The following is a 72,089-nucleotide window of genomic DNA, read 5'->3' on the forward strand; positions in this document are numbered from 1 at the left end:
GCAAGACACTTCATCGATGAATAAAGTTAGTCTGAACTAAACTTTTTAAAGTGTTCGAGTCAGTGTATTCGCTGAAACAGATTGAGGGAAAAGAATCCGTATCAACATTTGGTGTGAGATGTGGGATCTCAACGGACGACCGCTGGGAACTTGCGAACTAAGAGCCGGACTAGCCTCGGACGAGACGGGAGGAAAATGGCCACCGGAGAGAGTATTCTTTAAATACCACCTCGGTTTCCTCCAGTCCAAAAGTCTGAAGAAAGTTTTGCCGCTCGCTAGTTCTCAGGTAGCGTCTGAACGAGATCCAGGTCAATCTGGCAAATACCTTTTAAACTTAGGAAATAAGTGTCCAAGTCAGGTACGATGTCGACCTTGGATATTACTTGGCCCGTCTCGGCGCTGATTGGACTTAAACAGACTAACCGGGATACGATTACCGCGGGGCGACGCGAGAGGGATTGTGTAAATTTGACTTGTACTTATGCCAGGTACGGTGTCGACCTTGCATATCACGTGGCCCGCCTAGGCTCTGGATAAGATAAACTACCTTTTTACCGTGGGTTGACATGAGAGGAATTGTGTAAAGTTAACTTGTACTTATGCCAGGTACGGTGTCGACCTTGTATATCACTTGGCCCGCCTAGGCTCTGGATAAGATAAACTACCTTTTTACCACGGGGCGACATGAGAATGGGCAATCACTTAGACAGTACTGCGGATGCGGGCAGCCCACTACAGAAGTTATGCGAAGAATTCCCCGAGAAGGCTGAGCAATTTAGACAGTTATTTGGAGCCTTAAACAAATTATTAGGAAATGATCAATGGCCCCTAGGGGGCACTAAGAGTGTAGGGGTGGCAAAAAGGGCACAGGAATTAATTTGGAAAAAGGGACGAGGAAAAAGGGATAAAAGCTTAATTGCCACATGGAGACAATATTGTTAAAAACTAAAAGATGAATCACTTCTGTCAAGTTGGCAGGAAAATGCCACTAAGTTAGGATTCTCATTAATGGAAGGAGGACATGTTAAACCCCTAGATGTATTAAAGAAAGAGTGTGCGCACGAGAAACGTACCAAGAGCTCACTCGGACCTCTGAAAAGGGTATTGATAGACTACATATTCAGATGGTTGGCCTTGCATTGACTGAGGCGGACGATGAGATAGAAGAGTGGCCACTCACGTGACGTCCCGCTGCTCCGGTGCCCCACGGTTCCATTGAACCTCCATTGTATAATCGAATATACCCAGCCATTCCGACGGCTACAGGCAATGTTCCACCAGCCGTAAATCCCCAAGCCTTCGATCACGTTCTGCCCTCAGCTCTACCATCACCCTCACCGCAACCGGTGCCCGTTGATACACCATCAAACGTAACACCAGTGGGTCCCCAGATGGTCCCTACAGTCTTCCCTCTGCCAGCTACATACCCTGTATTAGTATCAGTCTCGACGACCTCGTCCGGACTTGTCCCTGTCCCCCAACAACCCTTTATGCTGGCAGGTCTCCAACCTAGCATTTCGACTCCCTTCGCGCCCTTTGTTAATTTAGGTCCGACCTTGCAGACAGATCCTACCTGGACCCCTCTGACTTTTGTGGACCCAGTCGCTACTCGGACCAGGTCGCAAATGAAACACAAGGATAAGAAGTCCCTCACTCCGGCTGCTAGGGAGACGCCGAAACATGGAGCTACACGAAAACCATCGCTAGTCGCACGCCTTCCAGGGCTCAGCCCGTCACCACGATTCTGAGAGCTCAAGTGACTCCGACTTGGGCTCCCCTTCCCTATCAGACTCGGAATCTGAGTCTGACACTGATTGTGCCGACCAGCAAAAAAGGCCCCTACGACAGTTCCCGGTAAGAGATATGCCGAACCCTGATCCTGCCACGGCTGTCGCTAACCCGACAATTCAAGTATACATGCCTTGGAAGCCCAACGAGATTATGGCCATATTGACCGGAATGCCGGACCAAAAAAGGGAACCTGTCAAGTTCGTGGACTTTCCCCGCACCACGATAGCCATCTATAACGCCGATTCTAGGGATCTATGGTCCCTTGTCCGTCAAACCTTGAGCCCGATTGAGCATGCCCGGTTCCTGACTCATTTAAATGTTGCTGGCCGTGCAGCCTTACAAGCGCAGCATAACAATGATGGAGCCCGTCAAGGGGCCATTTTTGCTGCGCTGGATACTACCCTTCAGAAGCCTATTAGCATGGCAAATGTTTTAGAGACAAAGCCGAAGCGAGATGAGAATGCAGAGAATTCCTGGAAAGATTCGTTGAAATTTATAGAGGCCAGTCGGGAGATAATGCCTTCCGGGCAGGATGAAATTCACCTCAATTCTGCGCTATTCTGCTCCAGTGCTTGCCTCATTCGATTGCTCACACCATCCGGACCATGAATTGGGCAGATAATAGTTAGGCCCAGATGGAGAGAGCCATGAAATATTACTGGCAGGAAAGAAAGGGAGAAGGAGGAAATGCACCCCTAACCCGGGTTAAGACTGAATATGTAACTAAGAAGGAGGAACCCCCTCGGGCTGCAGGACCAAAACCCTACCCAACTGGGTATCAGATGGAGCCTCAGTATTGTGTGCCAGGTTGGGTGGATAATCAGGGATGCGGCTATATTGAACATCCAAATGGTCCAGGCCCTGCAAATTCTGGACCGCCCTATTGCCCCGACCAGGCATGGCAAAGGGAGGCAGACTGAATCAGGGAGCATGCTTTAACTGTGGACAAGAGGGACACTGGAGCAGAAAGTGCCCCTCCCACCGACCAGGAAGAGGACAATGGGGAGGGAGAGGAGGATGGCAAGGGGGAAGAGAACGGGGATCCTACACTAACTTCTCCCAGACAAACCCCTTCACCCAACCGCAACCCCAACATCAGTATTGACTACGTAGCTTGATTGTAAAGGGACCCTCATCGGACGAGGAGCCGATGATATCATTAAAGATTCAAAATGAGTGCCAATCCTTTTTAATAGATACAGGAGCCTCCATGTCCTCTGTACAGTCAAAGCTTAAACTCCCTACCTCTAGCGAGACTCAGGGACTGTCGGGGTTCCTGGGACAAGTCTCTACATTCCCTGTGTCAGAACCAGTTAAAGTAGTTTACAAGGAAGAATCTGTGGATCATCGATTTGTCATTACAACCAATCTGGACTGTAACTTGATGGCTAGGGACCTTCTCTGTAAATTCCAGCTCCATCTAGAATGCAGAGACGAAGGTATTATTGTAAGACCCGGGACTTTCATACGCCAATGTTACACCACTCGGACCCCTCAATGGTGGTCCCTAGACTTGCCTCAAGCGCCTTATCATGTGACCTTGGCATACGACCCTAGTGGTACTAACCAGGAACTCCGAGACTTTTATCGGGATCACGAGGGGGAGAAATGGGAGATCCAGCCGCGAGCCACAGTGACCGGTCCGGAGGGCAAAGCAGATTTCGTTGAGATGTGTATGACCCTGTGGAGACAGCCTCCGACCGTGGCACCGCACGTCACTTGTGAAGTATTACCTCCCCACCATGCTAAAGATTTAGGAATCATGGTACATCAAGCCATAGACAAGGCTGACCCTACTAGTCCAGACTTGCAGATTGTGGGACATGGCCGGACGGTTCAGTTTCACAGGGACCCCAAGAAGGTCCTGACAACACTACACCACCATACCAGCGCCAACGTGCCTGACTATGTGGACCCCCACGTGTGGGCGGAAAATTCCACCCAAGTGGATTATCCTCCAATCGACCCAATCGAGATCCTAGTACAAGGTGATGTGGATTTGCCCTCCATTCGTCAGTACCCACTGAAACCACAGGCAATACCGAGTATTCATAAATTGATCAAGGGCCTCGTGGAACAGGGGATTTTGGTTCAATGTCACTCCCCGTGTAATACACCGATATTGGCAGTCCCTAAGCCAGGCAAACCAAACCAGTTCCGCTTGGTCCAGGACCTTCGAGCCATTAATGCCATTGTCTAGCCCCTACACGCCCTGGTTCCCAACCCAGCACAAATACTGTCGTTGATCCCGGCAAACGCCAAGGTCTTCGCAATGGTGGACCTTCAACACGCCTTCTTCGCCTTGCCATTGGCCCAGACGAGTAAGTATCTCTTTGCCTTTACCTACCAAGGACAGCAGTACACATGGACCAGGCTACCTCAAGGATTCATTCATTCTCCAACACTATTTTTAAGATGTCTGCAGGAGCAACTCCAGTCTCTGACTCTGACTAAAGGATCCACTTTGATCCAATATGTGGACGATTTCTTGGTAGCTAGCGAAGACGAACCAAGCAATCGGGAGGATTCCAACCAGTTGCTGAATCACTTGTCCTCCCTGGGATACATAGTCTCCCCATCGAAGGTCAAGATTGGCCAGTCCCAAGTTAAATTTCTTGGGATTATTCTGTCAGGGAGGCTAGCCGAGTTGAACCCATCTGCCAATTTCCGGTCCCTAGTACCGCCAAACAGATGCGACAATGGTTGGGAATGATCAATTACTGTAGATCCTGGATACCTAACGTTGCCCTGATGACCAAGCACCTCACCCCCTACACCACTAAGGAAGGCATATTTGAAATAGAAGCCGCGGACATCCAAGCCTTTAAGGAATTAAAGACGGCTCTGCTACAGGCCCCAGCCTTGGGCCGACCTTTAGATGACTGGCCATTCCAGCTGTATTGTACAATCTTGAACGACTGTGCTACCGCTGTCCTAACTCAGAAACATGGGGATAAGCATCGGCCTGTTGCCTACTGTTCTTCCAAAATAGACCCTGTTGCTTTGGGACACCCTGTGTGTACCCAAATTTGGATTGCTATATACAATAGTCTCCAATCCGCTGCCAACCTGACCCTCCAGCAAGATATTGTTGTGTATACCTCTCACTCTGTGGCCGCACTTCTGGGCCAACTACAGACCCAGCATCTTACTATGGCCAAAGTCGAAATGAGATTTACCTACTAAATAATCCTAAATTGACATTTAGGCACTGCACGGCTATTAATCCAGCCTGTTTCCTTACCGAACCACCTCAAGACGAAGAGCAACCAAGCCACGACTGCCTGTCATTGATCCAAGAGAGCACCTCTGTTAGGGAAGATTTAGTTGACGCACCAATGGCGGACCCTGACTGTGTTATGTATGTGGATGGTAGCTCCTCCATTGACCCAGAGGGTGGGCGAATTTCGGGATACGCCATAGTAAACCAGGAAAATCAGGTCCTGGAATCTGCCGCCTTTGAGACTGCCTATTCCGCCCAACAGGCTGAACTGTTCGCCCTCTCTCGAGCCTGTATTCTAGCAAAGGACCTCAAGGTCAATATCTATACCGACTTTAGGTATGCCTTTGGGGTAGCCCATGACTTTGGGCAACTGTGGAAAAATAGGGGATTCCTGACCTCAAACAGAAACGAGATATCCCATAGGCAACTAGTATCAGACTTGTTGCAGGCCCTCAAGCTCCCCAAGCATATTGCCGTCATTAAATGCACTGCCCACACTACTGGAAAGTCCCCGGTTGACATAGGGAACCGCTGTGCTGACGAAGAGGCCAAGCAGGCCTCTCGCGGACAACAGATGGTGGTGCCTAGAATGATGAGTCAGACTAAAAACCTTGCAAAGGATAAGTCAGCCTCGGAAAAACCAATGCCAACCATCCAAGATGTCATTAAAGCACAGGAGGATGCTCCTGAAAAAGATAAACTGTTGTGGAACGATTATGGATGTACTTATGACAATGCTTCTAAACTCTGGACCACTCCCGCGGAACAGACTTGCATGTCTGACGAGTTGGCCCTATGGTTTATTGAATGTATGCACTTTGCTACTCATTGTGGAGCAAGGACAACAAGTGACACACTTTTGGCCACTTGGTGGCACCCTAGACTCCAGTCGCTGCCTTGTTTGCCAATAGCATAATCCGGGGAAAGGAGTCCCCTGTGATTGGGGTAAGACGCCCCTACCAGAAGGTCCCTTTGAGACCTTGCAGTTGGACTACATTCAGTTGCAAAGAGTTCAGTGTTACAAATATGTGTTAGTAATAGTAGGTGTGTTTAGCAAATGGATCAAGGCTTACCCTACCCTGGACAATAAGGCTCAAATTGTTGTTAAGGTGTTAATGAGGGAAATCGTTCCTAGATATGGTATCCCAGCTCGACTGAGTTCCGATAATGGCCCTCACTTTATTGGCCAAGTTAACAAGGAATTCTGTTCCCAGATGCGCATTAACCAGCAGCTGCATTGTGCCTACCGACCCTAAGCTGCGGGACTAGTTGAGCATGCTAATCAAACTCTTAAAACCAAGCTTGCGAAACTGGTAGCATCAACTGGACTCAATTGGCTCAAACTCCTTCCCATAGCCCTATTCCAGATCCGAACTACCCCCGCCGGTAAGGCTAGACTGACCCCCGCTGAGGTCATTTATGGTAGGCCCCTGAGGACCCCATGGAATCAGAATGTCCCCTCAACTGTCCAATTCCACCATATGACTGAGGAGATGACTACCTATGTTCTTGCCTTGACTCAGGCTCTGCGAATAGCCCACAACCAGGTCCGAGATGCTCATCTCGACCTCCCAGTCTTACCTGAATCGTCTCTCGTGGCACCAGGAAAGTATGTCCTGATTAAGAAATGGATTTGGAAGGGATTGGAACCTCGATGGGAGGGGCCTTTTCAGGTGTTGCTTATCACCTCCATCGCCGCTAAGGTCGAAGGAAGAAGCGCCTGGGTTCACCTGCATCACTGTAAGCTTATCACTCCCTAATAATCAAAGTCTATCAAACTTTCTAACCATTCTTTCTGTTCCAGACTTCCTCTTCTCCATAGCTGAATAAGGACTTTCTTCGAGGCATTCCAATTGGCAGAGTAAATCCCAAGGAGGACAGTTTGGATCCCCGCCCGGCATGATAGACGAGCATTTGTACCGACAATAGACTAAAGAGGATCAGGAGCGGGAATGCGAATGGCTAAACGCAATACTCCTGGATTAGCTACCAGAGTTATCATGAAATTATAAAAGGGGGGAATGAGAATCTGTATCAATGTAGCTACCAACTTTATATGTATTATCCGTACTAATTTCAAATGTATTAACTCTTTCAAAAATGGCCGCTCATGGTTATTGCTGACTCTTCAGATCTCACTATAGGGGAGAACAATGAGTGACTGTTTTTGTAAAACAACCTTGAGGAACCATCTGATCATGGGAATGTAGCAACAGATGTAGGAGCTAAACTGTGGGAATACCCAGAGAAGCAGAACTGTGTCTTCCTTGCCTGCAAAACAAAGATAAGCTGGAGATGATTTAATCTTCACTTATGATTAGGGAATTGCTTGCTTTACTGTGTATATGACTGGTTTAGCTTGTATCTATGCCACGATAGTTGATGTGATAGGACAATGAAAAGGGGTGGTACCGATCAAGAACTGTATAACTGTAAAGGTTGTAATGATTTTTTGCTTGCTCTGGTGGATTCGACAGACTCATGGAGTCGGTGCCCCTTTTTCAGAGCAAGACACTTCATCGATGAATAAAGTTAGTCTGAACTATACTTTAAAGTGTTCGAGTCAGTGTATTCGCTGAAACAGATTGAGGGAAAAGAATCCGTATCAACATAAGCTGCTGATCATTCTGCATTCTCACTGCTGCCGACACACAGACAGAAAGAGGTTATCACAAAAGCGAGATCGAAACACAGGAGACAGTGCAACACAGACTTACACGGATGATACCAGAACTCAGTGGGTACAACCATCAGCAAAGTTTAAACAGGCTGGGGCACTTTTCTCCAAATAAGAGAAAACTGAGAAGTGTCCCGATTGAGATCTTTAAAGTTATTATGGGTTTCGATAGGGTAAATGTAGAGAAGGTGATTCCACTTGTGGGGGAGTCGAAAACTGGGGGCGATAAATATAAGGTAGTCACTAATAAATCCAAAATGGAATTCAGGAGAAATCACTTTACTCAGAGAGTGGTGAGAATGTGGAACTCGTTATCACAGTGAGTAGTTGAGGTGAATAGCATCAATGCACTTAAGGGGAAGCTCGATAATTACATGCGGGAGAAAGGGACAGAAGGATATATTGATAGGGTGAGCTGAAGTAAGGTGGGAGGAGATTCGTGTGGAGCATAAACACCGACATAGACCTGTTGGGCCCAATGGCCTGTCTATGCTGCAAAATCTACGTAATTCTCTGTTGAATATATCTGTAAAACAGACAACAGATATTACACCCAAAGTATTTAAAGCAGGTGAGAGAAACAGGATATAGTTGAAAATGGGAGTTGTGTCAGATACTGGAAAGCACCATCAGCCCCACTCACAGACACAGTGCCTCTCACATCCACCGTGCCACACACACCCACACACTCACAACATGGAACTGGAACTGGATTGCATTGGACTTTCAGGAGAATATTAAAGTTGGGCCCCACAGAAATAATTACAAGCTGAGAGGTTGCGGGTATTCCCGGGACTCTAGACATTGTGGGAGGCCAATTAGTTCGATGACAATCGCAGATTTGCCCCGGAATAGACAAACAATCTGTGACCCTACTGTGAAGCGCCTGGGGATGTTTTACTGCATTAAAAGCACAATAACCAACCTCTGTCGTTGAGCTACAGTATGTGGATGATGCCAGCGTCTGCGCACACACAGAGGCTAAACTCCAGGACATAGTCGACGTATTTACTGAGGCGTACGAAAGCATGCGCCTTACGTTAAACAGCCGTACACCAGCCGGCTGCCCCCCAGTCATGAAGATCCACGGCATGGCCCTGGATAAAGTGGACCATTTCCCATATCTCGGGAGCCTCCTATTAACAAAAGCAGACATTGACGACAAGATCCAACAGTGCCTCTAGTGCGCCAGTGCAGCCTTCAGCCGCCTGAGGAAAAGAGTGTTTGAAGACCAGGCCCTCAAAGCTGTCACCAATCTCATGGTCTACAGGGCTATAGTAATACTCGCCCTCCTGTAAGACTCAGACATGGACCATGTACAGTAGACACCTCAAGTCACTGGAGAAATACCATCAGCGATGTCTCCGCAAGACAGACGCACAAACATTGGCATCCTCGGCCAGGCCAACATCCCCGGCATTGAAGCACTGACCACACTCGATCAACTCCGCTGGGCAGGTCACATTGTTCGCATGTCAGACATAAGAACATAAGAACATAAGAATTAGGAACAGGAGTAGGCCATCTAGCCCCTCGAGCCTGCTCCGCCATTCAATAAGATCATGGCTGATCTGGCCGTGGACTCAGCTCCACTTACCCGCCCGCTCCCCGTAACCCTTAATTCCCTTATTGGTTAAAAATCTATCTATTTGTGACTTGAATAGATTCAATGAGCTAGCCTCAACTGCTTCCTTGGGCAGAGAATTCCACAGATTCACAACCCTCTGGGAGAAGAAATTCCTTCTCAACTCGGTTTTAAATTGGCTCCCCCGTATTTTGAGGCTGTGCCCCCTAGTTCTAGACTCCCCGACCAGTGGAAACAACCTCTCCTCCTCTATCTTGTCTATCCCTTTCATGATTTTAAATGTTTCTATAAGATCACCCCTCATCCTTCTGAACTCCAAGGAGTAAAGACCCAGTCTACTCAATCTATCATCATAAGGTAACCCCCTCATCTCCGGAATCAGCCTAGTGAATCGTATCTGTACCCCCTCCAAGGCCAGTATATCCTTCCTTAAATAAGGTGACCAAAACTGCACGCAGTACTCCAGGTGCGACCTCACCAATACCCTATACAGTTGCAGCAGGACCTACCTGCTTTTGTACTCCATCCCTCTCGCAATGAAGGCCAACATTCCATTCGCCTTCCTGATTACCTGCTGCACCTGCAAACTAACTTTTTGGGATTCATGCACAAGGACCCCCAGGTCTCTCTGCACCTCAGCATGTTGTAATTTCTCCTCATTCAAATAATATTCCCTTTTACTGTTTTTTTTCCCAAGGTGGATGACCTCACACTTTCCGACATTGTATTCCATCTGCCAAGCCTTAGCCCATTCACTTAACCTATCTAAATCTCTTTGCAGCCTCTCCGTGTCCTCTACACAACCTGCTTTCCCACTAATCTTAGTGTCATCTGCAAATTTTGTTACACTACACTCTGTCCCCTCTTCCAGGTCATCTATGTATATTGTAAACAGTTGTGGTCCCAGCACCGATCCCTGTGGCAAACCACGAACCACCGATTTCCAACCCGAAAAGGACCCATTTATCCTGACTCTCTGCTTTCTGTTCACCAGCCAATTCTCTATCCATGCCAATACATTTCCTCTGACTTCGTGTACCTCTATCTTCTGCAGTAACCTTTTGTGTGGCACCTTATCGAATGCCTTTTGGAAATCTAAATACACCACATCCATCGGTACACCTCTATCCATCATGCTCGTTATATCCTCAAAGAATTCCAGTAAATTAGCTAAACATGATTTCCCCTTCATGAATCCATGCTGCGTCTGCTTGATTGCACTATTCCTATCTAGATGTCCCGCTATTTCTTCCTTAATGATAGTTTCAAGCATTTTCCCCACTACAGATGTTAAACTAACCGGCCTATAGTTACCTGCCTTTTGTCTGCTCCCTTTTTTAAACAGAGGTGTTACATTAGCTGCTTTCCAATCTGCTGGTACCTCCCCAGAGTCCAGAGAATTTTGGTAGATTATAACGAATGCATCTGCTATAACTTCCGCCATCTCTTTTAATACCCTGGGATGCATTTCATCAGGACCAGGGGACTTGTCTACCTTGAGTCCCATTAGCCTGTCCAGCACTACCCGCCTAGTGGTAGGGTTTGTTTCAAGGTCCTCCCTTCCCACATTCCTATGACCAGCAATTTTTGGCATGGTTTTTGTGTCTTCCACTGTGAAGACCGAAGCAAAATAATTGTTTAAAATCTCAGCCATTTCCACATTTCCCATTATTAAATCTCCCTTCTCATCTTCTAAGGGACTAACATTTACTTTAGTCACTCTTTTCCGTTTTATATATCTGTAAAACTTTTACTATCTACTATCAGACACAAGACTCCCAAAGCAAGTGCTCTACTTGGACCTTCTTCACGGCAAACGAGCCAAAGGTGGGCAGAAGAAACATTGCAAGGACACCCTCGAAGCCTCCCTGATAAAGTGCAACATCCCCACTGACCCCTGGGAGTCCCTGGCCAAAGACCGCCCTAAGTGGAGGAAGTGCATTCGGGAGGGTGCTGAGCGCCTCGAGTCTCATCGCCGAGAGCATGCAGAAATCAAGCACAGAGAGCGGAAAGAGCGTGTGGCAAACCACCCACCCTTCCCTCAATGACTATTTGTCCCAACTGTGACAGTCTGCGGTTCTCGTATTGGACTGTTCAGCCAGCTAAGGACTTTTAAAAGTGGAAGCAAATCTTCCTCGATTCCGAGGGACTGCCTATGATGATGATGATAAACACAAGTTGTTGTTGTTGTTGTTATCCCATCCCCGCCAATCACAGCACACTCCCCGCTCCCGCTCACAGGGGCAAAGATTGACGGCCGTTAAACATTCAATATTTAAACCCAACCGGCAAGTTCCGAGCGTGAGTCTCTTTCAACCGAAATCATGGCCGCAAACCCCGCCTCCCGGCGGCGCTGATTGGTCAGTGGCGGCCCGGTGAGGAGACCGTGCGGGATGGGGATTGGCCGGAGCTCTTGGCACTCAGAGGGAGGGAGGGAGGCGGGTTTCTCCCGGGGGAAGCGGATTGGCCGGAGCGCCTGTCACTCAGAGTGAGGGAGGTGGGTTTCCGGGGCGGGCCCGGGCCTCAGTGGAAGTCGGACGCGGAGCTCGGGCAGTGTGTTTGGGCCGAGGGCCAGTGACGCCGTGCTGGGCCCTTGTCTCGGCGAGTTGGAGCCGGTGGGAGCGGCTCACGGCGGCCGCCGCCGCCTGCTTTTATACTCGAGAGGTGGGGTTTATTTCACACTTTGGATTCTTGTTATTATTCACTCGGGGGCAGCCAGGGCGTCATGGCAACGGGTTTGGTGAGCGAGCTGGACCGTCGCTTCTTCCCCGGGAACCTGCTGAGCGGTGGCTGGGGTAAGGGGAGGGGAGGAATGGGGTAAGGGGGGTAATGGGGAAGGAATGGGTTAAGGAGCATGGGGGTTGTGAGGACGAGGAGGGAAGAGGGGACACCCTGCCCAGTTTACTCCTTGCCCATTGTACAAACTATAAATTCACTTTTAATCTTATTTTTTGCAGAGCCATGGCTCTCGTCAGCACTGAGAATCATAGCTACACAGCACAGAAGGAGGCCATTCGACCCATCATATCTGTGTTGGCTCTTTGAAAGAGCTGTCCCATTAGTATCGCTCCCCTGCTCTTTCCCCAGAGGCCAAGAATATCTCCTATCCAATTCCTTTTTGAAAGTTACTATTGAATCTGTTTCCACCGCCCTTTCAGGCAGTGCATTCCCTGTGTAAAAATGTTTCCCCTCATTTCCTCCCTGGAATTTTTTTGAGAATTATCTTAAGACCTCACTGATTATCAATTCGAGGAGAAAACAAATACAATCCGATATTCTCTGAGGGAGAAGAAAACTGCTTTTGATGATTTTGAGTTTAAGCAACAAAGAACATTTTCAAAATGAAGATGAATTCTCAGTGGGCCGATGTGTGCTGTGCCTGTATGGGTAGCGTGTTATGCACCCCATGCCTGGCTAACAGAACTCTATCCCTGTGCATTTTCATCAGAGTAGCTTGCATTTATGAAGCCCGGTGATCAATGTGCTGGTGGTCTCGGATAATTTTGCTTCCTTCTTTAATGAAGCCTTTTTGTCTGAACAGGAACTGTCAAATTGTGAATTGGCAAGGTAGATGCTGAGAGATTGTTTCCCCTGGCTGGAGTATCTAGAACTGGGAGGGCACAGTCTCTATATAAGGGGGTAGCTCTCTGCCTCAGAGGGCTGTCTGTTGAGTCTCTGAATTTATTCAAGACCGAGATATAGATTTTTGGAGTCTCGGGGAATCAAAGGATATGGAGATCGGGCGGGAAAGTGGAGTTGAGGTTGATGATCAGCCATGATCTTATTGAATGGCGAAGCAGACTCTAGGGGCAATAGGGCCTACTCCTGCTCCTATTTTTTATGTTCTTAATTGCAGAACCTCATTGACTCAGAATTTTCTATATTGCGCAATATTTTGGGTGAAAAGGAACTGAACTTGGTCGAAGAACTTCATGAGTGAATGGATGATTTTTTTAATTCAGAATGGAGACAAATATGCGAGAAATCCGAGACCATTCACGATAACCATTACTTGTACATAAATTACCTGGACTTGGGTATTGAAAGTACGATTTTGAAGTTTGCAGATGAAACAAAACTTGACAACGTAGTAAATAGCGAGGAGGATATTTGCAGACTTCAGGACGACATAGACAGACTAGTGAAATGGCCAGACACATGGCAGATACAAGTTAATGTGGATGAGTGATCCATCCGTGGCTAACTAAAGAAGTTCAGGATAGTATTAGATTGAAAGAAGAAACTTATAATGTTGCAAAGAATAGTAGTAAGCCTGAGGGTTGGGAGATTTTCAGAAACCAGCAAAGGATGACCAAAAAATTGATAAGGGGAAAAAATAGAGAGAGAAAGCTAACAAGAAATATAAAAAATGATTTGTAAGAGCTTCTACAATTATGTAAAAAGGAAGAGAGTAGCAAAAGATAGTGGATGCATTGGTTTTGATCTTTCAAAATTCCCTAGATTCTAGAATGGTCCCAGTGTATTGGAAGGTAGCTATTGAAGAAAGGAGGGAGAGAGAAAACTGGGACCTACAGGCCAGTTAGCCTGACAACAGTCGTCCGGAAAATGCTGGAATTCATTGTTAAGGAATCAGGGCACTTAGAAAATCATAACCTGATTAGGCAGAGTCAACATGGTTTTATGAAGTGGAAATCGTGTTTGACAAATTTTGAGTTTTTTGAGCATGTAACGAGTAGGGTGGATAAAGGGAACCAATGGATGTAGTATATTTGAATTTCCAAAAGGCATTCGATAAGTTGCCAGATAAAATTATTATATAAGGTAAGAGCTCATGGGATTGGAGGTAATGTACTAGCATGAATAGAGGATTGGTTAACTGACAGAAAACAGAGAGTAGGGATAAATGGGTCTTTTTCAGAATGGCAGGCAGTGACTAGTGGAGTGCCACAGGGGTCAGTGCTGGGACCCCAGCTCTTTACAATACATTAATGATTTAGATGAAGGAATTGAGTGTAATATCTCCAGGTTTGCAGATGACACTAAACTGAGTGGCGGTGTGAGCTGTGAGGAGGACGCTAAGAGGCCGCAGGGTGACTTGGACAGGTTAGGTGAGTGGGCAAATGCATGGCAGATGCAGTATAATGTGGATAAATATGAGGTTATCCACTTTGGGAGCAAAAAATACAAAGGCAGAATATTATCTGAATGGCGGCAGATTAGGAAAAGGGAGGGTGCAATGAGACCTGGGTGTCATGGTACATCAGTCATTGAAAGTTGGCATGCAGGTACAGCAGGCGGTGAAGGAGGAAAATTATATGCTGGCCTTCATAGCTAGGGGGTTTGAGTATAGGAGCAGGGAGGTCTTACTGCAGTTGTACAGGGCCTTTGTGAGGCCGCACCTGGAATATTGTGTTCAGTTTTGGTCTCCTAATCTGAGGAAGGACGTTCTTGCTATTGAGGGAGTGCAGCGAAGGTTCACCACACTGATTCCCAGGATGGCTGGTCTGCCATATGAGGAGAGACTGGATCAACTGGGACTTTATACACTGGAGTTTAGAAGGATGAGAGGGGATCGCATAAAAACATACAGATTCTGACGGGACTGGACAGGTTAGATGTGGGAAGAATGTTCCTGATGTTGGGGAAGTCCAGAACCAGGGGACGCAGTCTTAGGATATTTAGGACTGAGATGAGGAGAAACTTCTTCACACAAAGTTGTTAACCTGTGGAATACCCTGCCGCAGAGAGTTGTTGATGCCAGTTCATTGGATATAGAAACATAGAAAATAGGTGCAGGAGCAGGCCATTCAGCCCTTCTAGCCTGCACCGCCATTCAATGAGTTCATAGCTGAACATGAAACTTCAGTACCCCCTTCCTGCTTTCACGCCATACCCCTTGATCCCCCGAGTAGTAAGGACTTCATCTAACTCCCTTTTGAATATATTTAGTGAATTGGCCTCAACTACTTTCTGTGGTAGAGAATTCCACAGGTTCACCACTCTCTGGGTGAAGAAGTTTCTCCTCATCTCGGTCCTAAATGGCTTACCCCTTATCCTTAGACTGTGACCCCTGGTTCTGGACTTCCCCCAACATTGGGAACATTCTTCCTGCATCCAACCTGTCCAAACCCGTCAGAATTTTAAACGTTTCTATGAGGTCCCCTCTCACTCTTCTGAACTCCAGTGAATACAAGCCCAGTTGATCCAGTCTTTCTTGATAGGTCAGTCCCACCATCCCGGGAATCAGTCTGGTGAATCTTCGCTGCACTCCCTCAATAGCAAGAATGTCCTTCCTCAAGTTAGGAGACCAAAACTGTACACAATACTCCAGGTGTGGCCTCACCAAGGCCCTGTACAACTGTAGCAACACCTCCCTGCCCCTGTACTCAAATCCCCTCGCTATGAAGGCCAACATGCCATTTGCTTTCTTAACCGCCTGCTTTACCTGCATGCCAACCTTCAATGACTGATGTACCAAGACACCCAGGTCTCTTTGCACCTTCCCTTTTCCTAATCTGTCACCATTCAGATAATAATCTGTCTCTCTGTTTTTACCACCAAAGTGGATAACCTCACATTTATCCACATTATACTTCATCTGCCACGCATTTGCCCACTCACATAACCTATCCAAGTCACTCTGCAGCCTCATAGCATCCTCCTCGCAGCTCACACTGCCACCCAACTTAGTGTCTTCTGCAAATTTGGAGATACTACATTTAATCCCCTCGTCTAAATCATTAATGTACAATGTAAACAGCTGGGGCCCCAGCACAGAATCTTGCGGTACCCCACAATCACTGCCTGCCATTCTGAAAAGTACCCATTTACTCCTACTCTTTGCTTCCTGTCTGACAACCAGTTCTCAATCCACGTCAGCACACTACCCCCAATCCCATGTGCTTTAACTTTGCACATTAATCTCCTGTGTGGGACCTTGTTGAAAGCCTTCTGAAAGTCCAAATATACCACATCAACTGGTTCTCCTTTGTCCACTTTACTGGAAACATCCTCAAAAAATTCCAGAAGATTTGTCAAGCATGATCTCCCTTTCACAAATCCATGCTGACTTGGACCCATCATGTCACCATTTTCCAAATGCGGTGCTATCTCATCCTTAATAATTGATTCCATCATTTTACCCACTACTGAGGTCAGGCTGACTGGTCTATAATTCCCTGCTTTCTCTCTCCCTTTTTTAAAAAGTGGGGTTACATTGGCTACCCTCCACTCGAAAGGAACTGATCCAGAGTCAATGGAATGTTGGAAAATGACTGTCAATGCATCCGCTATTTCCAAGGCCATATTCAAGAGAGTTAGATACGGCCCTCACGGCTAAAGGGATCAAGGGTTATGGAGAGAAAGCAGGAAAGGGGTACTGAGGGAATGATCAGCCATGATCTTACTGAATGGTGGTGCAGGCTCGAGGGGCCGAACGGCCTACTCCTGCACCTATTTTCTATGTTTTTCAGATTGGCAGGCTGTAACTAGTGGGATGCCGTAAGGATCAGTGCTGAGGCCTCAGCTATTTACAATCAATATTAATGACCTAGATGAAGGGACTGAGTGTCATGTATCCAAGTTTGTTGATGATACAAAGCTAGTTGGGACAGTAAACTGAGGAGAACATAAAGTGTCTGCAAAGGGATATAGATTGATTAAGTGAATGGGCAGTAAGGTGGCAGATGGAGTATAATGTAGGGAAATGTGAGGTTATTCACTTTGGTAGGAAGAATGGAAAAACACAGGGGTTGAAATAGCCCATTTTTTTTAAAGAGCTGTTACTGCCTCAGAGGCATCAACGGTGCGGAAAGCAGTTGTCGCTCGGTCGGCACAGAGGAGTCGGCATTTTCTAAATTGCCCTACTTTATATTTGGAGCGGTGTATGGGACCGCCCCGACCGCCTTCCTGCCCCATCGGGCACGCGCCAACCCCTTACCGACTGGCATCGGCCTCTTTTCCGCTAGCGGGAAATTGCCGCCGGTTGGTGCCACTGACCGCTTTCCCTGGCGTGAAGCTTCTTGAGGTTGGCTGCCGCATATGCCCTTAAAGGGGAGGGCGCACTGCCGCGTCCGTCATTTTATTTTAATTGACAGCTGACTCCGAAGTCGGCCCCACAATGGCAGCCGCGAATTTGTCGGCCCGGCACATCCTCTTGGGTACCGGTCCCAAGGCCCGGATGAACCCTCCCTGGTGGCCCTATAACTGAACGGGAGGGACCTTGTGACGCATAGGCACGGTGTGTCCGCATTGTGCTGACATCATCCGCACGACGCTGGTGACTCGGAGCGACGACCCAGCCGACCCAACGTCATTTCTGCCCTGCAGCCACCCAGAACTCCGCACCGAAACGAAAAAAAGTTAAAGCGCTGAATATCGCCCGACTCCATGGGGCGGAGAAAAAAATGTAAAAACAGTAATTGTGCTCTGTTTGGGGCAGAGGGCAATTTTGGCCCCAGAATATTTTTTAAATGGTGTTCAGAGTGATTTGGGCAGGGTCTGTTCACTCCTGGGGCAAACTGATCCAAATGGGCTCATGTTCATTACATTACATATATGATTCTGAATACGAAAACATAGGCCAGTATATTCAACAATGAAAGCATATGTTCTGTATCAAGTATGTATATATTCTGGTTCTGGTAACAGTGTAATACTAGATTCTTATACATATGTGGGAATGTCTCTATTTTATATATTATATAACAGTTAAATAATAACACAGATAAATAATAAAGGTCTTGTCTCTGCAAAAATAGGTATGTACACGTTAGGCCAATTAACAATATTTTCCTCGGTCGTGTTTTTCCTCTCATTGTCTATTTTATTCAGGCTATTTGGAAGGCCTTATTTTTTTCCCTACATTTATTTGGTGGGCCTGGGGCTGCAGCCACATCCGCCCCATGGTTAATCTGCCTCTGGATTTGGGTGTCCTTGTGCAAGAAACACAGAAAGCTAGCATGCAGGTACAGCAAACATTAGGAAGGCAAATGGCATGTTGTCCTTTATTGCAAGGGGGTTGGAGTATAAGAGTAAGGAAGTCTTGCTATAATTGTACAGGGCCTTGGTGAGACCACACCTGGAGTACTGGGCCCAGTTTTGGTCTCCTTACCTTGGAAGCGGCACAATGGAGGTTCACTATTTTGATTCCTGGGATGAGAGGGCTGTCTTATGATGAGAGATTGTGCAGAATGGGCCTGTACTCTGGAGTTTAGAAGAATGAGAGATGATCTCATTGAAACATACAAGAATCTGAAGGGGATTAACAGGGTGGATGGTGAGAGGTTGTTTCACCTGGCTGGAGTGTCTAGGCACAGTCTTGTGATAAGGGGGTAGGACATTTAAGACAGAGTTGAGGAGGAAATTCTTCACTCAGAGGGTTGTGAATCTTTGGAATTCTCTGCCCCAGAGGGCTGAGGATGCTAAATCTCTGAATATATTCAAGGCTGAGATAGATCGATTTTTGGAGTCCAGGGGAATCAAGGCATATGGCGATCGGGCGGGAAAGTGCAGTTGAGGTTGAAGATCAGCCATGATCTTATTGAATGGTGGAGCAGGCTCGAGGGGCCATAAGGCATACTCCTGCTCTTATTATGATCGCTCCACACTCCCTCTCACGATCGCTGCCCTCTTCTGACTGCTGTCCCCTCCTGACTGCTGCCCCCACCCCCTTCTAAATTCCACCCCTGACCCCAGGACAATCTTGGGAAAGCACAGATGTTTATGTGGCTCGGCAGTCACATTTTGGAATAGACCGAGTCCCAATATTTGATAGGTTATCGACCTGAAACATTAACTCAGTTTCTACAGATGTCACCTGACCTGCTGAGTGTTTTCAGCATTTTTTGATATTTCAGATTTCTAGCAACAGCAATATTTAGTTTTTGTATTTATAACAGGAGTAATTCTGTCCATTAAATATAATTTCAATTGGCCTGCCCGTGTGTCAGGAAATCCAATGGGCGGTGAAATAGATGGACTGTGCCCAGATCCAAATTCCCTCCACAGCCCCCAGCCCTGCCCATTAATTGCCAGAGGGAGGGTGAGATGTCCAGCCCAGGGATTTGAGGCTGAACTCCACTGGTTTATATAGTACATCTCCGGATAATCTTAGCGGAGTCAACGGAGCCGCTGGTAACTTTATCGTGGCAACCATTTTTATATAAATCGCACCGTAAGACTTTGCCAAATTTGAGTGCCTCACAGCACTGTTTGATTTCAGCTAAATATATCAGTAATTTCAATCTGTAAACCTCTGGTCTGTGATAATAACTGCTATTTAAAGAGAGTTTAGCACTGTAGGAGGAGACTAGATTGAATTCGGTCAGTAAATTACTGCCACTGAGGTTTCTGTTAATGCCCCAGATGTGCGCTGCTTGTGAGGAGCAAATGGGAAAAAAGTGACAAGATCTGGATTGTAAGGGGAACATCTGTTTACAGCAGGGGTGTGGAATCAGACCCTGGAACAGGTTCATCTGGTCTGCGGACTTACCCTCAGAGGCGGACTCACTCTCGGCAAATATCCCTGAGTGTCCCCTGGAACCCACATCGATGGATTTGAACATTGGACCTTTCTAAAGCTGGTCTTTTCCAGGGCTCTGAGTCGTTCACCCTCCCCGCTCTTCAGCCGCTTTCACTCGTTCTTCAGCCGCCTTCACTCACCCTGCAGCGCCCCTCTGCTCTGCAGTTAAACACTGATTAAAATGAGACAGATCTGATGAGGTTGGGGTTAGAACTCATTATTGACAAGATCATTGTCACTGGACACGAGCTTCTCTATTTCAGCTTCTGAATCTTATGCAGACGGCTTGCAGAACAGACTCGGGAATTGTTCATTGAAGAAACATTCATCTGCCTCCCTCCGAGAGTGAGTGAAACTGGCGGCCGCTGGGGCAGTATGGCCAATGGCCATGGTGGGAAAGCAGCTGGTGTGACCCGGACAGTGGCAATCTTTTTTTTCAAAAATATACTTTATTCATATATAATCTTCACAATACATTGGAAAATAGGTAAGTACCTTGTGGTCAGCAATTTCATACAATTCGTTTGGATGCTGACAGCAGTTCCATAAATGCACTAGTGTGCATTTTATTTCAAGGTACAGTTTAGTACAATCTGTAAATCACATTACATGTAGTACTGTGCAAATAAGGGTATTACATGGAGCAGATAAGAACAGGTTTACATTACATTACATTCCAGGATACATTTCAATATCCAATCACAAATCATGTTACATGTAGCACTATGCAGATGAAAGCAGTACATGGAATGGATGAGAATACATTTATATTTCTTTAGTGCAGAGGCTTTCATTATACATGGCACAATACAGGTGTTTTTCAGTACATGGTGCTTTATGTATACAAGCAGATTAATAAGTACAGCCCGAGGGGGGTCTGATTCCATCCCCTGGGTTTACCATTGCAGAAGGGCCTTAAACTATGGCTCTTCCCCAACGTGCCTTTGCGGCGACTGCACCAACCTTTAGTGCGTCCCTCAACACGTACTCCTGGACCTTGGATTGCGCCAGTCTACAGCACTCGGCCATGGACAGCTCCTTGTTCTGGAAGACCATCAAGTTTCGGGAAGACCAAAGTGCTTCTTTCACCGAGTTGATGGCTCTCCAGCAGCAGATGATGTCTGTATCAGTGCGCGACCCTGGGAACAGTCCGTGGAGCACAGAGTCCTGTGTTACAGAGCTGCTTGGGATGAACCTTGACAGCAACCACTGCATCTCCCTCCAGACCTGCCTTGCAATCCCGAAGGAAATGGATGACAGTCTCATCTGCACCACAGCCAACTCCGGGGCAGAATGTCATGTCTCTGAATCCCTGGCTGAGCATGAAGGATCTGATGAGTGAGGCCCTTCTCACCGCCAACCAAGCTACATCTTGGTGCTTGTGTGAAAGCTCTGGCGATGAGACATTCTGCCAAACGAGTTCGACAGTCTGCTTGGGGAACTGGACAACGGCAATCCACCTGAGACACGGTAGTGTAGTGCCACCTTCCACCTGTGGAGCAAGGTCCCCGAGTTCCTACAGCTCACTCTGGTACAGGGCTGGGACATTATTTGGGCTGGAGGGCCACTTAACAAGTTTGGGTGAGCTGTTGGGGGCCACCCACCAATGTTCCACCAATCACGCGGTCCCGCGCAGGCCGCTCCCCAGCATTCAGATATAAATCCAGACAGTAGTCAGGTACTATTTTACATACACAACATGTATTGGATACTGCTTAGAAATGGATCAAAGATAAACGTTGAAAATGTGGTGGTATCTTCTGGTCTCTGTAACTCAGAGCTGTGAAATAGAACTGTCCCCTCTTTACAGCCTGTCAGCATCAATTTCCCACCTCAGTCATTCTCATGTCCCTTATCCTTATGACTACACCAGGAGAGGAAAGATGCAGCGCCGGTCACTTTCTCCGGTAAAAGATTTGTGGAGATGAGCAGCCAAGACTTCACTCTAAAATGGATGGGGCATATTCGCGTACGCAGTGCATTCTGGGTATAGACGTCCGCCATTGCGGCTCAATTACGGAACGGAGCCTTTTAAGATTGGGCCAGCGAGAATCGCTTTTGCGAATTGGTGCAAACGATGCTATACAAACAAAATCTACCAATACAATAGGTCTGAAACAGAAAAGGTCATTGGTGTTTCAGGTGTATGACACCTCATCACGAGTTCTGATGAAAAGATACACATTTAAACCATCAATATCTTGTCTTTTTCCTTTACAAATACTGACTGGCCTGCTTTGCATTGCCTGCATTTTCTGTGTTTATATCTGGAAGGAACAATTTGCAATTTAGCGTCATCAGCGCTGGAGGGGCGGGGGATAAAGGGGTCAGCATAAATAATTGCATGTTCCATTGCTCAACTTCTCCAGATCCATCAACTGATTACAAAAGCAATATTGGTCGGTACATGGATAAACTGCCTGCCCTTATTTAAGTAGAATCTCCTGATCTTTAACATCCAGTTGAACAGGCAGACAGGGTCTCCAACAATTCAACCTAAAGATGGTGCCTCTAAATAACAGTGACTGCACTTCACTGCGTTGTGACATGTTTTGGGATGTCTTGAGATCCTGAAGGACCGATATGAATGCAAACTCCTTCCTTCTGATTGTTTCAGTATTGGAGTGTCAGCTCAGATTATATACTCAGAAAGGTGAGGGGCTTTAACCACAACATTCCAGGCCCCTGTTTATTTTACGTCTTTTTTTCTAGTCCAATTGCCTTTCAGTTCTGAAGAAAGTTCTTGCCTGAATTGTCAAATCAACCGAGCATTTCTGCATTTTTTGGTATTTCCGTAGGACCGGTTTGCACCAGAAGGTGGTGATATTGCACTGTAAAACTTTACAGATCAGAGAGTTGTTAACCTGTGGAATTCCTTGCCGCAGAGAGTTGTTGATGCCAGTTCATTGGATATATTCAAGAGGGAGTTAGATATGGCCCTTACGGCTAAGGGGATCAAGGGGTATGGAGAGAAAGCAGGAAAGGGGTACTGAGCGAATGATCAGCCATGATCTTACTGAAAAATGGTGCAGGCTCGAAGGGCCGAATGGCCTACTCCTGCACTTATTTTCTATGTTTGTACAGCTTCTCGTCGAAAGTGGCACTCAATGAACTGCAAAGAAAAGATACTCACTCTGGGGTGAATTTTCATTTTTACCACCGGGAACAACTCAGGCGTTAGCTGATCGCCCGTTTTACAGCCCGCAGAGCAGTAAAAGTGAACATTCAGCCCTTTAAACTTCTGAAAGAGATATTTGCTGAATAGCTGGGGCATGGGCTTATTTTAAGAGCACAACTTATACCTGCTTTCCAATACAAAGGAGCGGGGCAGTGATGAGAAAGCGCTGCGATGGAGTTGCTGCTGGCTTTTACTTTTTATTTTAGTCTCTTCACATTTGATATTTGTATCGGTTGTATTTACAGTCTCAACGGGATTTTACAATGCATCATTTGGAAATTACAATTTCTAACTCCCGACCCCTGACCTCAGCTCCTGACTCTATCTGCACACGGTTAAGTCATTGGGAGGTCATGGATGACGTGGATCCCGCCTCTTTTACAGACCCGGATTGGAACCGGAGCAGATTCTCAGCCACTTGTTCTCATCCCCAGTACAGAGGAAAGGATAAAGTTTCTCCGTGAATTTAATCCCAGTGAAGGTGTGGAGATGGGACTTGGTGTCCACGCTGTAAAATGAAACTGTCCCGGATTCGTAACTGAGATAAACTCCCACCTTTCTGGGGATCTGACTGGCAGGGAGAGGGGATGGAGGGGAGGAGTTCACATTAAACTCATCACCACCCAGCCCGATGGTCCAGAATCCATCCTCCGGGCTCAGACTAACCCAGCCCTTCCTCCCCACAGACTCTGCGGCTACTCCCAGTCTCCAGCCCCGATTCCCCACCACCTCCACCTCCCAGTAATGTCTCCCCGATGTGAATCCCTCCGATCCCAGCACACAGGGCCAGACTGTAAACCTCTTCTTGGTTTCAGGGAGAGTCTTCTCGGTCTGAGTCCATCTCACATTCTTCAGATCCTCGGACACCTCGAGCCAGTCATTCGCTGTTTCCACATCCAGGGTCACAGAGACTGGGAGAAAAAGCAGAGAATTAGAGAGATTCAGCCTGGATTAGTGGGGTTCAGCCGGGATTAGGGAGATTCACCCGGGATTAGAGAGATTCGCCGGGGATCGGGGGGAGAGACTCGCCGGGGATCGGGGGGAGAGACTCGCCAGGGATCGGGGGAGAGACTCGCCGGGGATCGAGGAGAGATGCTCTCACCAAGATCCCCCTTTCTAACTGATTTCCTGTTTCTCAACAGCAGAAAAGAGCCTCCACGAGGGGAGGAAACGAGGATCTGACAACAGAAGACATCGGGACTTCCAGGAAGGGAGGTCACAGCTTCTGAAAATATCAAACATTACACCCACCCATCTCAACACTGGGGTACTTTGTGTAATATAAAAAACAATGAAAAAAAGCTGGAACTGGAGCCTCAATGTACATCTAAATACTGTTCCCAGTTTAATGCTCCACAGATGGGCTTAAACCACCTCCCATACTCCTTACCAGAATACTAACTGAAGGGCTTCATTCTGTAGACCTGAGTGTATACATGATTGTGTGCATATGCATAGTTGTGTATGTATTTGTGTGTGTATGTTTGTGTACATTGGTTCCGAAAAGTAGAAAAGTCAGCTGGTAAATGGCGGTGTTCCCTCCACTGCTCTTTTGAATGTATATTAATGATCCGGACTTTGGTATACAGGGCATCATTTCAAAGTTTGCAGATAATACAAAACTCAGAAATGCCATAAACAATGAGTAGATTAGTAACAGACTTAACATAAGAACATAAGAAATAGGAGGAGGAGGAGGCCATTTGGCCCCTCGAGTCTGCTCCACCATTCACTAAGATCATGACTGATCTGATCATGGACTCAGCTCCACTTCAGGAGGACACAGCCAGACTTGTGAAATGGATAGACAAATGGTAGATGAAATTTAACGTAGAGAAGTGTGAAGGGATAAAATATGGTAGGAAGAATGAGGAGAGGCAATATGAACTAAATGGTACAAGTTAAAAGGGGTGCAGGAATAAAGGGACCCGGGGGTGTATTTACACAAATATTTGAAGGTGTCACCCCAAATAGTGAACGTTGTTAAATAGCATATTTTACCCTTGGATTTATTAATAGTAGAATACAAAAGCAAGGGGGTTATGCTAAACCTTTATAAAACACTGGTTAGGCCTCAGCTGGAGTATTGTGTTCAATTCTGGGCATCGCACTTTAGGAAGGACGTCAAGGCCTTGGAAAGGGAGCAGAAGTGATTTATTAGAATGGTACCAGGGATGAGGGACATCTGTTATGAGCAGAGACTGGATAAACTGGGGTTGTTCTCCATACAACAAAGAAGGTTAAGAGGAGATTTGATAGAGGTGTTCAAAATCATTAATGGTTTTGAAAGAGTAAATAAGGAGAAACTGATTTCAGTCGCAGAAGGGTCGGTAACCAAAAGACACAGATTTAAGGTGATTGGCAAAAGAACCAGAGGCGACATACGAAAACATTTTTTACACAGCCACTTCTTGTGATCTGGAATGCACTGCTGGAAAGGGCACTTGAAGCAGATTCAATGATAATACTCCAAAAAGAATTGGATAAGTAGTTCAAGGGAGAAAAATTACAGGGCTACAATAACAACAACTTGTATTTATATAGCACCTTGGGACATTTCATTATGTTTCACAGGAGTGTTATGCAATAAAAGTTTGACATCGAGCGCATAAGTAGAAATTAGCCCAGGTGACCAAAAGCTTGGTCAAAGAGGTATGTTTTAAGGAGTGTCCTAAAGGAGGAATAAGAGGTAAAGAGGCAGAGAGGTTTAGGGAGGGAGTTCCAGAGCTTGGGGCCCAGGTAGCTGAAGGCACGGCCATCAATGTTTGAGCGATTATAAATCAGGGATGCTCAGGGAGGCAGAATTTGCGGAGTGCAAACATCTCGCGGGGGTTGTGGGGCTGGATATTACAGAGATAGTGAGGGGAGAGGCCATAGAGGAATTTGAAAATAAAGTTGAAATGTTCAAATCGAGGCGTTGCTTAACCAGAAGCCAATGTAGGTCAGTGAGCACAAGGGTGATGGGGGTGACAGATGGCTACGGGGAAAGAGCAGGGAAGTGGAATTAATTGAATAGCTCAATCAAAGAGCAGGCACAGACATGATGGGCCGAATGGCCTCCTTCTGTGCTGTATCAGTCTATGATCACAAAAACATAAGCATTTTATTAAGATTATCTTGTGACCTGTGACTAATCTGATTTCAATTTGCTGAAAATGACATTAAAATCTGTGCTGAACCATTTACTAGTTTCATTGGTGTACACTAGTCAGTTTCTTAGTAAAGTAAATATTTTTTTAATATTTAAAAACTTTTAAAATGTGCCTACTAGAGCATGTGTCGCTAAAAAAATGGGTTCAATTTGAAGACCCTTCTCAAACTGACACAATGGGCAGAAACTGGCCATGCTGATTATCCCGATCTGGGGGCGTGGCCAGGTTTATAGACGGGTCAATAAATGGTACAACACACAACAGCTCAGAGGGACTTGAACTGCTAGCTTCGACCAGCATAAGGAGATGAGAACTACACACTTAAACTTTTCCTGATAAGTCCACCCGTTAGTATCTGTCTGTACCAGTGTAAGGATCCTGAGAAATCCCCATTTCAGATTCCCACTAGCTAACATGGACGAAATTAAAGAAGTATTATTAGTTGTAGGTTTACGTTTGTATTATGTAGCTGTTTGTCAATAGACGCCGATTCTTGAACCATCATGCTTATACACTCGTATACCGTTGGTAGACCTGGTTCGATATTAAATTGAAGAAAGAGGCGTTGGGCCTGCTGGACCAAATATTATAAATGCAGACTTTAACAAGCCCTGTTAGCAGAGCGACAGTCAATCTGTGAGACAAAAGCAAAATACTGCGGCTGCTTGAATCTGGAATAAAAACAGAAAATGCTGCAAATCTCAGCGGGTCAGGCAGCGTCTGTAGAGAGAAAGCAGAGTTAAAGTTTCGGGTCAATGACCCTTCGTCGATCCACCCGAAACATTAACTCTGCTTTCTCTCCACAGACACTGCCTCAACCCCAGTGAGTTCCAGCATTTTCTGTTTTTATGTCAGTCTGTAAGTAAAGCTGAATGAATTAATCGAATTTCAGAGACTGAGTTAAGAGTCAGGGACTGTCAGATTGTTATGAATTACATGCTAGTTGTTTTTTGTTTGATGAATACTTGTTTTCATATCGTATAACCATTAGTAATAGATCCATAAACGTGTGTAAGGATTAAATGTAGAAGTTTGTAATCATCAACTGTATCCAATGATAACCTGAATGATTTAAACATAAGAAAAAGGGTTATATGTTGTACAAGTCTGTGAGTAAGCTGTAACCAGACAACTTAAGATGAGGAAGAGATTGCCATGGTTGACTAGACTGCAGTTAGCCTTGGAACCAAGGTTAGGTACAGTTAGCATTGTGCTGGAATGTTGTAACATCCGCAGTAAATTATAAACACAAAGGCAGGGGCTGTATCTCAACCTATGGAGACATATTCCTTTTGTATTGCGTTAACTAGATATGAGTCTTGATGGTCAGATTATCTAAGATTGTCATCAAACTAATAAACCTGGGTAAGCCAGGGTTCTACGAACGTGACCATCTTTATGATTGGATTTTGGGTTTGGGCATCTGCCAGTGATTGGTTCAGGAAAGCTCCGTAGGTTTTGAATGACAGTAAGGGTCTAAGAAGGGAGTCTTAACGGCTACAAATTGTAGAAGATTTCAGGAGTAGAAGATTTCAGAGACATGGTAAAAGATTTCAGGAAGAATCGAGGAGACAACCGGGAGACGGGTAGAGCTGAGACAAGAGACACAGGGTGCAGCTTATTCATGGTTACAGATTCTACCCAAAGTATAGGGGGTAATATAAGTCTCAATTATACTCTGTAAACTGCTGCTGAATAAAGTTAAATCACTGTCCCCAATATGGCTCAACCTTGAATCCTTAGGAATCAGGAGCTTAGCCAGGAGATTGATAAATTACTTGGTGCAGGCAGGATCCTAGGACTGGGGTAGTTAGTACGACCTAGTCAGTTAAGGAAGGAAAACCTTTGGGGGGTGTAGGGGGGTGCGACCTACCTGTAGTAATAGCAACAAGTTAATAGAAACGGTGGGCTTGACAGAAGTTGAACATGCCATGGATAAAGAGTTGAGAAAATGATGTGGAACTGATTTAGTATCATTTCTGATGAGTCCAGAAGGAGACTCATATCAGAAGGCGATAGAGAGGGTCCAGAGCCAAGTGTCTCTGGGAAAGGTTGCATTAGACAAAGGGAAGCACTGGTCAGCCTTTGCAGCCCAATTCTGTGCACAGTGTAGTGAAGTAAGGGAAGGAAAACATTTAGAACCACAGAGAATGAGAGAAGGGTAACATTTGGAAATGCAGAAAATAAAAGGCCAAGCCAGAAGAATCTGGGGACTAAGCAATGGGAGGGAAAAGCAGGGAATTTGGGAAACAAGAAAAGCTGCTGAGACCACAGTTCAATTTCACGGTCACTGTATGATCTGTGTGTACCAGTAATCCTACGGTCACTGTATGATCTGTGTGTACCAGTAATGTGATGGTCACAGTATGATCTGTGTGTACCAGTAATCTCACGGCCACGGTATGATCTGTGTGTAACTGTAATCTTACGGTCACTGTATGATCTGTGTACCAGTAATCTCAGTCACTGTATGATCTGTTTGCACCAGTATTCTCAGTCACTGATATGATCTGTGTGTACTAATCATTTCATGGTCACTATATGATCTGTGTGTACCAGTAATGTCACGGTCACTGTATGATCTGTGTGTACCAGTAATCTCAGTCACTGTATGTTTTGTGTGTACCAGTAATCTCAGTCACTGTATGTAGTATGTGGTGTAATTTGATTTAAATGTATTAAACTGACCTGTCATGTTTCCTAATTTTCAAGCTTGTTTAAAGGGGTCTCTGCCCGGATAATTGTGTAAAAACCCAATGTATATTTAGCCTTTTAGAGGGCAAAGACCAACAGAAACAGGAACACATCCCAGAGAGGGAAGGAGGAAAATAACTATCACAGGCGAAAAGGTAAGGCAGAGAAGAGAATAAATCATTTATGGGGAAAAGTAGACAGAAATAGAGGATAATTGGTCCAATCGCCTGAACAGGATTGCAACCAAAACTGGAACAACTCTGCAGCCCCCAACAGGCAACAGGGATAAAACAAAACACCCTGGACACTCACAAACCAGCTTCAGTTCTTCGTGATGTTGCTCACAGTGAAGTTTACCTTGCTTTCCTTTCGGATTCAGGTTTAATTTTCGAGCTTTCTCGGCCAGACTCGCTAAGGCCCGACATGTTCTGAGGTTTCGTTCCGGAAACTCCCCTCTACATTCCGGGCAGGAGTTTATCTCCTTCTTTTCCCAACACTGTGTGATACAGGAGCGGCAGAAGCTGTGCCCACACTCCAGTATTACCGGATCGGTGAAGAAATCCAGACAAATGAGACAAATTGCCTCCTGGAGCCAACTCTCGACCTGCTCACTGGAAGCCATGTTCACACTCAGCACTTCCTGATACAAACCGCTCTCAGTCTCTGTGTTTACTGAGCTGCCGAACACCCTCTGTTCATTGCAAGGGTCATTATTATACACACGAATTATTATATACACGAGTGTGTGTGTCGTCGAATTATACGCGGGGAGACAAAACCTAGAGCAGTATACAGGACAAACAGGGTTAGAGGGCGGAGGGGAATAAATGATCCCAGGCGGGGAGGGTGAAGATCCATGGGATGGAAGTGGTTTGAGGGAGGGAGGAGGCGGAGATGGGCGGGGCTCGAGATTCCCGTGCACTTTGCTCCAGACTGAACTCACTGCCGACTACACACCTTCTGGTGAAACTCGGTGTGAGATAGAGATCCATAAACTGAATCGTGTTAATGGTTGTAGCGTACTATCCTCGGTGCCACTTTGTCCTTCATGCACTCTGACAAGCAACACTTAACACCAAGGCCAGCAAGACTAAAATCTACTTCAATCTATGCTGGAACATACTTTCACCGATTGTATATAATTCTGGCGACTGTTGGAGTAAATCTGGGAAACATGTGGGTCTTGAAATTCATTGGCACCGTGCCCACAGAGCGGGTGTAGAGCGAGCCGTATTGGGAAAGGCAGCAAAAGAGGTGTCCAGGTTCCACACCTGAAACAAGTGTTCGGCCCTTAGCTTCTATAACCAGAGGGTCTAATGCCGGATTATCGACCCGTTCAGTTCAGGAAGGAGTCATCGGGAGGGGCTTGAAAACATCAAATTAAACCTGCCGCCGGGTAATGGCAGGACCAATCCAGATACAGGTAAACTGATCGCATCTCCTTTCCCCCATCACTGCGCCCTCCCTCTCCCCATCACTGCCCCTCCCTCTCCCCATCACTGCCTCTCCCTCTCCCCATCACTGCCCCTCCCTCTCCCCAACACTGCCCCCTCCCTCTTCCCATCACTGCCCCTCCCTCTCCCCATCACTGCCCCTCTCTCTCCCCATCACTGTCCCCTCCCTCTCCCCATCACTGCCCCTCCCTCTCCCCATCACTGCCCCCCCCTCTTCCCATCACTGCCCCTCCCTCTCCCCATCACTGCCCCTCCCTCTCCCCATCATTGCCCCTCCCTCTCCCCATCACTGCCTCTCCCTCTCCCCATCACTGCCCCTCCCTCTCCCCATCACTGCCCCTCTCTCTCCCCATCACTGTCCCCTCCCTCTCCCCATCACTGCCCCTCTCTCTCCCCATCACTACCCCCTCCCTCTCCCCATCACTGCCCCTCCCTCTCCCCATCACTGCCCCTCCCTCTCCCCATCACTGCCCCCTCCCTCTCCCCATCACTGCCCCTCCCTCTCCCCATCACTGCCCCTCCCTCTCCCCATCACTGCCCCTCCCTCTCCCCATCACTGCCCCTCCCTCTCCCCATCATTGCACCTCCCCCTCCCCATCACTGCCCCTCCCTCTCCCCATCACTGCCTCTCCCTCTCCCCATCACTGCCCCCTCTCTCTCCCCATCACTGCCTCTCCCTCTCCCCATCACTGACCCCTCCCTCTCCCCATCACTGCCCCCTCCCTCTCCCCATCACTGCCCCTCCCTCTCCCCATCACTGCCCCTCCCTCTCCCCATCAATGCGCCCTCCCTCTCCCCATCACTGCCCCTCCCTCTCCCCATCACTGCCCGTCCCTCTCCCCATCACTGCCCCCTCTCTCTCCCCATCACTGCCCCCTCCCTCTCCCCATCACTGCCCCGCCCTCTCCCCATCACTGCCCCTCCCTCTCCCCATCATTGCACCTCCCCCTCCCCATCACTGCCCCTCCCTCTCCCCATCACTGCCTCTCCCTCTCCCCATCACTGCCCCCTCTCTCTCCCCATCACTGCCTCTCCCTCTCCCCATCACTGACCCCTCCCTCTCCCCATCACTGCCCCCTCCCTCTCCCCATCACTGCCCCTCCCTCTCCCCATCACTGCCCCTCCCTCTCCCCATCACTGCCCCTCCCTCTCCCCATCACTGCCCCTCCCTCTCCCCATCACTGCCCGTCCCTCTCCCCATCACTGCCCCCTCTCTCTCCCCATCACTGCCCCCTCCCTCTCCCCATCACTGCCCTCTCCCTCTCCCCATCACTGCCCCGCCCTCTCCCCATCACTGCCCCTCCCTCTCCCCATCACTGCCACCTCCCTCTCCCCATCACTGCCCTCTCCCTCTCCCCATCACTGCCCCCTCTCTCTCCCCATCACTGCCCCCTCCCTCTCCCCATCACTGCCCTCTCCCTCTCCCCATCACTGCCCTCTCCCTCTCCCCATCACTGCCCCGCCCTCTCCCCATCACTGCCCCTCCCTCTCCCCATCACTGCCCCCTCTCTCTCCCCATCACTGCCCCCTCCCTCTCCCCATCACTGCCCTCTCCCACTCCCATCACTGCCCCCTCTCTCTCCCCATCACTGCCTCTCCCTCTCCCCATCACTGACCCCTCCCTCTCCCCATCACTGCCCCCTCCCTCTCCCCATCACTGCCCCTCCCTCTCCCCATCACTGCCCCTCCCTCTCCCCATCACTGCCCCTCCCTCTCCCCATCAATGCGCCCTCCCTCTCCCCATCACTGCCCCTCCCTCTCCCCATCACTGCCCGTCCCTCTCCCCATCACTGCCCCCTCTCTCTCCCCATCACTGCCCCCTCCCTCTCCCCATCACTGCCCTCTCCCTCTCCCCATCACTGCCCCCTCCCTCTTCCCATCACTGCCCCTCCCTCTTCCCATCACTGCCCCTCCCTCTCCCCATCACTGCCCCCTCCCCCTCCCCCTCCCGATCACTGCCCCTCCCTCTCCCCATCACTGCCCCCTCCCTCTCCCCATCACTGCGCCCTCCCACTCCCCATCACTGCCCCTCCCTCTCCCCATCACTGCCCCTCCCTCACCCCATCACTGCCCCCTCCCTCTCCCCATCACTGCCCCTCCCTCTCCCCATCACTGCCCCCTCCCTCGCCCCATCACTGCCCCTCCCTCATCCCATCACTGCCCCTCCCTCTCTCCATCACTGTCACTCCCTCTCCCCATCACTGTCCCTCCCTCTCCCCATCACTGCCCCCTCCCTCTCCCCATCATTGTCCCCTCCCTCTCCCCATCACTGTCCCCTCCCCCTCCCGATCACTGCCCCTCCCTCTCCCGATCACTACCCCTCCCTCTCCCGATCACTACCCCTCCCTCTCCCGGTCACTACCCCTCCCTCTCCCGATCACTACCCCTCCCTCTCCCGATCACTACCCCTCCCTCTCCCGGTCACTGCCCCTCCCTCACCCCATCATTGCCCCTCCCTCTCCCCATCACTGCCCCTCCCTCTCCCCATCACTGTCCCCTCCCTCTCCCCATCACTGCCCCTCCCTCATCCCATCACTGCCCCTCCCTCTCTCCATCACTGCCACTCCCTCTCCCCATCATTGCCCCTCCCTCTCCCCATCACTGCCCCCTCCCTCTCCCCATCATTGTCCCCTCCCTCTCCCCATCACTGTCCCCTCCCCCTCCCGATCACTGCCCCCTCCCTCTCCTGATCACTGCCCCCTCCCCCTCCCGATCACTGCCCCTCCCTCTCCCGATCACTACCCCTCCCTCTCCCGATCACTACCCCTCCCTCTCCCGGTCACTACCCCTCCCTCTCCCGATCACTACCCCTCCCTCTCCCGATCACTACCCCTCCCTCTCCCGATCACTACCCCTCCCTCTCCCGATCACTGCCCCTCCCTCTCCCGATCACTACCCCTCCCTCTCCCGATCACTACCCCTCCCTCTCCCGGTCACTACCCCTCCCTCTCCCGATCACTGCCCCTCCCTCTCCCCATCACTGCCCTCTCCCTCTCCCCATCACTGCCCCTCCCTCTCCCCATCACTGCCCCTCCCTCTCCCCATCACTGCCCCCTCCCTCTTCCCATCACTGCCCCTCCCTCTCCCCATCACTGTCCCCTCCCCCTCCCCCTCCCGATCACTGCCCCTCCCTCTCCCCATCACTGCCCCCTCCCTCTCCCCATCACTGCCCCTCCCTCTCCCGATCACTGCCTCTCCCTCTCCCCATCACTGCCCCTCCCTCTCCCCATCACTGCCCCCTCCCTCTCCCCATCATTGTCCCCTCCCTCTCCCCATCCCTGCCCCCTTCCCCTCCCCATCACTGCCCCTCCCTCTCCTGATCACTGCCCCCTCCCCCTCCCGATCATTGCCCCTCCCTCTCCCGATCACTACCCCTCCCTCTCCCGATCACTACCCCTCCCTCTCCCGATCACTACCCCTCCCCCTCCCGATCACTACCCCCCCTCTCCCGGTCACTACCCCTCCCTCTCCCGATCACTACCCCTCCCTCTCCCGGTCACTACCCCTCCCTCTCCCGATCACTACCCCTCCCTCTCCCGATCACTACCCCTCCCTCTCCCGATCACTACCCGTCCCTCTCCCGATCACTACCCGTCCCTCTCCCGATCACTACCCCTCCCTCTCCCGATCACTCCCCCTCCCTCTCCCGATCACTACCCCTCCCTCTCCCGATCACTACCCCTCCCTCTCCCGATCACTACCTCTCCCTCTCCCGGTCACTACCCCATCCCTCTCCCGATCACTGATCCCTCCCCCTCCCGATCACTGCCTCCTCCCTCTCCCAATCACTACCCCTCCCTCTCCTGATCACTACCCCTCCCTCTCCCGGTCACTACCCCCTCCCTCTCCCCATCACTGCCCCCTCCCTCTCCCGATCGCTGTCCCTTCCCTCTCCCGATCACTGCCCCTCCCTCTCCCGATCACTACCCCTCCCTCTCCCGGTTACTGCCCCCTCCCTCTCCCGATCACTACCCCTCCATCTCTCGGTTACTGCCCCTCCCTCCAAATCCCATCCCATGACCCCAGGACATACCCGGGAAAGCACAGAAAGTTTATGCTGCTTGGCAGTCACATTTCAGTAAAGACCGAGTCCTAATATTTGAAAGATTATTGATCTGAAACATTAACTTTGTCTGTGTCTCCACAGCTGTTGCCTGACCTGCTGAGTGTTTCCAGCATTTTCTGATGTAACCTGGTCTCATCTGTTCCATGTAATACCCTTATTTGCACAGTACTACATGTAATGTGATTTACGGATTGTACTAAACTGTACCTTGAAATGAAATGCTCGCTGGTGCATTGTATGGAACTGCTGTCAGCATCCAAACAAATTGTATGGAATTGCTGACCGCAAGGTACTGAACTATTTTCCAATGTATTGTGAAAATTTGAGATGAATAAAATATATTTTTGGGGAAAAAAATCAGAATTCCAGCATCCGCAGTATTTTCTGTATGCATTTGAAACTGGAGTAATTCTGTCCATTGAATAGGCCTGACCGTGTGTGTCAGGAAATCCAGTGAAATAGATGGACTGTGCCCAGACCCAAATTCCGTCCCCCCCTCCCTCCTCCCCCACCACTCCCTCCTCCCCCACCACTCCCTCCTCCCCCACCACTCCCCCCAGCTCTGCCCATTAATTGCCAGAGGAAGGGTGGAAGGTCTCAGCCCAGGGATTTGAGGCTAAACTCCACTGGTTTATAAACTTCATCTCCAGATAATCTTATCAGAGTCAGCGGAGCCGCTGGTAACTTTATCATGGCAACTGTTTTATATAAATCGCACTGTTAGACTTTGCCAAATTTGAGTGTCTCACAGCACTGTTTATTTTCAGGTAGAGATATCAGTCATTTCAATCTGTGAACCTCTGGTCTGTGTGATAATAACTGCTATTTAAAGAGAGTTTAGCACTGTTGGAGGAGACTAGATTGAATTCAGTCAGTAAATTACTACCACGGAGTTTTCTGTTAATGCCCCAGATGTGCGCTGCTGTGAGGAGCAAATGGGAAAAAGTGACACATCTGGATCATAAGGGGAACATCTGTTTACAGCAGGGGCGTGGGATCAGACCCTGGAACAGGTTCATCCGGCCCGCGGACTTACCCTCAGAGGCGGACTGACTCTCAGCAAATGTCCCCCGGGACCCCCACCGATGGATTTGGACTCTGGACCTTTCTAAAGTCGGTCTTTCCCGGGGCTCTGAGGTTCCCCGAGCTCCCCCCTCCCCGCTCCTCAGCCACCTTCACTCACCCTGCAGCGCCCCTCTGCTCTGCAGTTAAGCACCGATTAAAATGAGACAGATCTGATAAGGTTGGGCTCAGTACTCATCATTGACAAGATCATTGTCACTGGACGCGGGCTTTTCTATTTCAGCCTCTGAATCTCACACAGCCGGGTCCCAGAACAGACTCAGGAATTGTTCATTCAAGGAACCTCCATCTGGCTCCTTCCCTCCGAGAGTGAGTGAAGCTGGCGGCCCCTGGGGAAGTGTGGCCAATGGCCATGGTGGTAAAGCAGCTGGAGTGACCTGGACAGCGGCAATCCACCTGAGACACGGCGGTGTAGCGCCACCTTCCGCCTGTGGAGCAACATTACAGGCAGCAAGATCCCCGGGTTCCTGCAGCTCACAGCTCACTCTGGTACAGGGCTGGGACATTATTTGGGCTGGAGGTTTGGGGGAGCTGTTGGGGTCCGCCCTCCAATGCTCCACCAATCGTGCGGTCCCGCGCAGGCCGATCCCCGGCTCCTGCCGCTGGAAGAGATACTGCACATGTGCAGCTGCATAGCGGCCGGTCCCGCAACAAAGTTAAAGGTTCGAGTCCGAATTAAATTAGAGCGAACATTGCATTAACATAAATATTGCATAAACATAAACATTGCATTAACATAAACATAAGGTCAAATGCTACAATCTATATTAACGACTTGGAAGAAGGGACGAGTGTAAAGTAGGCAAGTTTGCTGACGATACAAAGATGGGAGGAAAAGCAATGTGTGAGGAATACACAAAAGATCTGAAAAAGGACATAGACAGGCTAAGTGGGCAAAAATTTGGCAGATAGAGTATAATGTTGGAAAGTGTGAGTTCATGCACTTTGGCAGAAAAAAAATCAAAGAGCAAGTTATTATTTAAATGGAGAAAGATTGCAAAGTGCTGCAGTACAGCGGGACCTGGGGGTACTTGTGCATGAAACACAAAAGATTAGTATGCAAGTACAGCAAGTGATCAGGAAGGCCAATAGTATCTTGGCCTTTATTGCAAAGGGGATGGAGTATAAAAGCAGCGAAGTCTTGCTACAGTTATACAGGGTATTGGTGAGGCCACACCTGGAATACTGCGTGCAGTTTTGCTTTCCCTATTTACGAAAGGATATACTTGCTTTGGAAGCAGTTGAGAGAAGATTCACTAGGTTGATTCCAGAGATGAGGAGGTTGACTGATGAGGAAAGGTTGAGTAGGTTGGACCTCTACTCATTGGAATTCAGAAGAATGAGAGGTGATCTTATCAAAATATATAAGATTATGAGGAGGCTCGACAAGGTAGATGCAGAGAGGATGTTTCCACTGATAGGGGAGACTAGAACTAGGGGGCATGATCTTAGAATAAGGGGCCGCCCATTTAAAACTGAGATAAGGAGGAATTTCTTCTCTCAGAGGGTTGTAAATCCGTGGAATTTGCTGCCTCAGAGAGCTGTGGAATTGAGGACATTGAATAAATGTAAGACAGAGATAGATAGTTTCTTAACTGATAAGGGATTAAGGGGTTATGGAGACCAGGCAGGGAAGTGGAGCTGAGTCCATGATCGGATCAGCCATGATCGTATTAAATGGCGGAGTAGGACTGAGGGGCTGTATGGCCCACTCCTGCTCCTATTTCTTATGTTCTTATACACAACATGTATTGGATACTGCTTAGAAATGGATCAAAGGTAAACATTGAAAATGTTGTTGTATCTTCTGGTCTCTGTAACTCAGTGCTGTGAAATAGAACTGTACCCTCTTTAGAGTCTGTGTCAGCATTAATTTCCCACCCTAATCATCCTTATGTCCCTCTGTAAAGATTACTCATGCTGTCCCAATTGGTGGCAGATGAGGACTCCCCTGCTGTCGTACTCTGGATACGGCTACACTGGGAGAGGAATGATGCAGCACTGGTCATTTTCTTCAGCAAAAGTTTTGTGGAGATGAGCAGCCATGACTCCACTCTAAAATGTATAGGGCATATTCGACACGTGGTTACGTATGTCTGCCATTGGGACCCAGATCAGGCTAGGGAGAATCGCTTTTGCGAATTGGTCCAAACGATAATATACCAACAAAATCTACTGATACAATAGATCTGAAACAGAAAAGGTTATTGGTGTTATTTTTTTATTCGTTTATGGGATGTGGGCATCACTGGCAAGGCCAGCATTTATTGCCCATCCCAAATTGCCCTTGAGAAGATGGTGGTGAGCCATTCTTGAACCGCTGCAGTCTGTGTGGTGATGGTACTCCCACAGTGCTGTTACGGAGCGAGTGCCAGGATTTTGACCCAATGACAATGAAGTAACGGCAACATGCTTCCAAATGAGGATGGTGTGTGACTTGGAGGGGAACATGGAGGTGGTGCTGCCCCCAGGTACTTGCTGCCCTTGTCCTTCTAGGTGGTAGAGGTCGTGGGTTTGGGAGGTGCTGCCGAAAAAGCCTTGGCGAGTTGCTGCAGTGCATCTTGTAGATGGTACACACTGCAGCCGTGATATACCAATGGTGGAGGGAGTGGATGTTTAAAATGGTGCATGGGGTGCCAATCAAGTGGGCTGCTTTTTCCGGGATGGTGTCGAGTTTCTTGAGTGTTGTTGGAGCTGCACTCATCTAGGCACCTAGGCACCATCACACTCATGATTTGTGCCTTGTAGATGGTGGAAAGGCTTTGGGGAGTCAGGAGTTGAGACACTCGCCGCAGAATACCCAGCCTCTGACCTGCTCTTGTTGCCACAGTATTTATGGGGCCGGTCCAGTTAAGTTTCTGTCAATGGTGACCCCAGAATGTTGATGGTAGGGGATTTGGTGATGGTAATGCCATTGAATGTTAAGGGGTGTTGATTAGACTCAAGCTTGTTGGAGATAGTCATTGCCTGGCACTTGTGTAGCGCAAATGTTTACTTGCCACTTATCAGCCCAAGCCTGAATGTTGTCCAGGTCTTGCTGTACACAGGCATGGACTGCTCCATTATCTGAGGAGTTGTGAATGGAACTGAACACTGTGCAGTCATCAGCGAACATCCCCACTTCTGACCTTATGATGGAAGGAAGGTCATTGATGAAACAACTGAAGATGGTTGGGCCTAGGACACTGCCATAAGGAACTCCTGCTGTGATGTCCTGGGGCTGTGATGATTGACCCCCAACCAACACAACCATCTTCCTTTGTGCTAGGTATGACTCCAGCCAGTGGAGAGTTTTCCCCCTGATTCCCATTGACTTCAGTTTTACTAGGGCTCCTTGATGTCACACTCAGACAAATGCTGCCCTGATATTGAGTGCAGTCACTGTCACTTCACATCTGGAATTCAGCTCTTTTGTTCATCTTTTGACCAAGGCTGAAATGAGGTCGAGAGACGAGTGGTCCTGGCGAAAAGCAATCTGCGCATCATTGGTGTTTCAAATGTATGACACCTCCTCACGAGTTCTGAAAAAAATATACACATTTAAACCATCAATAGATTGTTTTTTCCATCTACAGATCATGACTGGCCTGCTTTGTATTGCCGGCATTTTCTGTTTTTATACCTGGGAGTAACAATTGGCCAGTGAGCCCCATCAGCAGGGAACTGATGTGTGTCACTGGCGAGTGGGGAAAAGGGGGTGATTAAATTTTCCACACTATGGAGACAGTTTCCTCATGAAAAATATACATTGGAAACTACCACATTTCTCAATGCATTGAGGACTTTAAGGGAGTTTTCACTCCAGCTTGTAGGGCAGCACAGCTCAGACTGGGAGATCCCCATGTGTGGAGTTCAGCGTGCACCATGGCACAGTAAGCAGAGCACCAGCACAGCCCGTTGCCTGTTTATAATGTGGCTTTCTTTGTAGAAGTCCCTCAACCTCACTTTCCTTGCCTCTCCTCCTGAAGGCACTAACTGGAGGCTCAGGAACAGCAGAGCTGGGCTCAGTTGTGTCCTCACCTGAAGGCCACGTCCTGCAGGAGGAGTCACTGGATAGTCCCTGGGCTGGGGAACTCTTCTCTAGAAAGGAGAAGGCTGAGGGGTGACCTGAAAGAGGTCTTTAAAATAATGAAAAGTTAGGGTGGATGTACACAAGTGGGGGAGACAGAATTTGGGGCCATAAATATAAGATAATCACCAATAAATCCAATAGGAAAATCAGGAGAAACATATTTACCCAGAGAGTGGTGAGAAAGCGAACTCGCTTTCCCAACAGTGGATAGTCAAGGGGCTATGGAGGGGGGAGGAACGTATTACAATCACAATCACTAAGGAGGTGGTACTCAGTAAGATAATGGGACTAAAGGTGGATAAATCTCCTGGACTTGATGGCTTGCATCCTAGGGTCTTAAGAATAGTCGCGTCAAGGATTGTGGATGCATTGGTTGTAATTTACCCAAATTCCCTGGATTCTGGGGAGGTCCCAGCAGATTGGAAAACTGTAAATGTAACGCCCGTATTTAGAAAAGGAGGCAGACAAAAAGCAGGAAACTATAGACCAGTTAGCCTCACATCTGTAGTTGGGAAAATGTTGGAGTCCATTATTAAAGAAAGCGTAACAGGACATTTAGAAAAGCATAATTCAATCAGGCAGAGTCAGCGTGGATTTATGAAGGGGAAGTCATGTTTGACAAATTTGCTGGAATTCTTTGAGGATGTAATGAACAGGGTGGATAAAGGGGAACCAGTGGATGTGGTGTATTTGAACTTCCAGAAGGCATTTGATAAGGTGCCACATAAAAGGTGACTGCACAAAATAAAGTTCACGGGGTTGGGGGTAATATATTAGCATGGATAGGGGATTGGCTAACTAACAGAAAACAGAGAGTCAGGATAACTGGTTCATTCTCGGGTTGGCAACCAGTAACTAGTGGGGTGCCACAGGGATCAGTGCTGGGACCCCAACTATTTCCAATCTATATCAATGACTTGGAAGAAGGGACTGAGTGTAACATAGCCAAGTTTGCTGATGATACAAAGATGGAAGGAAAAGCAATGTGTGAGGAGGACACAAAAAACGCTAAGTGAGTGGGCAAAAATTTGGCAGATGGAGCATAATGTTGGAAAGTGTGAGGTCATGCATCTTGGCAAAAAAAAATCAAAGTGCAAGTTATTATTTAAATGGAGAAAAATTGCAAAGTGCTGAAGTACAGCGGGACCTGGGGGTACTTGTGCATGAAACACAAAAGGTTAGTATACAGGTACAGCAAGTGATCAGGAAGGCCAATGGAATCTTGGCCTTTATTGCAAAGGGGATGGAGTATAAAAGCAGGGAAGTCTTGCTACAGTTATACCGGGTATTGGTGAGGCCACACCTGGAATACTGCGTGCAGTTTTGGTTTCCATATGTAAGAAAAGATATACTTTGTCTGGAGGCAGTTCAGAGAAGGTTCACTAGGTTGATTCCGGAGATGAGGGGGTTGACTTATGAGGAAAGGTTGAGTAGGTTGGGCCTCTACTCATTGGAGTTCAGAAGAATGAGAGGTGATTTTATCGAAACGTATGAGGGGGCTTGACAAGGTGGATGCAGAGAGGATGTTTCCACAGATAAGGGAGACTAGAACTAGGGGGTATAATCTTAGAATAAGGCGCCGTCCATTTAAACTGAGATGAGGAGGAATTTCTTCTCTCAGAGGGTTGTAAATCTATGGAATTCGCTGCCTCAGAGAGCTGTGCAAGCTGGGTCATTGAATAAATTTAAGACAGAGATAGACAGTTTCTTAACAGATAAGTGAATAAGGGGTTATGGGGAGCTGGCAGGAAAGTGGACCTGAGTCCATGATTGGATCGGCCATGATCGTATTAAGTGGGGGAGCAGGCTCGAGGGGCCATATGGTCTACTCCTGCTCCTATTTCTTATGTTCTTATGACAACTGTAGTATCCCCACCACTGTTCTGTGTGAGACCAGTTAACTCAGTACAGGCTGGGGCCCTCCCAGCTCTGCACGGCTCAGTACCACACACACCAGGCTGTGCATTTACCCACTGAGTCATCAGGGCCACACACGGGGAATTCTAAACCCTAACCTGTAATCACATAATAGGTACTGATCCAATCAAGAAATAAAACTTAATGGAACCTCGAACATCTGCTATGATGGAGGGGACCCCCAATAGATAGTGGAAATGGGTGGATAATCCAGGCCCACATACTTAATCTGACAGAGTTTTCTAACCTTTGGTTTATTTTGATTCCATAATCAAGTCTCAGTGTATGCACACAAGATGTTTCCATTTTAAATGCAAAATGCTTTTTCTTGAAATAAAGTTTTGGCAACCTGACTCTGCTGGTCTCAGACATGAAACTTGTATTCCCCTGGTGTCCTGAATTGACCACAATACAGGAATAGTATTCGACTGATAATCCACAGAACAACTACTTACCGTATTTATTTGTTTTATGCAAACTCAGCCTAACTCCCACTCACTTTCTTGCGAGATCCAACTGTAAATTTTAAGATCATTCAGCGAAAAACTTACCAACGTACCATGTCAGTTTTGTAAATAAGTGCATGTTCCATTGCCCAACTCCTCCAGATCCATCAACTGATTGCAGAAGGAATGTTGGCCGGGACATGGGTAAGCTGCCTGCCCTTATTTGAATAGTGTCTCCTGATCTTTAACATCCAGTTGAACAGGCAGACAGAGTCTCCAACAACTCAACCTAAAGATGGTGCCTCTAAATAACAGTGACTGCACTTCACTGCGCTGTGACATGTTTTTGGATGTCTTGAGATCCTGAAGGACCGATATGAATGCGAGTTCCTTCCTTTTGATTGTTTCAGTATTGCACTGGAGGGTCAGCTCAGGTTATGTACTCAGAAAGGTGAGGGGTGGTAATCACAGCTTTCCAGGCCCCTGTTTATTTTACATCCTTCTTTGTGATCCAATTATCTTTCAGTTCTGAAGAAAGTTCTCAGATCAGATGAGCATTTCTGCATTTTTGGGGCTTATTTCCACAGGGTCGTTTTTGCCACCAGCTGGCGGTGATATTGCACTGTAAAACGTTACAGGTCTTTGTACAGCTCGCCATCACCATCTCCTGGTCGAAAGTGGTACTACTACAATTATAGAAACATAGAAACATAGAAAGTAGCTGCAGGAGTAGGCCATTTGGCCCTTCGAGCCTGCACCACCATTTAATATGATCATGGCTGATCATGCAACTTCAGTACCCCATTCCTGCTTTCTCTCCATACTCCTTGATCCCTTTAGTCGTAAGGGCCACATCTAACTCCCTTTTGAATATATCTAACGAACTGGTCTCAACAACTTTCTGTGGTAGAGAATTCCACAGGTTCACAATTCTCTGAGTGAAGAAGTTTCTCCTCATCTCGGTCCTAAATGGCTTACCCCTTATCCTTAGACTGTGACCCCTGGTTCTGGACTTCCCCAAAATCAGGAACATTCTTCTTGCATCTAACCTGTCCAATCCCGTCAGAATTTTATATGTTTCTATGAGATCCCCTCTCATTCTACTAAATTCCAGTGAATATAAGCCTAGTCGATCCAGTCTCTCCTCATATGTCAGTCCAGCCATCCCGGGAATCAGTCTGGTGAACCTTCGCTGCACTCCCTCTATAGCAAGAATGTCCTTCCTCAGATTAGGAGACCAAAACTGCACACAATACTCAAGCTGTGGTCTCACCAAGGCACTGTACAACTGCAATAAGACCTCCCTGCTCCTATACTCAAACCCCCTCGCTATGAAGGTCAGCATGCCATTTGCCTTCTTTACTGCCTGCTGTACCTGCATGCCTACCTTCAATGACTGATGTACCATGATACCCAGGTTTCATTGCATCTCCCTTTTTACTAATCTGACACCATTCAGATAATAATCTGCCTTGCTGTTTTTGCAACCAAAATGTATAACCTCACACTTATCCACATTATACTGCATCTGCCTTGCATTTGCCCATTCACCTAACCTGTCCAAGTCACCCTAGAGCCTCCTAGCATCCTCCTCACAGCTCGCACTGCCACCCAGCTTAGTGTTATCGCAAACTTGGAGATACTACATTCAATTCCTTTGTCTAAATCATTAATGTATATTGTAAATAGCTGGGGTCCCAGCACTGAACCCTGTGGTACCCCACTAGTCACTGCCTGCCATTCTGAAAAGGACCCGTTTATTCCCACTCTTTGCTTCCTATCTGCCAATCAGTTCTCTATCCACATCAATACATTACCCCCAATACCATGTGCCTTAATTTGGCACACTAATTCTCTTGTGTGGGACCTTGTCAAAAGACTTTTGAAAGTTCAAATACACCACATCCACTGGTTCTCCCTTGTCCACTCTATTAGTTATACTCTAAAAAAATTCGAAAAGATTTGTCAAGCATGATTTCCCTTTCATAAATCCATGATGACTTGGACTGATCCTGTCACTGCTTTCCAAATGTTCTGCTATTACATCTTTAATAATTGATTTCAACATTTTCCCCACTACCAATGTCAGGCTAACCGGTCGATAATTCCCTGTTTTCTCTCTCCCTCCTTTTTTAAAAAGTGGGGTTACATTACCTACCCTCCAATCCACAGGAACTGATCCAGAGGTGATAGACTGTTGGAAAATGATCACCAATGCATCCACTATTTCTAGGGCACTTCCTTAAGTACTCTGGGAGGCAGACTATCAGGCCCCGGGATTTATCAGCCTTCAATCCCTTCAATTTCCCTAACACCATTTCCTGACTAATAAGGATTTCCCTCATTTCCCCCTTCTCGCTAAACCCTCGGACCCCTAGTATTTTCAGGTTATTCGTGTCTTCCTTAGTGAAGACAGAAGCAAAGTCTTTGTTCAATTGATCTGCCATTTCCTTGTTCCTCATTATGAATTCCCCTGATTCAGACTGCCAAGGCAAAGTTAAACACCACCGGGAACACATTAGTGGTATAGTATTAGGCATTTCCTCGTGTCGAGGATGACCCGTTTCCACACCAAAAAGAAGATGAGTTAGGTGTTTCAACGAGGGTCCTGACATTGCAGGTCCTGAGCTACATCTTGCAGGGTGGAAGGTGCCTGTGCGTGTATTATTTTAACATGGAGTGGCCGTTGCACACCAAAAACAGACATTAGCGGATAGGCCGCCTGTTTTACACTCCACGCGGCAGTAAAAGTGAGCATTCAGCCCTTTAAACCGAAGATTACCAAACTCCCGGTGTTTTTGAGGAGAGACAGTTTGTGTATTTCCCATCACCAATGGTGCGCGGTGCTGAATACCTGAGGAATGTGCTCATTGTCAGAGCACAACTTATACCTGCTTTTTAATACAAAGGAGCGGGGCAGTGATGAGAAAGGGCTGGGATGGACTTGCTGTCGGCTTTTACTTTTTATTTTAGTCTCCTCTCATTTTATATTTGTATGGGTTGTATTTACAGTCTCATTGGGATTTTACAATTCATCATTTGGAAATTACATTTTCTAACTCCCGACCCCTGACCCCTGCTCCTGATCCTATCCGCACAGGGTCATTGTGAGGTCATGGATGATGCGGGCCGGCCCGAGGACCCGCCCCTTTTACAGAACCGGATCGGAACCGGAGCAGATTCTCAGCCACTTGTTCTCATCCCAAGTCCAGAAGAAAGGATAAAGTTTCTCCGTGTATTTATTCCCAGTGAAGGTGTGGAGATGGGACTTGGTGTCCGCGCTGTAAAATGTAACTGTCCCGGACTCGTAACTGAGATAAACTCCCACCTTCCCGGGGATCTGATGGCAGGGAAGGGGATCGAGGTTGGAAGTTTACATTAAACCGATCATAAAACAGTCCGATGGTCCAGAATCCATTCTCCGGGATCAGGTCCACCTTTTCCTTCCTCTCCACAGACTATACGGCTACTCCCAGACTCCAGATCCGATTCTCCGTCACTTCCACCTACCCAGGGGGAGACTCACTGGCGATCAGGTGGGAGGGGGAGGGGAGAGACTCGCCGGGGATCGGGGGGAAGAGACTCGCCGGGGATCAGGGGGGAACAGACTCGCCGGGGATCGGGGGGAAGAGACCCGCCGGGGATCGGGGGGAGAGACTCGCCAGGGATTGGGGGGAGAGACTCGCCGGGGATCAGGGGGAGAGACTCGCCGGGGATCAGGGGGAGAGACTCGCCAGGGATCGGGGAGAGATGCTTTCACCGAGATCCCCCTTTCTGACTGATTTCCTGTTTCTCAACACTAGAAAAGAGCTGCCCCGGGGGGAGGAAACGAGGATCTGACAACAGCAGAAAACATCAGGACTTCCAGGGACGCAGGTCACAGCTTCTGAAAATATCAAACATTAGCCCCACTCGCCTCAGCACTGTGCGACATAGATCATGAAATGAACAAAAGCTGGATCTGGAGTCTCACTGCACAACTAATTAATGTTCCCAGTTTAATGCACCACAAATGTGGTTAAATATCTGGGGGTTAAACATCTTCATACTCCTTAACAGATTACTACCCGAGGAAAGTCACTCTGTCGACCTGGGTGTATATGGATGAATGTGTGAGTATATCTGTGTGTGTGTGTGTGTGTGTGTGTGTGAGAGAGAGTTTGTATGTATATGGTTACCTCAAAGTAGAAAAGTCAGCCGGTCTGGATGGGATGCGTCCTCGGTTACTGGGGGAAGGATGAAAATTGTGGAGGCTCTTGCCACAAATTTAGATTTTGGGGTGGTGCTAGAGGACTGGAGAATTGATAACGTTGCATAGGTTTTAAATAGCTGAGGGGGAATAAACCTTGCAACTACAGGCCAAGCAGCCTAATGTCGGTGGTGCGGAAACTTGTAGAGACAATAATCTTGGACAAAGTTGATCGTCCTGTGGGGAAATATGGGCTAATAAATGGAAGTTAGCAGGGATTTGTTAAAGGCAAATCGTGTTTGACTAACTCAATTCAGTTTTTTGATTAAGTAACGGAGAGAGTTGATGAAGGTAGTGAGTTTGATGTTGTGTCTATAGACTTTCAAAACAAGGTAGCATATAAGAGACTTGTTAGCAAAATTAACCATCATGGGGTTAAAGGGACAGTGACACCTACCCTTTTACCTCCTCCCTTTCCACTGTCCAGGGCCACAAACACCCCTTCCAGGTGAAACAGCGATTTACTTGTACTTCTTTCCAGTTAGTATACTGTATTCACTGCTCACAGTGTTGTCTCCTCTATTGATGAAACCAAATGCAGATTGGGTGATCGCTTTGCAGAACACCTTCGTTCAGTCCGTAAGCATGACCCTGAGCTTCCGGTCTCCTGTCACTTTAATTCTCCACTCCACACCCTCTCTGATCTCTCCTTCCTCGGTCTCCCACACTGTTCCAATGACACTTAACACAAGCTCGAGGTGCAGCATATCGTCCTTCGTTTAGGCACTTTACTGCCTTCTGGACTCTACATCGAATTCGACAATTTCAGACCATAACCTCTGCCTATATGTTTTCCCCTTTCCCCCTTTATTTTTACAACCCTCCCTTTTTTACCACTTTCCCACGGCAGATGGTGATCATTTCGTCATTCACGCCCTATCTAGACTCATCTTTTGTTTCCTAACTTGTGCTGATACCATCTCATTTTTTCCCATCATCCCTTTTGTCTCTTAAATCTCTCCTGCCTTCCGCCCTATCACAGACCTTCCCTTTAGTTCGATCCCCCCTCCCCCTTTCACTGCCCTGCACTTCCTTAAGAATCAGTTTAATCTCAAACATTTCCAGTTCTGACGAAGGGTCAGAGACCCTAAACGCTAACTCTTGTTTCTCTCCAGAAATACTGCCTGACCCGCTGAGATTTCCAGCATTTTCTGGTTTTATTTCAGATTTTAGCATGCTCAGTATTTGGCTTGATTTGTTGTTGTAGTGTGGATATAAAATTGGCTAAGGGATAGAAAGCAGAGAGTAGTGGTGAATGGCTGTTCTGCAGACTGGAGGGATGTGTACAGTAGTGGTCCCTCCACTGTTCTTTTTGATCTGGACTTGGGTGTACAGGGCTTCATTTAAAAGCTTTCAACTGATACAAAACTCGTAAATGTTACAAACAATGATCAGGATAGTAACATACGTCAGGACTGTACAGACAGACTGGTGAAACGATCACATGAATGATTGACAAAATTTAATGCATAATAAAAGTGAACATACAACCCTTTAAACCGAAGATTTCCAAACTCTCCGTCTTCTTAAAGAGAGATAGTTTGTGTCTTTCTCATCACCAATGGTGTGCGGTGCTGAGTACCCTGGGTGGGCTGGAATGGACTTGCTGTCAGCTTTTACTTTTTATTTAAGTCTTCTGACATTAATTGTATGGGTTGTAGTTACAGTCTCATTGGGGTTTTACAATGCATCATTTGGAAATTACATTTTCTAACTCCCGACCCCTAACCTCTGCTCCTGATCCTATCCGCGTGGGGTCAAGTCATTGTGAGGTCACGGATGACACGGGCCGGCCCGAGGCCCCGCCCCTTTTACAGACCCGGATCGGAACCGGAGCAGATTCTCAGCCACTTGTTCACATCCCCAGGCCAGAAGAAAGGATAAAGTTTCTCCGTGAATTTATTCCCAGTGAAGGTGTGGAGATGGGACTTGGTGTCCGCGCTGTAAAATGTAACTGTCCCGGACTCGTAACTGAGATAAACTCCCACCTTCCCGGGGATCTGACCGGCAGGGAGAGGGGATCGCGGGTAGGAGTTTACACTAAGCCGATCATTGTACCGTCCGATGGTCCACAATCCATTCTCCGGGATCAGGTCCACCTTTCCCTTTCTCTCCACAGACTCTGTGGCTACTCCCAGATTCCAGATCCGATTCGCCGCCACCTCCACCTCCCAATAATGTCTCCCCGATGTGAATCCCTCCGATCCCAGCACACAGGTCCAAGCTGTAAACCTCTTCTCGGTGTCAGTGAGAGTACTCCGGGCTCGGGTCCGCCTCACACTCTTCAGATCCTCAGACACCTCGAGCCATTGATGCGCTGTTTCCACATCCAGGGTCACAGAGACTGGGAGAAAAAGCAGAGAATTAGAGCGATTCATCTGGGATTGGAGAGATTCGCCCGGGATTGGAGAGATTCGCCCGGGATTGGAGAGAGACTCGCTGGGGATTGGATGGCGGCGGGAGGGTGGGGGGAAGGGGGGAGACTCGCCGGGGATCGGGGGAGAGATTCGCCGGGGATCGGGGGGAGAGACTCGCCGGGGATCGGGGGGAGAGACTCGCCGGAGATCGGGGGGAAGAGACTCGCCGGGGATCGGGGGGAGAGACTCGCTGGGGATCGGGGGAGAGATGCTTTCACCGAGATCCCACTTTCTGACTGATTCCCTGTTTCTCAACACAAAAAACGAGCCGCCCCGAGGGGAGGAAACGAGGATCTGACAACAGCAGAAAACACCGGGACTTCCAGGGAGGGAGGTCACAGCTTCTGAAACTATCAAACATTAACCCACCTGTCTCAGCACTGAGCAATAATGAAATGAACAGAAGCTGGATCTGGAGTGTCACTGTACAACTAATTAATGTTCCCAGTTTAATGTTCCACAAACCTCTTCATACTCCTAACCGGATTACTGCCCGAGGAAAGTCACTCTGTCGACCTGGGTGTATATGGATGAGTGTGTGAGTATATCTGTGTGTGTGTGTGTGAGAGAGTTTGTATGTATATGGTTACCTCAAAGTAGAAAAGGCAGCCGGCCTGGATGGGATGCGTCCTCGGTTACTGGGGGAAGGATGAAAATTGTGGAGGCTCTCGCCACAAATTTAGATTTTGGGGTGGTGCTAGAGGACTGGAGAATTGATAACGTTGCATAGGTTTTCAATAGCTGAGGGGGGATAAACCTTGCAACTACAGGCCAAGCAGCCTAATGTCGGTGGTGCGGAATCTTGTAGAGACAATAATCTCGGACAAAGTTGATCGTCCTTTGGGAAAGTATGGGCTAATAAATGGAAGTCAGCGGGGATTTGTTAAAGGCAAATCGTGTTTGAGTAACTCGATTCAGTTTTTTGATTAAGTAACGGAGAGAGTTGATGAAGGTAGTGAGTTTGATGTTGTGTCTATAGACTTTCAAAACAAGGTAGCATATAAGAGACTTGTTAGCAAAATTAACCATCATGGGGTTAAAGGGACAGTGACACCTGCCCTTTTACCTCCTCCCTTCCCACTGTCCAGGGCCACAAACACCCCTTCCAGGTGAAACAACGATTTACTTGTACTTCTTTCCAGTTAGTATACTGTATTCACTGCCCACGGTGTTGTCTCCTCTACATTGATGAAACCAAATGCAGATTGGGTGATCGCTTTGCAGAACACCTTCGTTCAGTCCGCAAGCATGACCCCGAGCTTCCGGTCGCCTGTCACTTTAATTCTCCACTCCACACCCTCTCTGATCTCTCCTTCCTCGGTCTCCCACACTGTTCCAATGACAATGCATGCTTGAGGTACAGCAAATCATCCTTCATTTAGGCACTTTACTGCCTTCTGGACTCTACATCGAGTTCTACAATTTCAGACCATAACCTCTGCCTATATTTTTTCCCCTTTCCCCCTCTATTTTTACAAACCCCCTTTTTCTCTCTTTCCCACGGCAGATGGTGATCATTTCGCCATTCACACCCTATCTAGACTCATCTTTTGTTTCCTAACTTGTGCTTATACCATCTCATTTTTTCCCATCATCCCTTTTGTCTCTAAATCTCTCCTGCCTTCCGCCCTATCACAGACCTTCCCTTTAGTTCGATCCTCCCCTCCCCCTTTCACTGCCCTGCACTTCCTTAAGAATCAGTTTAATCTCAAACTTTTCCAGTTCTGACGAAAGGCCACAAACCCAAAACAGTAACTCTGTTTCTCTCCACACCTGCGTTAGTAGCTGTCTGTACCAGTGTAAGAATCCTGAGACATCTCCATTTCAGATACCCACTAGCTAACATGGACGAAATGAAATAATTAGTAGCTGTCGGTTTAAGTTTGTATTCTGTAACTGTTAGTCAATGCACATCGATTCTTGAACCATCATGCTTATAAACTAGTGTAGTATGCCTTGGGTGGACCCGGTTAGATATTGAAATGGAAGAAAGAGGCATTGGACCTGCGTGACCAAAAATATTAAAAATGCAAACTTTAACAAACCTTATCAGCATAGCGACAGTCAGTCTGTGAGAAAAGCTGCGAGAATTAATAGAATTCCAGAGACTGAGATAAGAGGCAGGAACTGTGAGATTGTTATGAATTACATGCGAGGTTTTTTTTGAATACCTGTTTTGATATCGTATAACCAATAATCTCTTATAATCTTCAACAATAGATCCATTATCATGTGTAAAGATTAAATGTAGACATTTCTAATCATCAACTATATGCAATGATAACCTGGATTATGTACAACATGTAATGCATTTATATGCTTGAAAATCTGTGAGTAGAAACATAGAAAATAGGTGCAGGAGTAGGCCATTCGGCCCTTCGAGCCTGCACCACCATTCGATAAGATCATGGCTGATCATGCACCTCAGTACCCCTTTCCCTGCTTTCTCTCCATACCCCTTGATCCCTTTAGGTGTAAGGGCCATATCTAACTCTCATCATCAACAACTCTCTGCGGCAAGGAATTCCACAGGCTAACAACTCTCTGAGTGAGGAGGTTTCTCCTCATCTCAGTCCTAAATGGCCCCTTATCCTTAAACTATGTCCCCTGGTTCTGGACTTCCCCAACATCAGGAATATTCTTCCTGCATCTAACCTGTCCAGTCCCGTCAGAATTTTATATGTTTCTATGAGATCCCCTCTCATCCTGCTAAACTCCAATGAATACAGGTCCACTCGATCCAGTCTCTCCTCATATGTCAGTCCTGCCATCCCGGGAATCAATCTGGTAAACCTTCGCTGCACTCCCTCAATAGCAAGAACGTCCTTCCTCAGATTAGGAGACCAAATCTGAACACAATATTCCAGGTGAGGCCTCACTAAGGCCCTATACAACTGCAGTAAGACCTCCCTGCTCAAATCCCTTAGCTATGAAGGTCAACATACCATTTGCCTTCTTCACCGCCTGTTGTACCTGTATGCCAACTTTCAATGACTGATGTACCATGACACCCAGGTCTCGTTGCACCTCCCATTTTCCTAATCTGCCGCCATTCAGATAATATTCTGCCTTCGTGTTTTTGCCACCAAAGTGGATAACCTCACATTTATCCACATTATACTGCATCTGCCACTCATTTGCCCATGCACCTAACCTGTCCAAGTCACCCTGCAGCCTTTTAGCATCCTCCTCACAGCTCACACCGCCACCCAGCTTAGTCTCATCTGCAAACTTGGAGATATTACACTCAATTCCCTCATCCAAACCATTAATGTATATTGTAAATAGTTGGGGTCCCAGCACTGAGCCCTGCGGCACCCCCTAGTTACTGCCTGCCATTCTGAAAAGGATCCGTTTATCCCAACTCTCTGCTTCCTGTCTGCCAACCAGTTCTCTATCCGCATCAGTACATTACCGCCAATACCATGTGCTTTAATTTTGCACACCAATCTCTTGTGTGGGACCTTGTCAAAAGCCTTTTGAAAGTCCAAATACACCACCTCCACTGGTTCTCCCTTGTCCACTCTACCAGTTACATCCTCAAAAAACTCTAGAAGATTTGTCAAGCAGAATTTCCCTTTCATAAATCCATGCTGACTTGGTCCGATCCCGTCACTGCTTTCCAAATGTGCTGCTATTTCATCTTTAGTAATTGATTCCAACATTTTCCCCACTACTCATGTCAGGCTAACCGGTCTATAATTACCCACCTTCTCTCTCCCTCCTTTCTTGTAAAGTGGGGTTACATTAGCTACCCTCCAGTCCATAGGAACTGATCCAGAGTTGATAGACTGTTGGAAAATGATCACCAATGTATCCACTATTTCTAGGGCTACTTCCTTAAGTACTCCGGGATGCAGACTATCAGACCCCGGAGATTTATCGCCCTTCAATCCCATCAATTTCCCAAACACAATTTCCTGCCTAATAAGGATTTCCTTCAGTTCCTCCTTCTCACGAGACCCTCGGTCCCTTAGTATTTCCGAAAGGTTATTTGTGTCTTCCTTCGTGAAGACAGAACCAAAGTATTTGTTTAACTGGTCCGCCATTTCTTTGTTCCCCATTCTAAATTCGCCTGAATCTGACTGCAAAGGACCTACATTTGTTTTCACTAATCTTTTTCTCTTCACAAATCTATAGAAGCTTTTGCAGTCAGTTTTTATGTTCCCAGCAAGCTTCCTCTCATACTCTATTTTTTCCCCTCCTAATTAAACCCTTTGTCCTCCTCTGCTGAATTATAAAATTCTCCTAGTCCTCAGGTTTGCTGCTTTTTCTGGCCAATTTATATGCCTCTTCCATGGATTTAACACTATCCTTAATTTCCCTTCTTAGCCACGGTTGAGCCACCTTCCCAGTTTTATTTTTACTCCAGACAGGGATGTACAATTGTTGAAGTTCATCCATGTGATCCTTAAATGTTTGCCTTTGCCTATTCACCATCAACCCTTTAAGTATCACTCACCAGTCTATTCTAGCCAATTCACATCTAATACCATCGAAGTTACCTTTCCTTAAGTTCAGGACCCTAGTCTCTGAATTAACTGTGTCACTCTCCATCTTAATAAAGAATTCTACCATATTATGGTCCCTCTTCCCCAAGGGTCCTCGCACAACAAGATTGCTAATTAGTCCTTTCTCATTACACATCACCCAGTCTAGGATGGCCAGCCTTCTAGTTGGGTCCTCGACATATTGGTCCAAAGATCCATCCCTAATACACTCCAGGAAATCCTCTTCCACCGCATTGCTACCAGTTTGGTTAGCTCAATCAATATGTAGATTAAAGTCACCCATGATAACTGCTGTACCTTTATTGCACACATCCCTAATTTCTTGTTTGATGCTGTCCCCAACCTCACTACTACTGTTTGGTGGTCTGTACACAACTCCCACTAGCGTTTTCTACCCTTTGGTATTCCGTAGCTCCACCCATACCGATTCCACATCATCCAAGCTAATGTCCCTCCTTATTATTGCATTAATTTCCTCTTTAACCAGCAACGCCACCCCACCTCCTTTTACTTTCTGTCTATCTTTCCTAAATGTTGAATACCCTTAGATGTTGAGTTCCCAGTCTTGGTTACAAACAGATGACCTGAGATGAGAAAGAGATTGCCATCATCAAATCGACGCAGTTAGCCTGGGAACCAAGGTTAGGCTGGAATGTTATAACATCCACAGTGAATTATAAACAAAGGCCAATAGCAGAGGCCATCTCGCAACCTACGGAGACATCGTACTTTTGTATTGCCATAACTACCCCAGATAAAAGTCCTGATGGTCAAAAACAAATGATGTAAATGTGTCATGAGATGAATTGCCTGCATAAGCCAGGGAGCTACGAAAATGGCATCTTTATAATTGGATTTTGGGTTTGGGCATGAGCCAGTGATTGGCCAAGATTCCCCTGCCCTAGCCCTGACCTCACATCTTTTTCCAGCTTTTCTCCGATCTCCCCTCATGACCTTTCTGATTTCTTCCTGTCAGTGAGACCCACTTCCTGTTCCCATGACCCTATTTCAACCAAACTGCTGACCGCCCTACTTCCTTTTATGGCTCCTATGTTAGCTGACATTGTTAACGGATGTCTCTATTCAGATACTGTCCCCCTCTCCCTCAAATTTGCTTTTATCGCCCCTCCCCTCAAAAAAATAACCCTCGACCCCTCAGTCCTTTGCAAACTACTGCCCTATCTCCAACCTCCCTTTCCTCTCCAAAGTCCTTGAACGTGTTCACGCCTCCCAAATCCATGCCCATTTTTCCTGCAATTCCATGTTTGAATCCCTCCAATCCAGATTCTGCGCCTCCCATAGTGCCGAAACAGCTCTCATCAAAGTCACAAGTGGCATCCTTTGTGACAAAGTCAAACTGTCCCTCCTCATCCTTCTTGAATTGTCTGCACGGTTGACCACACTATCTTTCTCCAACGCCACTCCATCATCGTCCAGCTGAGTGCGACTGCACTTGCCTGCTTCCATTCTTACCTATCTAACCGTAGCCGGAGAATCACCTGTAACAGCTTCTCTTCCCGCCCCCACATCGTAACATCTGATGTCCCCAAAGGATCTGTCCTTGGTCCCCTCCTATTTCTCATCTACATGTTGCCCCTTGGCGACATCATCCGAAAACACAGCGTCAGTTTCCACATGTACACTGATGACACCCAGCACGACCTCAATACCACTACTTTCGAAACTTCCATCCTCTATAAATTGTCAGTCTGCTTGTCTGACATCCAGTTCTGGATGAGCAGAAACCTTTTCCAATTGAATATTGGGAAGACCGAAACCATTGTTTTCGGTCCCCGCCACAAACTGCATTCCCTAGACACTGACTCCATTCCTCTCCCCAACTGATGTCTGAGGCAGAACCAGGCTGTTCGCAACCTTGGTGTCATTTTTCAACCTGAAATGAACTTTCAACCACATATCTACAGCATAATTAAGACTGCTTATTCCACCTCCGTAACATCGCCCGTCTCCACCCTTGCCTCAGCTCATCCACTGCTGAAGCCCTCATCCATGTCTTTCCTACCGCTAGACTTGACTATTTCAATGTACTCCTGGCTGGCCTCCCAGATTCTACCCTACGTAAACTTGAGGTCATCCAAAACTGGGCTGACCATGTCCTAACTCGCACAAAGTCCTGCTCACCTATCACCCCTGTGCTCACCGACCTACATTGGCATCCGGTTAAGCAACATAAGATTTCAAAATTCTCATCCTTATTTTCAAAATCCCTCCATGGCCTCGTCCCTCGCTATCTCTGTAATCTCCTCTAACTCCAACCGCACACACCCCCCCCCCCCCCCCCATCCCCCTGCCCCGAGATGTCTGTGCTCCTCTAATTCTGCGTTCTTGAGCATCCTTGAATATAATCGCTCAACCATTTTGGCTGTGCCTTCTGTTGCCTAGGGCCCAAACTCTGGAACTCCCTGCCTAAACCTCTCCGCCACTTTAACTCTCTGTCCTCCTTCAAGGCATTCCTTAAAACCTACCTCTTGGTCAACTGCTCTACTTATGTGGCTCTGTCAAATTGCTTTATCACATTATACTCCTGTAAAGCGCTTTGGGACTTTTCACTACGTTAAAGGTGCTATATAAATACAATTTTTTGTTATTGTTGTTGTCTGTACTAATAATCTCAGTCACTGTGTGACCTGTGCGTAACAGTAATCGCAGGTTCACGGTATAATCCGTCTGTACCAGTAATCTCAATCACTGTATGATCTGTGTGTACCAGTAATCTCATGGTCACTGGATAATCTGTGTATACCAGTAATCTCAGCCACTGTATGATCTGTGTGTACCAGTAATCTCATGGTCACTGGATGATCTGTGTATACCAGTAATCTCAGCCACTGTATGATCTGTGTGTATCAGTAATCTCATGGTCACTGGATGATCTGTGCATACCAGTAATCTCAGCCACTGTATGATCTGTGTGTACCAGTAATCTCAGCCACTGTATGATCTGTGTGTACCAGTAATCTCAGCCACTGTATGATCTGTGTGTACCAGTAATCTCAGCCACTGTATGATCTGTGTGTACCAATAATTTCATGGTCACTATATGATCTGTGTGTACTAGTAATGTCACGGTCACTGTATGATCTGTGTGTACCAGTAATCTCAGTCACTGTATGATCTGTCTGTACCAGAAATCTGATAGTCACTGTATATAACGTGGTGTAATATGATTTAAATTTAATAAACCAACCTGTCCAAGTTGTGAGGAGGACACAAAGAATCTGAAAAAGGATATAGACAGGCTAAGTGAGTGGGCAAACATTTGGCAGATGGAGTATAATGTGGGAAAAAGACCTTGGCAGAAAAAATAAAAAAGCAAATTATTATTTAAATGGAGAGAAACTACAAAATGCTGCAGTACAGAGGGATCTGGGGGTCCTTGTGCATGAAAGACAAAAAGTTAGTATGCAGGTACAGCAAGTGATCAGGAAGGCAAATGGAATGTTGGTCTTTAGTCCAACGGAGGATGGAGTTTAAAAGCAGAGAAGTCCTGCTACAACTGTACAGGGTATTGGTGAGGCCACACCTAGAGTACTGCATACAGTTTTTGTCTCCTTAGTTAAGGAAGGATATACTTGCACTGGAGGCAGTTCAGAGAAGGTTCACGAGGTTGATTCCTGAGATGAAGGGGTTTACATGAAGAAAAGTTGAGCAGGGTTAGCCTATACTCATTGAAGTTTATAAGAATGAGGTGATCTTCTTGAAACATATAAGATACCGAGGGAGCTGACAAGGTGGATACAGAGAGGATATTTCCACTCGTGGGAAATCTAAAACAAAGGGGCATAGTTTAAGAACAAGGGGCAGCCCATTTAGAACTGAGATGAGGGGGAATTTCTTCTCCCAGAGAGTCATAAATCTGTGGAATTCTCTGCCCCAGAGAGCTATGGAGGTTGGGTCATTGAATATATTTAAGGCAGAGATAGAGAGGTTTTTCAGCTACCAGGGAGTCAAGGGTTATGGGGAGCAGGCAGAGAAGTGGAGCCGAGCCCATGATCAGATCAGCCATGATATTATTGAATGGTGGAGCAGGCTCAAGGGGCCAAATGGTCTGCTCCTGCTCCAAATTCTATGTTCTTATGGTCTGTCATTGTTCCTAATTTTCAAGCGTGTTTAAAAGGGTCTCAAAACAGAAAATGTTGTAAAAGCCTAATGTATATTTGGTCTTTAAAGGGAAAAGATGGAACAGGAACAAGGATACATCTAGCAGAGGGAGGGAGAAAAAGATCTACCAAACGGGAAAAGTTAAAGCAGAGAAGAGAATAAATAATTCATGGGGAAAAGTAGAAAAAAAGAGAGGATGCCCATAACTCGATCGGTCCAATCACCTGACCAGGAACACAACCCAAACTGGAACAATTAGGCAGCCCCCAGATGCAGAGACTCCCCCCCGCCCACCGGGAAACAAACACCCTGGACACTCACAAAACAGCTTCAGTCTTTCCTGATGTTCCTCAAGGTGAAGTTTACTTTCCTTCTCTTTCGGATTCAGGGTAAATTTTCGAGCTTTCTCGGCCAGACTCGCTAAGGCCCGACAGGCTCTCAGGTTTATTTCCGGAAACTCCTCTCTACATTCCGGGCAGGAGTTTATCTCCTTCTTTTCCCAACACTGTGTGATACAGGAGCGACAGAAGCTGTGCCCACACTCCAGTGTAACCGGATCGGTGAAGAAATCACGACAAGTGGGGCAAATTGCCTCCTGGGTCCAACTCTCTCTGGAACCCATGTGTTCTCTCAGCACTTCCTGATACAAACCGCTCTCAGTCTCTGTGTTTACTGAGCTGCCGAACACCCTCAGTTCAGCGATTTCCGGACTGAATTCACTGCAATACTTTATATTTTGTCCTTTATTATTGTACTTTCTCTTTGTCCCGTAGACGATTACACATTGTTAGAGGGCGGAGCGGAATAAATGATCCCAGGCGCGGAGGGTGAGGGTCCATGGGGTGGGAGAAGGCGGAGATGGGCGGGGCTCGAGATTCCCCTGCACTTTGCTCCAGACTGAACTCACTGCCGATTACACAGCCTCTGGTGAAACTCGGTGTGAGATAAACAAACTGAATCATGTTAATTGTCGCAGCCGCTCACCCTAAAACACAAAGTGCCAGAAATGTCAGTGAACTGGATGCCATGCCCAGTGTCTATACTTCCTGATTGAAACTGCTGGTGTCCTGTTTCTGTGGGTGGATCCAGACCCGGTTCCCAGTCACAGATCACTCTTTGAGTTCCTGGAAGTGCTGCTCACATCCGGATGAAATAGAATCGCATTCACACAGAGAAACAAGTCTGTGCGGTTTGACTTTGCACCTTGGATCAGACTGAGAGACAAATGGTCATTGCTGGGGGTGGGGTAAGGGCGAGATGAAAGGAGGGGGGCAGAGGAGAGACCAATGCTGATTTGAAAAAATTGAACTGTTGCATAGATTTCGTATTGAATGCCATCATGCAAGATGTTCCATTTGGGTCATTATATCCAAAGTTGGGTATATTTTCCTCTTTACTGTCATGGATGTACTTTTGGTATCACTAGCCACTAGATGGCGTCACTGTTGGAGGCCATTGGGCTGCACGTACCTGTTTGCATCCCAAGTATAAAAGGCCAGCCATTTTGTATATTAGTCACTTTGGGCCCGAATAAAGTAGAGCCAAAGTTATACCTCTTGGAGTTAAACAGTACTCAGTCTAACAGTTATTGCATACACAACATTTACTATCCGACATTCCGGGTCACCTGAGCGGGGAGCAGACAGGAAAATCTGGTCAGCAGATCGCACCCCGGTAACAGAACCTCAATTAATTTCTACTGAAATGAATGGAAGGAAATCGAGCGGTTTCTGTTATCAGCGTATGATCCTTGGTGCCACTTTGTCCTTCATGCACTCTGACAAGCAACACATAACACACACATAACGGGAAAGACTAAAATCTACTTCAATCTATGCTGGAACATACTTTCACCGATTGTATATAATTCTGGCGACTGTTGGAGTAAATCTGGGAAACATGTGGGTCTTGAAATTCATTGGCACCGTGCCCACAGAGCGGGTGTAGAGGGAGCCGTATTGGGAAAGGCAGCAAAAGAGGTGTCCAGGTTCCAGACCTGAAACAAGTGTTCGGCCCTTTGCATCTGTAAACAGAGGGCCTAATGCCTGATTATCGACCCGTTTGTAAAATTGGGCCAAACTGAAAGCAGCCGGAGTTGGGCTCGCTTAGTTCAGGAAGGAGTCATCAGATAGGGCTTGAAAACATCAAACTAAACCTGCCGCCGGGTAATGGTTGGGCCAACCTAGATACAGGTAACCTGATCGCATCTCCTTTCCCCCATAACTGCCCTCTCCCACACCCGATCACTGCCCCCTACCTCTCCCCATCACTGCCCCCGACCTCTCCCCATCACTGCCCCTCCCTCTCCCCAACACTGCTCCCTCCCTCTCCCCATCACTGCCTCTCCCTCTCCCCATCACTGCCCCCTCCCTCTCCCCATCACTGCCCCTCCCTCTCCCCATCACTGCCCCCTACCTCTCCCCATCACTGCCTCTCCCACTCCCGATCACTGCCCCCTACCTCTCCCCATCACTGCTCCTCCCTCCCCCCATCACTGCTCCCTCCCTCTCCCCATCACTGCCCCCTCCCTCTCCCCATCACTGCCCCCTCCCTCTCCCCATCACTGCCCCCTCCCTCCCCCCATCACTGTCCCCTCCCTCTCCCCATCACTGTCCCCTCCCTCTCCCCATCACTGCCCCCTCCCTCTCCCCATCACTGCCCCCTCCCTCCCCCCATCACTGTCCCCTCCCTCTCCCCATCACTGTCCCCTCCCTCTCCCCATCACTGCCCCCTCCCTCCCCCCATCACTGTCCCCTACCTCTCCCCATCACTGCTCCTCCCTCTCCCCATCACTGCCGCTCCCCCCATCACTGTCCCCTCCCTCTCCCCATCACTGCCCCTCCCACTCCCCATCACTGTCCCCTCCCTCTTCCCATCACTGCTCCTCCCTCTCCCCATCACTGCCCCTCCCTCTCCCGATCACTGCCCCTCCCTCTCCCGATCACTGCCCCTCCCTCTCCCCATCACTGCCCCCTCCCTCTCCCCATCACTGCCCCTCCCTCTCCCGATCACTGCCCCCTCCCTCTCCCGATCACTGCCCCTCCCTCTCCTCATCACTGCCCCCTCCCTCTCCCCATCACTGCCCCCTCCCTCTCCCCATCACTGCCCCCTCCCTCTCCCCATCACTGCCTCCTCCCTCTCCCCATCACTGCCCCCTCTCTCTCCCCATCACTGACCCCCTCCCTATCACTGCCCCCTCCCTCTCCCCAACACTGTCCTCCTCCCTCTCCCCATCACTGCCCCTCCCTCTCCCCATCACTGCCTCCTCCCTCTCCTTATCACTGCCCCTCCCTCTCCCGATCACTGCCCCTCCCTCTCCCCATCACTGCCCCCTCCCCCTCCCCATCACTGCGCCCTCCCTCTCCCCATCACTGCCCCCTCCCCCTCCCCATCACTGCTCCTCCCCCTCCCCATCACTGCTCCTCCCCCTCCCCATCACTGCCCCTCCCCCTCCCCATCACTGCCCCCTCCCTCTCCCCATCACTGCTCCCTCCCTCTCCCTCTCCCCATCACTGCTCCCTCCCCCTCCCTCTCCCCATCACTGCCCCTCCCTCTCCCCATCACTGCCTCTCCCTCTCCCCATCACTGCCCCCTCCCTCTCCCCATCACTGCTCCTCCCTCTCCCCATCACTGCCCCTCCCTCTCCCCATCACTGCCCCCTCCCTCTCCCGATCACGGCCCCCTCCTTCTCCCGATCACTGCCCCTCCATCTCCCAGTTACTGCCCCTCCCTCCAAATCCCATTCCCCGATCCCAGGACATACCCGGGAAAGCACAGGTTTATGCTGCTCGGCAGTCACATTTCAGGAAAGACCGAGTCCCAATATTTGAAAGGTCATGTACCTGAAACATTAATTCTGTGTCTCCACAGCTGTTGCCTGACCTGCTGAGTGTTTCCAGCATTTTCTGATATTATTTCAGATTTTCATTTGAAACTGGAGTAATTCTGTCCGTTGAATATAATTTCAATAGGCCTGCCTGTGTGTCAGGAAATCCAATGGGCGGTGAAATAGATGGACTGTGCCCAGAGTCAAATTACCCCCCACTCCCCCCAGCCCTGCCCATTAATTGCCAGAGGGAGCGTGGGAGCTCCCAGCCCAGGGATTTGAGGCTAAACTCCACTGGTTTATACACTGCATCTGAAGATAATCTTACCAGAGTCAACTGAGCCGCTGGTAACTTTATCGTGGCAACTGTTTTTATATAAATCGCACCGTTAGACTTTGCCAAATTTGAGTGTCTTACACACTGTTTAATTTCATCTAAATATAGCAGTCTGTGAGATAATTTGAAGAGAGTTTAACACTGTAGGAGGAGACTAGATTGAATTCAGTCAATAACTTTATGATTCCAGCCCCTCACCCCACCCCCCAAAACCTCTTCACCTCTCTTCCTCCTCTTTGATCCGTGTCAAAAATGGTTTGAAAATGTTTCTATGAAGCGCCTTGGGTCATTTTATTAAATATTCTATATAAAGGCGAGTTGTTATTCTTTAATTCAAATGCAGGACCAAGGGGCAAAGTAATGGTCTGACACATACCCAGGGCACTGCCTGTGATAAGCCAGTAACTAGTTGCCAGGCACTCTGGATGAAAGGATCTCTCGGACACCCCCTGGAAATAAATTTAATGTCTTCAGCACCCACTTCAGTGATTTATAGACACATTTAACAGATTAGTCCCCTCTCTGTACCCAGAATACAGGCCCAGATTTTTTGAATCCAGTTCTCCTAACACACACCAGGAACCCATATTGGGAAATTCCACACTCCCAACTTGTGATGTCTTGAACATTGGACAGACCGGGAGTGCGGAATTCCCCGACCGGGACTCGGTGTGTGCCAGGAGCACGGAAGTGGGAAGTCCAGGCCCGTGCTTTTCCCCTCATTTTGTTCAGATCCAATTATCTTTCAGTTCTGAAGGAAGGTCCTGCCTGAATTCGTTATAATCTACCAAAATTCCCTGGACTCTGGGGAGGTACCAGCGGATTGGAAAGCAGATAATGTAATGCCTCTGTTTAAAAAAGGGGGCAGACAAAAGGCAGGTAACTATAGGCCGGATAGTTTAACATCTGTAGTGGGGAAAATGCTTGAAACTATCATTAAGGAAGAAATAGCGGGACATCTAGATAGGAATAGTGCAATCAAGCAGACGCAACATTGATTCATGAAGGGGAAATCATGTTTAACTAATTTACTGGAATTCTTTGAGGATATAACGAGCATGGTGGATAGAGGTGTACCGATGGATGTGGTGTATTTAGATTTCCAAAAGGCATTCGATAAGGTGCCACACAAAAGGTTACTGCAGAAGATAAAGGTACGCGGAGTCAGAGGAAATGTATTAGCATGGATCGAGAATTGGCTGGCTAACAGAAAACAGAGAGTCGGGATAAATGGGTCCTTTTCGGGTTGGAAATCGATGGTTAGTGGTGTGCCACAGGGATCGGTGCTGGGACCACAACTGTTTACAATATACATAGATGACCTGGAAGAAGGGACAGAGTGTAGTGCAACAAAATTTGCAGATGACACAAAGATTAGTGGGAAAGCGGGTTGTGTAGAGGACACAGAGAGGCTGCAAAGAGATTTAGATAGGTTAAGCAAATGGGCTAAGGTTTGGCAGATGGAATACAATGTCGGAAAATGTGAGGTCATCCACCTTGGGAAAAAAAACAGTAAAAGGGAATATTATTTGAATGGGGAGAAATTGCAACATGCTACGGTGCAGAGGGACCTGGGGGTCCTTGTGCATGAAACTCTTTTTGGAGTTTATCTGCAAAACAAAACACATTAAACCGTGTCACCCGACCTGGGTGACACACCAGACATTTACAAGGCCCTTTTTTTCCTTTTTTTTTTGGTTTTTTTGGGGGGTTTTTTTCTTTCTTTTTTTTTTTTTTTTGGGCACTAAAATCACAATTTTCCCCCAGTGCCCCCTATAAAAGGGAAGGAGACACTAAAAACACCAGCAATTAAAACAAATTAAACTTTAAAACGTAAAATCAAATTAAAATTTGGTTGCCGGGCGTGATGATGCACTCCAGTCCCTCCGGTGCCCACCTCTCGCGGAAGGCCGCGAGCGTACCGGTGGACACTGCGTGCTCCATCTCCAAGGACACCCTGGACCGGATGTAAGAGCGGAAGAGAGGCATGAAACCCAAAAAGTTAGTTTGCAGGTGCAGCAGGTAATCAGGAAGGCGAACGGAATGTTGGCCTTCATTGCGAGAGGGATGGAGTACAAAAGCAGGGATGTCCTGCTGCAACTGTACAGGGTTTTGGTGAGGCCGCACCTGGAGTACTGCGTGCAGTTTTGGTCACCTTACTTAAGGATATACTAGCTTTGGAGGGGGTACAGAGACGATTCACTGGGCTGATTCCGGAGATGAGAGGGTTACCTTATGATGATAGATTGAGCAGACTGGGTCTTTACTCGTTGGAGTTCAGAAGGATGAGGGGTGATCTTCGAGAAACATTTAAAATAATGAAAGGGATAGACAAGATCGAGGCAGAGAGGTTGTTTCCACTGGTCGGGGAGACTAGAACTAGGGGGCACAGCCTCAAAATATGGGGGAGCCAATTTAAAACCGAGTTGAGAAGGAATTTCTTCTCCCAGAGGGTTGTGAATCTGTGGAATTCTCTGCCCAAGGAAGCAGTTGAGGCTAGCTCATTGAATGTATTCAAATCACAGATAGATAAATTTTTAACCAATAAGGGAATTAAGAGTTACGGGGAGCAGGCGGGTAAGTGGAGCTGAGTCCACGGCCAGATCAGCCATGATCTTGTTGAATGGCGGAGCAGGCTCGAGGGGCTAGATGGCCTATTCCTGTTCCTAATTCTTATGTTCTTATGTTTGATTAGCCAGTGATTCAGCATTTTCTGTTTTTGGTACTGCCGCAGTACTGATATGTACCAGCAGGTGGTGATATTGCACTGTAAAACTTGACAGAACTTTGTACAGCTCGCCATCAACCATCTCCTGGCTGAATATGGCACTACAGTCACCAGCAAGGGAATGTTAAACACTCGGGGGTGAATTTTCACTTTTACCATTGAGCGCAAAATAGCAGTTAGCAGACCGGCCGCCCGTTTTATAGCCCACACTGCAGTAAAAGGGAACATTCAGCCCTTCAAACCGAAGATTACCAAACTCCCCGTCTTGAAGAGAGTCAGTTTGTGTATTTCCCATCACCAATGGTGCGTGGTGCTGAATACCTGAGGAATGTGCTCATTTTCAGCGCACAACTTATACCTGTTTTTTAATACAAAGGAGCGGGGCAGTGATGAGAAAGGGCCGGGATGGACTTGCTGTCGGCTTTTACTTTTTATTTTAGTCTCCTCACATTTTATATTTGTATCGGTTGTATTTACAGTCTCATTGGAATTTTCACTTTTATCGCTTTGGAATAATTCTGTCCATTGAATATAATTCCAATTGGCCTGCTTGTGTGTGTCAGGAAATCCAATGGGCAGTGAAATAGATGGACTGTGCCCAGACCCAAATCCCCCCCCCCCCCTTCCCCACTCCCCCCAGCCCTGCCCATTAATTGCCAGAGGGAGGGTTGGAGGTCCCAGCCCAGGGGTTTGAGGCTAAACTCTACTGGTTTATACACTGCATCTCCAGATAATCTTACCGGAGTCAACGGATCCGCTGGTAACTTTATCGTGGCAAGTGTTTTAATTTAAATCACACCGTTAGACTTTCTCAAAGTTGAGTGTCTCACAGCACTGTTCAATTTCAGGTAAATGTATCAGTCATTTCAATCTGTGAACCTCTGCTCTGTGTGATAATACTGCTATTATGAGAGAGTTTAGCACTGTTGGAGGAGACTAGATTGAATTCAGTCAGTAAATTCCTGCCACTGAGGGTTCTGTTAATGCCCCAGATGTGCGCTGCTGTGAGGAGCAAATGGGAAAAAGTGACAGCATGTGGATCGTAAGGGGAACATCTGTTTACAGCAGGGGTGTCAGATCAGACCCTGGAACAGGTTCATCCGGCCCGCGGACTTACCCTCAGAGGCGGGCTGACTCTCGGCAAATGTCCCCGAGTGTCCCCCGGGACCCCCACCGATGGATTTGGACTCTGGATCTTTCTAAAGTCGGTCTTTCCCGGGGCTCTGAGGTTCCCCGAGCTCCCCCCTCCCCGCTCTTCAGCCACCTTCACTCACCCTGCAGCGCCCCTCTGCTCTGCAGTTAAACACCGATTAAAATGAGACAGATCTGATAAGGTTGGGCTCAGAACTCACCATTGACAAGATCATTGTCACAGGACGCGGGCTTTTCTATTTCAGCCTCTGAATCTCACACAGCCGGGTCCCAGAACAGACTCCGGAATTGTTCATTCAAGGAACCTCCATCTGGCTCCCTCCCTCCGAGAGTGAGTGAAGCTGGCGGCCCCTGGGGAAGTGTGGCCAATGGCCATGGTGGTAAAGCAGCTGGAGTGACCCGGACAGCGGCAATCCACCTGAGACACGGCGGTGTAGCGCCACCTTCCGCCTGTGGAGCAACATTACAGCTCACAGGGTTCCTGCAGCTCACAGCTCACTCTGGGACATTTTGAACTGCCGGCCAAGACGAGTTTTATCCCCACAATTCATTCATTGTTTTTTTTTATGTACCTAATGAATTTGCATCGAACCAATGATCACGTGGTTTTAGAGCAATCTCGCCATCTTTATTACTTCCATTAATCTAACAATTGAAAAAAAGCAAATGAAAAGAAAGAAACAGTCTTGTCAGTCAAAGACTCTAAAGCAGGAAGTCCAAGCGCCGTTCACTGGTCTGTCAGCAGCAAGACACCTGTGGGTGTGGTGGGAGAAAGTTCACGGGCGCTGTTGTTGGCCACACATTGAGATCCAGATCTTACTCAGGCCAACGGGCAGGTAAAGGAGAGGGAAAAGGAGCATCACTCACACAGAGGAATGGAGTTTCCCAGCAGAACCAGGGTGTATTCCAGCAGATGCAGGAAGTACACAGCAGAGGCAATGAGCATCCCAGCAGAAGCAGAGAGCTCACATCAGAGTCAAGACGCATCGCAGCACAGGCAGGGAGGTAAAGAAATAAAACAAAGGTGCTCTCGTCTCCTGTATCTGCTCATGGCAGGTTACATTTCTGTATTAGCACAGACCTGGTGTGAACGATAATATAAAAACAACATCTACTGATACAATAAATCTGAAATAGAAAAGCTAATTAACATAGAAAATAGTTGCAGGAGTAGGCCATTCGGCCCTTTTAGTCTGCACCGCCATTCAGTGAGTTCATGGCTGAACATGCAACTTCAGTACCCCATTCCTGCTTTCTCACCATACCCCTTGATCCCCCTAGTAGTAAGGACTACATCCAAACTCCTTTTTGAATATATTTAGTGAATTGGCCTCAACAACTTTCTGTAGTAGAGAATTCCACAGGTTCACCACTCTCTGGGTGAAGAAGTTTCTCCTTATCTTCGTCCTAAATGTCTTACCCCTTATCCTTAGACTGTGATCCCTGGTTCTGGACTTCCCCAACATTGGGAACAATCTACCTGCATCTAACCTGTCCAGTCCAGTCAGAATTTTATATGTTATTAGGAGATCCCCTCTCATCCTTCTAAACTCCAACGTGGCTACCAGTGCCACGTGATAGTCAGAGTAGGAATCGCAGGATAGCGCAGATGAATACGTGGCTTGAGCAGTGGTGCAGCAGGGAGGGATTCAAATTCCTGGGGCATTGGGACCGGTTCTGGGGGAGGTGGGACCAGTACAAGCCGGACGGTCTGCACCTGGGCAGGACTGGAACCAATGTCCTAGGGGGAGTGTTTGCTAGTGCTGTTGGGGAGGATTTAAACTAATATGGCAGGGGGATGGGAACCAATGCAGGGAGACAGAGGGAAACAAAAAGGAGACAAAAGCAAAAGACAGAAAGGAGATGAGGAAAGGTGGAGGGCAGAGAAACCCAAGGCAAAAAACAAAAAGGGCCACTGTACAGCAAAATTCTAAAAGGACAAAGGGTGTTAATAAAACAAGCCTGAAGGCTTTGTGTCTGAATGCAAGGAGTATCCGCAATAAGGTGGATGAATTAATTGTGCAAATAGATGTTAACAAATATGATGTGATTGGGATTACGGAGACGTGGCTCCAGGATGATCAGGGCTGGGAACTCAACATTCAGGGGTATTCAACATTCAGGAAGGATAGAATAAAAGGAAAAGGAGGTGGGGTAGCATTGCTGGTTAAAGAGGAGATTAATGCAATAGTTAGGAAAGACATTAGCTTGGATGATGTGGAATCTATATGGGTAGAGCTGCAGAACACCAAAGGGCAAAAAACGTTAGTAGGAGTTGTGTACAGACCTCCAAACAGTAATAGGGATGTTGGGGAGGGCATCAAACAGGAAATTAGGGGTGCATGCAATAAAGGTGTAGCAGTTATAATGGGTGACTTTAATATGCACATAGATTGGGCTAGCCAAACTGGAAGCAATACGGTGGAGGAGGATTTCCTGGAGTGCATAAGGGATGGTTTTCTAGACCAATATGTTGAGGAACCAACTAGGGGGGAGGCCATCTTAGACTGGGTGTTGTGTAATGAGAGAGGATTAATTAGCAATCTCATTGTGCGAGGCCCCTTGGGGAAGAGTGACCATAATATGGTGGAATTCTGCATTAGGATGGAGAATGAAACAGTAATTTCAGAGACCATGGTCCAGAACTTAAAGAAGGGTAACTTTGAAGGTATGAGGCGAGAATTGGCTAGGATAGATTGGCGAATGATACTTAGGGGGTTGACTGTGGATGGGCAATGGCAGACATTTAGAGACCGCATGGATGAAGTACAACAATTGTACATTCCTGTCTGGCGTAAAAATAAAAAGGGAAAGGTGGCTCAACCGTGGCTATCTAGGGAAATCAGGGATAGTATTAAAGCCAAGGAAGTGGCATACAAATTGGCCAGAAATAGCAGCAAACCTGGGGACTGGGCGAAATTTAGAACTCAGCAGAGGAGGACAAAGGGTTTGATTAGGACAGGGAAAATGGAGTACGAGAAGAAGCTTGCAGGGAACATTAAGGCGGATTGCAAAAGTTTCTATAGGTATGTAAAGAGAAAAAGGTTGGTGAAGACAAACGTAGGTCCACTGCAGTCAGAATCAGGGGAAGTCATAACGGGGAACAAGGAAATGGCGGACCAATTGAACAAGTACTTTGGTTCGGTATTCACTAAGGAGGATACAAACAACCTTCCGGATATAAAAGGGGTCAGAGGGTCTAGTAAGGAGGGGGAACTGAGGGAAATCTTTATTAGTCGGGAAATTGTTTTGGGGAAATTGATGGGATTGAAGGCCGATAAATCCCCAGGGCCTGATGGATTGCATCCTAGAGTACTTAAGGAGGTGGCCTTGGAAATAGCGGATGCATTGACAGTCATTTTCCAACATTCCATTGACTCTGGATCAGTTCCTATGGAGTGGAGGGTAGCCAATGTAACCCCACTTTTTAAAAAAGGAGGGAGAGAGAAAACAGGGAATTATAGACCGGTCAGCCTGACCTCAGTAGTGGGTAAAATGATGGAATCAATTATCAAGGATGTCATAGCAGTGCATCTGGAAAATGGTGACATGATAGGTCCAAGTCAGCATGGATTTGTGAAAGGGAAATCATGCTTGACAAATCTTCTGGAATTTTTTGAGGATGTTTCCAGTAAAGTGGACAAAGGAGAACCAGTTGATGTGGTATATTTGGACTTTCAGAAGGCTTTCGACAAGGTCCCACACAAGAGATTAATGTGCAAAGTTAAAGCACATGGGATTGGGGGTAGTGTGCTGATGTGGATTGAGAACTGGTTGTCAGACAGGAAGCAAAGAGTAGGAGTAAACGGGTACTTTTCAGAATGGCAGGCAGTGACTAGTGGAGTGCCGCAAGGTTCTGTGCTGGGGCCCCAGCTGTTTACATTGTACATTAATGATTTAGACGAGGGGATTAAATGCAGTATCTCCAAATTTGCAGATGATACTAAGTTGGGTGACAGTGTGAGCTGCGAGGAGGATGCTATTAGGCTGCAGAGTGACTTGGATAGGTTAGGTGAGTGGGCAAATGCATGGCAGATGAAGTATAATGTGGATAAATGTGAGGTTATCCACTTTGGTGGTAAAAACAGAGAGACAGACTATTATCTGAATGGTGACAGATTAGGAAAAGGGAAGGTGCAACGAGACCTGGGTGTCATGGTACATCAGTCATTGAAGGTTGGCATGCAGGTACAGCAGGCGGTTAAGAAAGCAAATGGCATGTTGGCCTTCATAGCGAGGGGATTTGAATACAGGGGCAGGGAGGTGTTGCTACAGTTGTACAGGGCCTTGGTGAGGCCACACCTGGAGTATTGTGTACAGTTTTGGTCTCCTAACTTGAGGAAGGACATTCTTGCTATTGAGGGAGTGCAGCGAAGGTTCACCAGACTGATTCCCGGGATGGCGGGACTGACCTATCAAGAAAGATTGGATCAACTGGGCTTGTATTCACTGGAGTTCAGAAGAATGAGAGGGGATCTCATAGAAACGTTTAAAATTCTGACGGGTTTAGACAGGTTAGATGCAGAAAGAATGTTCCCAATGTTGGGGAAGTCCAGAACCAGGGGTCACAGTCTGAGGATAAGGGGTAAGCCATTTAGGACCGAGATGAGGAGAAACTTCTTCACCCAGAGAGTGGTGAACCTGTGGAATTCTCTACCACAGAAAGTAGTTGAGGCCAATTCACTAAATATATTCAAAAGGGAGTTAGATGAAGTCCTTACTACTCGGGGGATCAAGGGTTATGGCGAGAAAGCAGGAAGGGGGTACTGAAGTTTCATGTTCAGCCATGAACTCATTGAATGGCGGTGCAGGCTAGAAGGGCTGAATGGCCTACTCCTGCACCTATTTTCTATGTTTCTATGTTTCTATAAAGGCCCAGTTGGTCCAGTCTCTCCTCATATGTCAGTCCAGCCATCCCGGGAAACTGTCTGGTGAACCTTCGCTGCAATCCCTCAATAGCAAGAACGTCCTTCCTCAGATTAGGAGACCAAAACTAACACAATATTCCAGGTGCGGCCTCACTAAGGCCCTGTACAATTGCAGTAACACCTCCCTGCTCCGATACTCAAATCCCCGAGCTATGAAGGCCAACATACCATTTGCCTTCGTCCAGGCCCGTGTTTTTCCCTCATTTTGATATGAAGCAATTATCTTCCAGTTCTGAAGAAAGATCCTGCCTGAATTGTTTGATCAGTCGAGTGTTTCAGAATTTTCAGTTTTTGGTATTTCCGCAGTACTGTAAAACTTGACAGAACTTTGTACAGCTCGTCATCACCATCTCCTGGCTGAATGTGGCATTACAGTGACCTGCAAGGGAACGTGAAACACTCGGGGGTGAGTTTTCACTTTTACCATTGAGGGCAAAATAGCCGTTAGCGGATCATCATTCCGTTTTACACCCCGCACGGCTGTAAAAGGGAACATTCAGCCCTTTAAACCGAAGATGACCAAACTCCCGGTCTTCTTGGGGAGAGACAGTTTGTGTATTTCCCATCACCAATGGTGCGCGGTGCTGAATACCTGAGGAATGTGCTCATTGTCAGAGCACAACTTAGACCTGCTTTTTAATACAAAGGAGCGGGGCAGTGATGAGAAAGGGCTGGGATGGACTTGCTGTCGGCTTTTACTTTTTATTTAAGTCTCCTCACATTTTATATTTGTATGGGTTGTATTTACAGTCTCATTGGGATCTTACAATGCATCATTTGGAAATTACATTTTCTAACTCCCGACCCCTGACCTCTGCTCCTGACCCTATCCGCGCGGGGTCAAGTCATTGTGAGGTCATGGATGATGCGGACCAGCCCGAGGCCCCGCCCCTTTTACAGACCCGGATTGGAACCGGAGCAGATTCTCAGCCACTTGTTCTCATCCCCAGGCCAGAAGAAAGGATAAAGTTTCTCCGGGAATTTATTCCCAGTGAAGGTGTGGAGATGGGACTTGGTGTCCGCGCTGTAAAATGTAACTGTCCCGGACTCGTAACTGAGATAAACTCCCACCTTCCCGGGGATCTGACCGGCAGGGAGAGGGGATGGAGGGGAGGAGTTTACAATAATCTGATCATTGTACCGCTCGATGGTCCAGAATCCATTCTCCGGGCTCAGTCTGACCCGTCCCTTCCTCCCCACAGACTCTGCGGCTACTCCCAGACTCCAGCCCCGATTCCCCGCCACCTCCACCTCCCAGTAATGTCTCCCCGATGTGAATCCCTCCGATCCCAGCACACAGGGCTGGGCTGTAAACCTCTTCTCGGTGTCAGGGAGATTCCTCCAGGTCCCGGTCCATCTCACACTCTTCAGATCCCCAGACACCTCGAGCTCTGGATTCGCTGTTTCCACATCCAGGGTCACAGAGCCTGGGAGAAAAAGCAGAGAGTTAGAGAGATTCCCCCGGGATTAGAGAGATTCGCCGGGGATCGGGGGGAGAGACTCGCCGGGGATCGGAGGGAGACACTCGCCGGGGATCGGGGGGAGAGACTCGCCGGGGATCGGGGGGACAGACTCGCCGGGGATCGGGGGGAGAGACTCGCTGGGAATCGGGGGGAAGAGACTCGCCGGGGATCGGGGGGAGACACTCGCCGGGGATCGGGGGGAGAGACTCGCCGGGGATCGGGGGGAGAGACTCGCCGGGGATCGGGGGGAGACACTCGCCGGGGATCGGGGGGAGAGACTCGCCGGGGATCGGGGGGAGACACTCGCCGGGGATCGGGGGGAGACACTCGCCGGGGATCGGGGGGAGAGACTCGCCGGGGATCGGGGGGAGACACTCGCCGAGGATCGGGGGGAGAGACTCGCCGGGGATCGGGGGGAGACACTCGCCGGGGATCGGGGGGGAGACACTCGCCGGGGATCGGGGGGGAGACACTCGCCGGGGATCGGGGGGAGAGACTCGCCGGGGATCGGGGGGAGAGACTCGCCGGGGATCGG

The 72,089-nt window shown here is 47.8% G+C and overlaps 2 protein-coding genes and 1 long non-coding RNA gene across 4 annotated transcripts in view; 1 reads left to right on the forward strand and 2 right to left on the reverse strand.

Moving 5' to 3' along the window:
- The first annotated feature begins 11,795 nt into the window (after nt 1–11,795).
- Nucleotides 11,796–26,822, forward strand: LOC139229700 (uncharacterized). 2 transcript variants are annotated; one of them, XR_011587787.1, is made up of 3 exons: nt 11,796–11,940; nt 20,023–20,246; nt 24,080–26,822. It is a non-coding gene; the product is annotated as an uncharacterized lncRNA (long non-coding RNA). The 2 variants fall into 2 exon arrangements; XR_011587788.1 differs by having other exon boundaries at nt 24,083–26,822.
- A 20,735-nt stretch (nt 26,823–47,557) lies between these two features.
- On the reverse strand, nt 47,558–57,928 carry LOC139230344 (E3 ubiquitin-protein ligase TRIM39-like). The gene is made up of 2 exons (XM_070862171.1): nt 57,442–57,928; nt 47,558–48,414 (listed from the first exon to the last, which is right to left on the reverse strand). The coding sequence occupies exons 1-2, from the start codon at nt 57,740–57,742 to the stop codon at nt 47,882–47,884; spliced, it is 834 nt and encodes a 277-aa protein (XP_070718272.1). The 5' UTR covers nt 57,743–57,928; the 3' UTR covers nt 47,558–47,881.
- A 12,107-nt stretch (nt 57,929–70,035) lies between these two features.
- LOC139229701 (zinc-binding protein A33-like) overlaps nt 70,036–72,089 on the reverse strand; it is a 16,521-nt gene continuing 14,467 nt past the window's right edge. The window contains exon 6 of the mRNA XM_070861232.1: nt 70,036–71,518. Within this exon, the coding sequence (XP_070717333.1) occupies nt 70,986–71,518 (533 nt within the window). The 3' untranslated portion in view covers nt 70,036–70,985. The remainder of the gene's footprint in view (nt 71,519–72,089) is intronic.

Source organism: Pristiophorus japonicus, chromosome 19, assembly GCF_044704955.1.
Source record: "Pristiophorus japonicus isolate sPriJap1 chromosome 19, sPriJap1.hap1, whole genome shotgun sequence".
Taxonomy (NCBI): Eukaryota; Metazoa; Chordata; class Chondrichthyes; family Pristiophoridae; genus Pristiophorus; species Pristiophorus japonicus.

Coding starts and splice junctions, on each gene's coding strand:
- LOC139230344 (XM_070862171.1), bottom strand. CDS start 57,742: ATGGGTTCCAGAGAGAGTTGGACCCAGGAGGCAATTTGCCCCACTTGT. Junction 48,415..57,441: donor GGAAAGACTGAAGCTGTTTT/GTGAGTGTCCAG, acceptor TTTTTCTCCCAG/TCTCTGTGACCCTGGATGTG.